The sequence below is a fragment of the Diabrotica virgifera genome, chromosome 2 (genome assembly GCF_917563875.1).
Source record: "Diabrotica virgifera virgifera chromosome 2, PGI_DIABVI_V3a".
NCBI lineage: Eukaryota > Metazoa > Arthropoda > Insecta > Coleoptera > Chrysomelidae > Diabrotica > Diabrotica virgifera.
In genome coordinates, this window is record NC_065444.1 from 165,684,207 (window position 1) to 165,754,288 (window position 70,082).

Below are 70,082 nucleotides of genomic sequence, written 5' to 3' on the forward strand. Positions count from 1 at the left end.
TTACTAATGGAAAACTCTATTTAATTGCAATTTTATTAATCCATTTTTATTTTTCACTATTTTTGGTACGCCACTGATAGATAGATAATCTAATACTAAGACCAGTAGTAGGCGCTAAAAAAATGTAAAAAATAGAAAAGCTTTTTTTCTCTCTCTTTTCGGCAATACCAAAAAAGTACCATATTGAGTACTAATGTAATACACCATATAAGTCGATTCGCTTTTCTGAGACACAACTGTTTAGTGACGTTAGTAATTTCTTGTTTGGGAATTTCAGTTGCTAGACGTGACTGGAAATTACTAACGTTTATTCGCATGAGACATGCAGGGGATGTAAACATTAGTTGACAACGATGTCGTCATCGGCAATATACGAGATAGTTTTCCGTTCAGGTTTTAAATATTTTTGCATAAAAGTTACTTGTATAATCGCATAAATTATTGAGTTTTTTTTTCTTGTATATCAAGGGGTGCTTATTATGAGAGTAACTTTTTCTTAATAGATTTTGCCTCAGAAGACACATTTTCTTCCCTTTAAAAGGGGTAATTTGTGGTTTTTTGCGAAACGTAGCCCTTACTGTACGTTTTTGCAAAAAATTTCTTAATAGAAATATGAAAGGGACTATATTTTCTACAATGTATTCCGCGACAGCATATGTCCATCACCTACCGTTTAGCGGGGGTGACGCCCCAAAGTTGACAAGTTTTTAAAAAGATGTTTTTAAAAAAATATATTTTTCCCTTACTCTAATGAGAATCAACAAGAAACCCTGCAGCAATTAATCACAAATAAGTGTCTGATTTTTTGGGATAGGTTTCATTTCAGAGCAGTTGCCCATTTTTTAATTAGGTACTGGGTGTTACATTTAAAAAAATACCTTTTTATACCATCTGAACCGCTTATGCTAGTGTAACAAAACTTTCAGCGATTATCCATGTACTGGTGTTATTTACAAATTTGTATAATGCACCCCCATATTTCCCCAGAACCACCAAAAAAAAAAAGAAAATTAATGAAAAATACCTACCATACCCTTAATTAAAATGCTGCATATATTATTTTGTTCACGTTCTTATTACCCATACATGGACACCAAAATCAATTTCCTGGTGCAAACGATGTAGCAAAAAAAAATAAAACGGGGTTGAAAAAGAAAAAAAAATGTTTTATGGGCCTGTACTGCATCAATATGGTTTTTCATAAATATATATGGTTATTGCAATGTCCCTGCGGAAACTACCCCTATCCCTAAAAATAAGTTTGGCGAGCATGCGCCAAACGATTTTACGATTTTAGCATTACCTATGCATTTTTTAAAACCAAACTTAAACCGAATTAAAGACCACAATTTTCTATACAAATAAGGCCCTATGCATTTTTTTCGTATAAGCAACCGTTACGGCACAGTGGCGCCGTAAACCTCAGAAATGCTTTGGCGGGCTCCACTTTTTGTTTTTTTTCGTCACCTATTCATTTTATTGAAAACGTACTTATGGCAAATAAAAGAACACACTCTCTGCTATGCATTATGACCTGTGCATATTTTACTTTCTTTGCACCCTAAAGCCACAGTGGTGGCCCAAAATGAATTCTTGCTTATTCACTTTATTAATTCTCTTTTTTGGGGTGGTTCCGGGGAAAATATAGGGTGCATTAAACAAATTAAATTGGGGGTGCGGGTGCAATAAACGATGGTAACTGTGAATCAGAAGTTCGGAGACGTGTTGGTATGGCAAAAAATGCGATGAGTCGCCTAACTAAAGTTTGGAAAGACAGATCTGTCTCTCAAAATATCAAGATGAGACTGGTGAATGCCCTCGGATTCTCAATATTTATATACGAAGCAGAGACTTGGACTCTTCGCGCATGCGAGCGTCAAAAAATTGATGCCTTTGAGATGTGGTGCTGGAGAAGAATGCTGCGCATACATTGGACAGCTCATAGGACAAGCGTTTCCATTCTAAACCAACTCAATATTTAAAAAAAGCTGTCCACAATATGTGTGCAACGAATTCTGCAATTCTTTGGTCACGTGGTTCGCAGAGGTGACGACAGTTTGGAGAGAATAATTCTTTCTGGAAACGTTCCGGGGAGAAGATCAAGAGGATGATCACCAACTAGATGGTCTAACCAAATAAAGCATTCAGCTGGAAACTCATTCGGCGAAGCTCTTACAGCAGCTGAAGATAGAGACCAATGGAGAAACATTGTTAGAAATATTGGAAGAAATCACGATCCTCAGTAATGGGGAAATGACAGGAGCGAGAGAGAGATTAAACAAATTTGTAAATAACACCTGTACATGGTAAATCGCTGAAAGTTTTTTTACTCTAGCATAAGCGGTTCAGATGGTATAAAAAGGAGTGTTTTAAATTTAACACCCTGTAATTAAAAAATGTTGAATTGCCCTTAAATGAAACCTATACCAAAAAATCAGCCACTTATTTGTAATTAGTCGCCGCAGGGTTTCTTTTTGATTCTCATTACAGTTAGAGAAAAATAATCATTTCCTCTAAAACATCTTTGTTAAGACCTTGTCAACTTTGGGGCGCCAACCCCGCTAAATAGTGGGCAATAGACATATGCTCTCGCGGAAAAAATTGTAGGAAATATAGTCCTCTTCATATTTCTATTAAGTATTTTTTAGCAAAAACGTAGAGGAAGGGCTAAGTTTGGCAAAAACCACAGAGTACCCACTTGAAAGAATGAAAATTGGGTATTCCGGGGAATCTTTTAAGAAAAAGTAATGCTCACAATAAACTCCTTGATATACCAGAAAAAAATAAAACCGGACTTGTGTCGGGTTTGCTAAGTTCAACCTCTGTTTCCTACACTAACAGTAAAATCTAATAATCGAGAAGAGACAAAGTGATCACGTGATGTTAATAATATACTGTTATAATGGAACGAGTAGATTCGTATTGAGTACCTTTAACAACTGTAATCTTTGTTTACACGCGCTGCATGTCTTATTTGAATTTAGTGTACACAACCAAAGATACCTGCTATAAGCCAATATTACTAATAGTAAACAGACATAAATAACATAAACCTTACGTCAATCAATAATTATTTATTTACACCATTAAAGTGTATTAAAGGAGGAAATTATTTATTGTACAAAATAAAAACATTATGTGGAAATAAACACAAAATTTTATGAGATTAGTATACACTCCCACTATTTCCAGTAATTCTTCTTTTTTTAATGAAAGATTAAGTAACGTTTAAACACTGCAGATATCAAATACATGTAAGACTAATACACTATTGATTATGTTCAAAATAAGAAAGCTAAAAGGAACTACAACGGTAGAGGGGTTTTATTGTTTCATATGGTCCATGGACCTCTAAATATAAAAAAAACTGCACTAAATATAGAAAAACTGCAGGGTGATCCCATTTAAAGGGATGCGTTTTTGAGAAAGGTGTGAATAAGTTACAAGGCACAGGGTTAATTAGTGTGAGTTCTAAGCACTTTTGGTACAAAAACGTCTACAGATAAATTGTTCCAGGTTAAATTTGCTATCGAAATATCACCTTTTAAAGTCAAAAATAGTTTTTTACAAAAATATATTCAAAAAACAGAGCAAAAAAACACGAAAGAAAACAATTTTGATTTTTACCTCATAACTGTTTTCCACGACGATATAGGTATAGGTATAAAAACTTATATCTTCCTCTTTAAAATGAGGTTTGGTAGAAGTCTTCAAGTTATTCTGAAGCTATTCCCTTGTGGCATTTTTATGAAAAACTATTTAGATGGGAAATAAGCCACAATTAAATTGAAAAAATAATTTTATTAACGTTTCGACGCGAAAGTCGGGTGTCGTTGTCAAAATACAAAATACTACTAAATTAAACAAAAATGTTGTTGCTTGGTAAAAAAATTCTTCTAATAATTTATTTAGTCTGACTTATTTATGTAAAAATAAAACTATGTTTATTTTCAATAAAACCACATTTAGTTATTTTAAGTTATTTATAGTTTTAGGTGGCATGATTGTGTAATTTTAGTTTGAAGGACATTTGTAAATAATTATTTGACAGTTGTCAAAAACTCAGAGTAAGAAATAGCATGTTCTTGATTCTCTTTTTTAGGTTTGTATTTTTAAGTTATTTTAGTATTGTTGTATTAATGTTTATAATCTTTATTGTACATATTGTAAATAAACTCTTTTCTAGATGAGTTCATACGGCTATCTCTTACGGTCGATTTCTCATACCTGCGTTAATCTATGGTTCAGTTGAACCGGGTTCACGGGTGATCTCCGGTTCTGTTTGGAATGCATTTCTCATTGCGCGTTCATGTCAGTGCTCGTTCTACAGCTTTCGAGAAATGCCAATAGATGGCAAAAGGTAAAAACCTGTCGCCATTTTGAACTACCTTTTTTATGCTGTTTTTGAATAAAGTTAAATTTAAGTATTTATAATCAAATAGTCATTTTAATAATTATAAATAAATATTATAAAAACACAAATGATGTTATCGTTTATCGTTAGGCTTAATATAATAAAATAGGATATATTTATATTATGACAGCGTTTCGTGTTAATACAACGCATGCGTAGTCCATGAAATCATCTGAACTGAGTTCTGAAATCTTTGAACGGCCGAATTCCACCGTTCAAGCATCGTTCAAGTTTAAACTGCCATCGGTTGAACGGGAATTGAGAAAGACGATTTTGACTTTAAACTGACGTTTACTAGAAGTTCAGGTTAAACTGGAGTTGAACTCGATATGAGAAATTGGCCCTTACACGAATAAGAAGTATGAAACTACTCTTATAAATCAAGAACATAAGCTGGCCAAGCCAAAATAGTGATAAAAATAAATTTTCAAACCGTTATTTGTACAAATTAAGGATGAATATTACATCAATGAAAATTTGTATTGCTATAGAAGCAAGCAGTACTGATAGTAAGAAGAATGTATGTAAATTTAAGTAGTTACAGCCAACACAGTCACCTTTCTATTATGAAATGCCTGCTGAAAAGTAACTTCAAGATTATCATTCTGAACTATTTCGTCTGAAAAAAGTAAAAAATGTTTTAGCATCCATGAAATCAAGAGGATGCTTTAGAACATGTACCATTTCATTAGATGATAATTTGAAAGTGATTTATTTTGATTCAGATGGTGATGTGGTTTATCAAAATGAGTACCTACAACAGACCTTATTACCAGTGTATGAGAAGAAAGAAGCGATTGAACAATCTCCACCATTAGTCGAGTTGCTCCAGAAACTTGGTGATACTAGTATACCTAAAGTTGAAAAGAAAAATTACAAAAAAATAAAAGATGATTTCGTACTTCGAAATTTTGATGGTAAAAATGTTCCAATGAATTCATGGCTCAAGACCTTCGAATCAGAATGTTCGCGATGTGAGGTGGATGCTGATAAAGACAAGATTTTGATTCTAAGTCTGTTTCTTGATGGAATAGCAAAGGAATGGTTTGAATAAAAAATAATAACATTAGGCTTAGATAACAGTTTTGAGGTATGGAAAGTTAATTTTTTAGATAGTTTTTGTCAAACAGGTTGGGATAATCATAGAAAAGCTTATTCTTTTAAGTATGTAGGTGGTAGTCTTGTTGATTATGCATTTCGCAAAGAAAATTTATTGCTAAATATCAAAAATGATTCTCCTATTGATATATTAATCGATTTAATTGTGACAAATTTGCCAATTCATATACAAAATAATATTAATAGAGCTGAGGTTACAACAATGGAAAAATTGATAGGTGAGTTACGAAAGTTGGAGAGTTCAGTTATAAGCAAAAAAAAAATCAGAGACAAACCCAAATTTTGTACAAATACCTACCAAATTAAATACAATAATACCAAAAGAAAAAAATAGTTGTCAATATTGTGATAAAAAAGGATTCCCTGGGAGGTTTCATCCAGAAGCAATGTGTCGTTTAAAGCAAAAAGATAGAAGGACAATACAAGAAAACAAATCAAATGATATTCAATATGTTAATAATATTGCTATACAGGAGACATTAAATGAAACGGTAACCGACCAAAAAAACTGAATTTGCTGCCATTGATCAAATTAAAAGTATTCCTAAATAATAGAGAATTATGTGGAATCTATGACCCAGGTTCGAATGTTACTCTTCTGAATTCGAAGGTAGCAGGTAAGTTGGGATTAGTTATTCATGAAGATAGGAATATGTTTAAAACGATAAATGGCAGAACAAATTTTACAGGAAAACTAATTGCAAAAATAAAAATTAATAAAATTGAGAAGAATGTTAATCTTTTTGTAATTAATGATGAATATTTCGAGTATGATATTCTACTTGGATTGGATTCTATTTTGAATTTTCAAATGAAACAAGATTTTGATTTAGAAATTTATCAAAGATTAGATCTAGATATTGAAGAGAAGATTGAAAAGTTTAATCACAATGTTAATTTGACAGAATATTCAATAAACTGTAATGAAGGAATTCCCAGAGAGCTTTTTGAAGCAAAATTAGAACATTTACAGACAGAGCAGAAAAGTAAAATAGAAATATTACTAAATAAATATGACAATATTTTTGCAAAACATAAATTTGATATTGGGCAAGTTCAAAATAATGAAGCTCAAATTAAACTTTTAGAACATAAATTTGTCGCAAAGAAGCCATATAGATGCTCAATAGAGGACCAAAAAGAGATAGAATTTCAAATTGGACAATTGTTAAAAGAAAATTTAGTAGAAGAATCATCTTCGCCCTTTGCAGCACCTGTTAAATTGGCTCTTAAAAAAGATGAAGGATCTAAAACAAGATTATGCATTGATTTTCGTGAATTAAACAAATTAATTGTTCCCGAACCACAACCTTTTCCATTAACTGACGAGATTTTGACCAAAACAAGGAATGCTAAATTCTTTACTACTTTAGATATAAATTCTGCTTTTTGGTGTATTCCAGTTCGGAATAAAGATAAATATAAGACAGCTTTTGTTACACAAGATGGTCATTGGCAATGGAAATGCTTACCTTTTGGGCTTAAAACATCACCAGCAATATTTCAAAGGATTTTAAGTAATATTATCAGAAAACATAATTTAAATCCATTTTGTATAAATTACATAGATGATATTTTAATATTTTCAGTATCATTTGAAGAACACTTAGAGCACATCGAAAGACTCATGGAAGCCATTCTTGAAGAGGGATTTAGGCTCAAACTTCTAAAATGTAATTTTGCAAGAGAAGAGGTAAAATATTTGGGGCACATTGTGGGAAACAATTCAGTTCGTCCTTTACATGATAATTTAATATCGATCAGAAATTTTCCAGCACCAGATACCAGAAAAAAAATACGACAGTTTTTGGGAAAAGTAAATTTTTACCACAAATATATAAAAGACTCAGCTAGGTTATTAGAGCCATTACATAATTTACTTAGAAAAGATATTAAATTTCACTGGTCTTTAAGCTGCCAAACAGCCTTTGATATGGTAAAGAATATCCTGTGCTCTGAACCTATTCTCGCTATTTTTGACCCAAATGCCCCTACAATAATTATATATACCGATGCTAGTATTTTAGGAGTTGGTGCAGTTCTCAAACAAAAACAAGAAGATGGAGAAATGAAACCTGTGGCTTACTTTTCAAAAAAATTGAACAAATATCAGAAAAACAAAAAAGCAATTTTTTTAGAATGCCTGGCAATTAAAGAAGCATTAAAATTTTGGCAATACTGGCTAATGGGAAAGAAATTTGTCGTTATTACTGATCATAAGCCCCTTGAGGGAAGAGAACTTCGTACAAGGCCAGATGAAGAATTAGGAGATATGACTCATTTTCTTTCACAATTTGATTTCGACATTAAATATGAACCTGGAAAAGAAAATGTAGAAGCAGACTGCCTTTCTAGAAACCCAGTTTTGGAAAATATAGAAAATGCAGAAACATTTATAAAAACAGTGAACCTAGAGACATTAACTGAGATAAAACAAGACCAGAATAATAATCGACAAGCTATAGATAAAATGATAGGAACAATTTTTAACCAAGATGTATTCTATAAATTAAGGAAGAACCAGAAAAAAATAATTTTATCCAAAAATTTTGGAGTGAAGTTAATAACAAAAATTCACAAATTTTATGGTCATATTTGTGCTGGTAAAGTAATTAACAAAATTAGGAATTTTTACTACATTAATAATTTGGATTTACTGGCAAAAGATATCTGCCAGAAATGCGAGATCTGCTGTAAAAATAAAACACGAGTAGGTCCAAAATATGGTCTCTTGTCACAATTAGGTCCGGCAAAAGAACCCTTCGAGATAATGTCCCTAGATACAATAGGAGGATTTGCTGGCAATCGTTCAACAAAAAAATACCTCCACTTACTTGTAAATCATTTTACCAGATATGCATTTGCAGTTACTTCCAAAAATCAGATGACAGGTGATTTTATTAAACTAATCTCTAAAATTTAAGATAAACACCCCATAAAAACATTATTAACAGATCAGTATCCGGGAATTAATTCCAAAATATTTAGAAATAATATGAAACAGTTAAATATTCAACTGGTTTTTACAGCAGTAGACTGCCCATTTTCGAATGGTTTAAATGAAAGACTTAATCAAACATTAGTTAATAGGATAAGATGTAAACTAAATGAAACTAGAAGTAGAGCATGGACAAAAATAGCTGAAGAATGTATAGATGAATATAATAGAACAGATCATTCCGTAACCGGATACAGCCCAGAATATTTGCTTTTTGGAAAAGCGGATCCGATTGTTCCCGAGGAACTTTGTGAAACAAGAAATGTATCAAAAGATAAGCAAATAGCTTATAAAAATTCAGTACGACATCATGAATATAATAAAAAGCTGTATGACAAAAATAGAAAATTCCATGAATTTAAAGAAGGAGATTGGGCATATGTAGAAAATAAATCCAAACTAAATAGAAAAAAACTTGATGAAGTAAGACTAGGTCCATTTCAAATAAAAAAACAAATTTCAAATACTTTATATGTAATAGATATCGGATACAAAAGGAACGATATGAACTATTTTCACATCTCAAAATTGTTGCCTTGTGACCAACCATAGACTTTCATGGTTTGTCAAACCTGTTGGTGGGGGGATGTAAAAATAAAACTATGTTTATTTTCAATAAAACCACATTTAGTTATTTTAAGTTATTTATAGTTTTAGGTGGCATGACTGTGTAATTTTAGTTTGAAGGAAATTTGTAAATAATTATTTGACAGTTGTCAAAAACTCAGAGTAAGAAATAGCATGTTCTTGATTCTCTTTTTTAGGTTTGTATTTTTAAGTTATTTTAGTATTGTTGTATTAATGTTTATAATCTTTATTGTACATATTGTAAATAAACTCTTTTTTAGATGAATTCATACGGCTATCTCTTACACGAATAAGAAGTATGAAACTACTCTTATATTTATATTGGCAATTCAGACGTATATTATCTATCCATTTTAAAGTAGAAGACTTTAACATGATATCGCCAATATTTATGAGTTGCGCTCCTGGGACGACTTTGCTAAAAGATAGTTCATTCGATTACATGAAATCAATCCCAACTCAAGAATATCCGTCACAAAAAAAATCATAGCATGTGATCTGTCTTTAAAAAGACAACCAAATGCAACGATGGCAGTAAAATTCTCTTTAAAAGTCTTTAAGATTTACAATTTCCGAAACATGATTTTTCAAAATTTGCCACTCGCAGCATTTTTGAGCCATTTTCCCTATTATTTCGCAAACATTGTTCTGTAACTTGTTTTCTACACAGTTCTAGGTATATGCAATGGTACATTTAGTAAGAAGAGAAGTCAGTTGCATTTAAAATGGTCTCTTATGGAAGGTTATTTGACTATTTTTAAGCCAGATACAGTTTTTCAGTTTTATACTTTTAACGATTTTTGATATGTTTTACGATTATTTTTAAATTTCTCATTATAACTTTTTTTCTTCTACAATTAGGTATATACATACATTGCTGAGTACAAAAGAAAGCTTATTTCCTTAAATTTAAAAAGGTATATCTTAATAAATTCTGCGACTATTTTTAAACAAGATAATATGCATTTTCAAATTTTGACATATACACAGGCAATATGTCGCACTAAGTTGAAACCATATGGAAAACTTTTTTATTATTAATTTTATGAAGAAAAATATAGTTTTTAAAATTCTCTGTATAGCCTAAAGCCTAAGATGCAATCATCAGATATCGAATTGTATCAATAGTATACGAGGTATGTTAAAAAAATATGAATTTCGCTCAAGAGTAAAGTATCTTCATATTTCACAATATGGAAAAATATTATTAATAGAAGATATTTGGAATTAAAAATTTTGTTCTAATATGCAATTATATTGTTCTAATTGAAACAAAATTTTTGTTTTTTTTCAAATTACGGATACTCTTGGATATCTTACGTATATCACGTTTAAAAATAGTCATAGAATTTTTACATTATGTATACCATTTATTTTTGAAGTAAAGTAAATAAGCTTTCTTTATATTTCACAATGTACATACCTAAATGTACAACAAAAAAAGTTATAATGAGAAATTTAAAAAATAATCGTAAAAAAATTAACCATGGTTAAAAATATGACTTGCTTAATAATAGGGGAGAGATTAAATGTCCAGCAAACGACGGCAATGTTGCCAGATTCCTTTTAGCGGGAATTTTAAAATTTTATAGCAGTTTGGTTTTAAATTTGACAGTTCTGTTTTCTCAAGTCAAAAATCTTAACCTTACTTTTACAAGTGATTAAGATTATTTTATTTACATGTAAATTGAAACAATAAATATTGTGCTTTGTCATAATTTAAAACTCATTATGTTGAAGTCTTTTCCAGTTGATAAAATTGCAATTCAAAAACTTTTAGGTAGGTACGTGTAACTTCCACATTATTATTTATTTTTTAAGTATTAAGGTTGATGTTGATATCAAAAATTTAGATTTCAAAGATAGTTTTATGTAGGTAGATACTAATAGAGTAATCTAAATACTAATAAACTAGATAATAGATTAGATACAAAGTAAGCTGTAAGTAGTATAACTGCCCATGTAATCACCTGTTATGTTGTTTTTTTTAGATTTGTACTGTATGGATGGCACAGGAAGAGAACAGAGAACAAGAGTACAAGAACATGAAACATCTTATTATGAATGTATATGTATGTGATCCTCAAAAAATTATTTTTCAAAACAAGATAGAGAATGAGCTTTAAAATCCCAAGGATCCTGCAAAATGTCTATTTGGTGTACTAGTCGAATAATAGTATCTAAAAATAATGAAACTGTTTTAAAACACATTATGGGCATGAGGATGATATAGAGCACGTACATAAATACCAAAATCAGATAAATATCTCTTCAAAGTTTATTTTGAGACTTTCTTCAAAAATGTAAGTAAAATATTTGCATATCGACGGCGGAAAGGCAAAACTTCGTAACTGAAAATTTTTTATAACATGAGTTACTTCAGTTTTCGCTTTAGAATAAGTTTATTGGCAGCTATTAAACAGCGATTACAGCTGGGAAAGTTTCCGGAAGGCTTCCAAAAGGCTTTCCCAGCTCTAAAAGCTGTTTAATAGGTGCTGATACACTTATTCTAAAGCGAAAACCGAAGTAACTCATTTTATACAATTTTTTCAGTTATGAGGTCCTGCCTTTCCGCCGTCGATATACACAATATAATTTAAAACAAGAATGTTACCACTAAACCACTTTTTAAATATTAAGGCAGGTTGACATTACTAGTGAATAACGAATGTGGCTCACGCGTACGTATTTTGCCCCTGCTATTGTTAGATATTTTATTATCTATTTTCAAACTCGAGCAGTACATTTGTATCTATGCATTGCATAAATACAAATGTACTGCTTGGGTTTGAAAATAGGTAATAAAATATCTAACAATAGCACGGGCAAAATATGTAAGCGTGAGCCATTGCATAAATACAAATGTACTGCTTGGGTTTGAAAATAGATAATAAAATATCTAACAATAGCACGGGCAAAATACGTAAGCGTGAGCCACGTTCGTTATTCACTACTAATGTCAACCCGCCTATACTCATGAATATTTACTACAGTTTACAATTTCAAACTAGTGTGTTTGATTCTCCTATACCTATATTTTACTTTTTTAGTAAACTTCAGACTGTCCAGGATAGCATAATAGCATAGGAGGCAAATTAAAAAGAATTAATTTACTTACAAGAAGAGACATCACAAACATTAAACTCTCTTATGGCATTGATTTGAAAGATGGGTATATGTACAATGATGATGCAACCAGTGTTTATTTTTGGGTTGAATGCTTACAGATTATTTATTTTTTCCAATATTATTTTACAAACAACAGGGCATACTAATGGATATTCATTCTGAATTTAACATTTATGATTTTTGTCTTATTTTCCTTAATACTGTGCCAAAAGGAAATGTTAATTAAGTTTGGCAAATCCTTTATCGCAATCGATGGAACTCATGGGCTCAATTCCTATGACTTTGAACTTATGACAGTATTAGTAAAAGATGAATTTGGGAATGGATTTTGTACTGCTTTCTTATTTTCAAATAGAAAAGATACCTACTTTAATTTACCAATTTTTTTAAATACATGTCTGTGTTGGTATTATATGTATAGTCAAATGTTTTCATATGACACCTTTTACAATGCCTCGTCAAATGTAATGGGTATTGCTCCTAATAGACTGTTAAGTGCCTGGCACATAGATAGAGCATGGTAAGTAAATCTTAATAAAATATCTGATTCTGAAAAAAATCCTATTATATATACAAGATGTATTAATGATGGTTTAGAGAGTATTAATAGCTTTTTGGGTAGACTTCTAAGTGATGCAGATACATACAATTTTAGTAAGTATTTCCAGTAGAACTACTGCAATAACATCCAACAATGGGCCTATTGTTATAGGAAGGGGTTGTGGAATTAATACCAATATGACCATTCAAAATTTTCATAAAATTTTGGATAAAAGGGTATCCATTAGTTGTTATCAGTTAAGTTTAAAACTTGGCACTCATGGAGAGCTATACTCTATACCATAATATATAATAGGTATATCTCATAATATTACATCTCATATTGTTCACTCCAGAAGTAATGAGTGAGCAATATGAGATATAACATAATATAGTATAAGTCTCTGTGCATGACCAGATTAACATGTTTGGTACCCATCTCGAACAAGCTCTACTTGGCTGGTACCACATACTTAAATCATTTATTTAGTTACACAGTACTACTCACATAACTTATGTGTCGTCAGTACCTTCCGTAAAACCTTCGTGATGCTACCCATACTTCATGGCCACTGAATGTGTTAAAGCTTGTTAATGTAGGAGAATTATACTAAAATATATATCTTATATTATATTGCCTTAAATAGAAAAAATATCTTATTTAAATTGTATCCATGTAAGTTTTGATTTTATGAAATAAACCTTTTAATCAAAAAAGTGTTGTTTACTTGTGTACACCCAGCAATATCCTGATCATAGGTAAATAATATAGTATTACCGGATCCTGATATGCAGACGCCAATAGGGCTTTTCATCGATTGTCATTTGTTTCGAGCTTCTGTCATGAGTCACATAATATTAATGTATCTACGTCATACGTCTTTGGTTTGTATCATTGGTATATACCAATAACGTACGACGTAGATATATTAATATTATGTGACACATGACAGAAGCTCGAAACAAATGACTGTGAATGAAATGCCCTATTGAATAGGGCTTTTTCATCGATTGTCATTTGTTTCGAGCTTTGGTCAAGCGTCACATAATATTAATATATCTACGTCATACGTCTTTAGTTTGTATCATTGGCAATATCAATAACATATGACATAGATATATTAATATTAGACAACACATGACAGAAGCTCGAAACAAATGACTGAGTGAAAAGCCCTATATCATGCAAATACAAGTCATAGAGATGTCTTTCTACGGTTAAAATTTCACAGCCTAAGGACATCATTTATGTAACTTCTTAAGCCGTCACAAAATGACTGCAATAAGAAAATAGAATTTATTAACTCGCCTCGCCCCCAGGCAAAGTAAAGGTGCTAGGCCACTAAGAATGTTTTTTCAATTTTTTTTATTTTGCGGCTTTAGCACTTAGCTATTTAGCCAGATACATGATGAGAATTAATACTATTATAATACATATTAAAACTAATTCAAATTACTAGTAATTTTATTAATATTCTGAATAATTATGTAACCACTTAATACTAAAATAAAAAAGTGTCCATCTATACTATCCCAACACATTTTCACCTTTGAAATCGTAAATTTCCATTCCCATTAAAAAATAATTTGTACTGTATAAGTATATTTCTTTTGAGCTTCATTTTTTTCTCAAAATACTGCAACATGACTTTTAAATTATGACACAGTACAATACTTGTTTCAATATTTACATGTAAATAAAATAATCCTAATTACTTGTAAAAGTAAGGTTATAAATTTAAGAATACAGAACTCTCTCTTAAAACCAAAGTGACATTAGACTAATTTTAAAATTCCCGCTAAAAGGAAAAAGGTAAATCTGGCAACAGTGCCGTCGTTTGCTGGACATTTAATCTCTCCCTAATAATAGTCGTACAACCTTATACAATAAACTATTTTAATGCTCATTGACTTTTCTTCCAACTAAATGTACCACTGGGTATCACTCGACACAGGTTGCCATTTAAGAAAAATCAAGATGGCGGCGGTACGCTAAACGGTGACGTCATATTTTCAAATGTTCTCTAAAAAATGGAGAATATTATTTCATTTATGATCCTAGAGTTTCATAAATTATATTCATTGGTTTCAGAGAAATTACCGTGATTCCATACTTTTTCGCTTCCCTGTACATATATAAAAAAGAAGTGCATTAAATAAACATGTTGAAAGATTTCCTAATAAGTGCTGATATATTTTGACCTATTATCTTGAGGTAATTAAAAAATATTCTTGGAAATATTTGTAATAAAAAATATTTATAAAAGTCTCGTTTACAATATATTATTGTTCATTAAAGGTTATCTTTTGAACTGCGGTTTGTATCGTAAAGCTATTAGATAAATGTGTTTTTAATTTTAAATAGTTACCGTTGTTGCTAAGTTATCTACTATAAATATTATAATTAATAATATTAGTTAAACTAAAATAAGGATAAAAACATAATATATCTAGACCGATACTTGATGAAAATTTATTTATTTAGAATTAAGTAGTAATATCGACACCCCATCGAACAAGGTTTTAATTTTTAGCGATTTTACAGGATAGGCAAAAAACGAAAACATGTTTTTTTTTTAAATTGTAGCGAAATGATTAGACTGACTCTTTTAAACTAATGCGATATAATACTTATAGCACAATAAGGGATTACTGTGAGACGTATGTTTTGTAATTTTAAATAATATTATTTATTATTACAGTAGTATGTTGTATTTTGACAACAAAACCCGATTTGGACTTCGAAACGTTAATAAAATCATTTTTTTTTGGTAAAATTGTGGCTTATTTCCCATTAAAAATAGTTTATTATAAAAATGCCACAAGGAAATAGCTTCAGAACAACATTTAAATAATAACTATTAAAAATTTGGAGTATGATTTAGATACAACCTTGAGATTAAATATGATTCTTCATAGAAAAAGGTTTTAACTCACCTAACAACCATTTTACACTCTCCGTGTTAAAATTTCTTTTAACGTTTTAACGTTAAAAGGTTTTATGTTTTGAGTCAAGTTAATGGCAATATTATCATCATCATCATCATCAGGGCTTTTCATTCCAGGTGGAATGTTTGCCGCTCTTACTTAGAGCTCTCAGATTCGCTTATTGCGGTGAATCACTCCGCATTCCACTTGTATGTTGTCAAAGTTTGTTATATGACTTGGCTTTCGTTACTATTTTCTTCCACTCATTTCGATATGTGCATAGTTCCCTCCAGTTTCTCACTTCCAGAATTTTGATATCTCTCATGACCTGGTCCTCCCATCTCTCTCTGGGTCTTCCTCTTGGTCTTTCAGTTGCCGGTTTCCATTTGGTGATCTTCTTAATCAGTCGGTCGTTTTTCCTTCTTTCTATGTGTCCCATCCATCTCAGCCTCTGTGATTTAATAAATCTAACTATATCTTCTCCCTTCATTATGTCTCTTAGTTCATGGTTCATTCTTCTTCTCATTTCTCCGTTGTCCATTCTTATCGGGCCCATAATGCGTCTGAGGATTTTCCTTTCGAATATTCTCAATTTTTCTTCATCTTTTTCCGTGAGGCACATTGTCTCAGCTGCGTACGTAACTACTGGTCTGATTGCAACTCTGTATATTTTCAGTTTTGTATTTCTGGATAAGTTCTTGTCTTTCATAAGCCTATGATATCTCCAGTATGTTTTGTTGCCTGTTAGTTTTCGTTCCGTTACTTCTTCACTTCTCTTGTTTTGGCCATTCACTATTACTCCCAAATATTTAAATTGTTGGACTCTTTCAAAAGTGTAGTTTTCTATTTTGATTTCTCTCATCCTGTTATCTTCTCTTCTAGAGCAGAGTAGATATTTTGTTTTTCCTTCGTTAATTTCTAGACCTCTTTTCCGTGCTTCTTTTGCCAGGATTGTTACTGCTTCTTTTAATCTTTCCTTGTCTCTTCCCATAAGAACTAAATCATCTGCATATGCAACTATTTGTGTTGAGGAGTGGGCTATAGTTCCTTTAATTTTGCTGGCCTTGACTGTTCCTTCTAGTGCTATGTTGAATAATGTGGTTGACAGGGAGTCGCCTTGTCGCACTCCTGTTTCTATTACAATTGATTTTGTGCTACCTTCTTCTGTTGTTACTTTGGCTCGAGCTCCATCCATTGTCATTTTTGTTAATCTGATTAATTTTGCTGGTATATCTTGATTTTTAATTTCAATAAATAATTTGTTTCTTCCAATACAGTCAAAGGCTTGTCTGAAGTCTACGAAGAGGATGTGGAGTTCTATGTTGTGTTCGTGGCATTTTTCGATTGTTTGTGTAACTATGTGGATCGCATCTGTAGTGGATCTGCCTTCTCTGAATCCTTGCTGGTAGTCCCCAATTTTTTTCTCTGTGAATTGATTAAGTTTTTGTTTGATGAAGGCTGTTAGAATTTTATATGTTGTACTCAGTAGAGATATTGCTCTATAATTGTTACAGTTTGTTACTTCTCCTTTCTTAAATATTGGTATAATTCTGCCTTCTTTCCAATCCTCGGGCATTTCTTCTGCTTCCCATATTCTAACTATTAGGTTATAGATGCTTGTTAATAACTTTTCCCCTCCGTTTTTTAATTAGTTCATTGGGAATTTCATCTGGGCCTGGTGTTCTTTTCTGTTTCATTTTTTGAATGATGGCTAAATATTCATCATGTGTTGGCATCCCTATTTCATTATCTCTAATGTCTTCCATTGCGCCTACCTCCTCTTCCGGGCTTTCTTTGCATCTATATAGTTCTGTGAAGTGTATTTCCCATGATCTATTGTCAATTTTAACTACTGGTCTGCCTTTTCTTTGTTGAGTTTTTAGATATCCAAATAGTTTGGCGCTGTCTTTACTATTCATTTCTAGTTCCTTTAACAGCTCTTCGATCCATAGTTTTTTTTTTGTTCTTGCAACAATTATCGGCTGCTTTCTTTTTTTCTTTATATTCGTTTCGATGATGCACTTCTTTAGTTGATATCCATTTATCTCTTGCTTGGTTTTTCTGTTTGATTTTGTTTTCGCATTCTGCATCAAACCACTCTTTCCTTCTTTTTATTTCCCTCTGTCCTAGCACCTCTTCAGCTGAATTCAAAATGGATTCTTTTATATTTTTCCATATGTCCCCTGTGTTATTTGCTTGTGTTAGGTTTTCCTTTAGGGTTGTCTCATATTGTTCTCTTAGTTCCTGTACTTTTAACTTCTCCAGATTCCATCTTCTTTTGTTTTGTCTTGTTCTCTCTGCTTTAATTATCTTCATTTTGATTTCTCCTATTACTAGAAAATGGTCTGTGTCCGCGTTTTCTCCTCTATATGATCTGACATTGTGCATTATTGCTTTCCATTTTTTGGATATTAGTATGTGATCAATCTGATTACCATCTGTTGTGCCAGGTATCAACCATGTTACTTTATGCTCTCTTCTGTGCATGAAGTTTGTACTTATAATGTAACTGTTTGTTATTGCTGCTAGTTGGCATAATTTTCTTCCGTTATCGTTTGTCTCGTCATGAATAGTTTCTTTCCCTGCTACTTCCTTATACTGGTTTTCTTTGCCTACTTTTGCATTGAAGTCACCGACCATTAGTACAATATCATTTCTGGGTAATCTTTCATATAATTCTTCCAGTTGTTCATACAATTCAATTTTATCATCTTCTGGTGCAGTTTCTGTGGGTGCATATATGTTTATGATTGTCATATTGGCTTGTTTGTTTTCTACTTTTATATACGACATTCGTCCATTTATCGCTTTAAATTCTATAACTTTGTCCCTAATCTTACTGTTAACCATGAATGCTGTACCGTTTTTTCCTTGCTTGTTTTCTCCCGAGTAGTATATTGTGTAGTTTTTCTTTTTGATATTTCCTTCTCCCTTCCATCGTACTTCTTGTAGTGGTAGTATGTCTATTCTGTATCTTTGCATTTCTCTTGCTACCTCTTCCATTTTTCCTGGTCTCAATAATGTTTGAACGTTCCAAGTTCCTACTTTTACTCTATTTTTCTTCTTGGTTTTTCTTTTTCTATCTCTTTTTCTTATGCTAGATTCGTTGTTCTTTTTCCGTGCTAGTTTCGTTTTCAGGTTTTCATTCATTTTCTTTACAGTCTCTTTACATTCCATAAATGCGTTTTCCATATTCGTTTGCCGGTATGTTTTAGTGATACTAGTCGTTTGTTCTTTACTATGTGCTACTTTTACATACAATCTCAGTTTTTTGGCTTTGTGCCGGAATTATGTGCAGTCTTGGTTATTTTCGCCATATTTTCTGATTCATTTTCGTCATCTCCTGGTGATCTTTCCGTATATGTTCTTCCCCTGGGTTTTCCTTGAGGTGTTTTAGTATTCATCATTTCGCTTTGTGTCCTCTTGTATCCTAAGCTTTCCACAGTATATGTTTTGTCGTTTATTTTTGCTTATTATAATTTAGCGATGCTTTCTGACCCCTTTCTCTTGCTTCCTTTAAGTGTTGTTTCAGTATTTTTTTCTGGTCTTGTATCTCCTTGGAATAATCTTCACTTAGGTAAATGTCTGTTCCTTTTAGTCTTTTCGATTGGTTCAATATTTCAGTTCTTTTGGAACCGCTTTTAAGTTCCAGTAGTATAGGTCTCGGTAACTGTCTTAGGGGATCTCTTTGTATACCAACGCGTTTTATGTCTATTATGTCTGTGTGTTCATTTAGTGGAACTTGGATTTTAATTGCCATATTTTGTATACTTTTTATCATATCATTTTCTTGTTCACCTTCTTTCTCTGTTATACCGTATACTATAATATTTTTCTTTCTTACCTCTCTTTCTAGATCTTCTATTCTCTTTTCGTGTACTTTATTTTCTGATTTTAATGCTATATTTTCAGTTTTAATTCTGCGATTTCCAGTTTCATGAGCTGTAAATCATTTTGCACTTCATTTAGTTTTTGTTCTAGTCTTATGCCTCTATTATCCATACAATCTAATTTTTCACTCATCTTTTTCATCATTTCCTCCATCTTTTTTTCGACTATGGATTATTTTTCTAAATCTCTAGGCTAGCGTTAGAATCTTTCTCACTTCGACGGTTAGTAAGATTTTGCTTTTATCCAATCTCAGAGATTAGAATTTTACTATTTTGTTACGTAGCGTAAAATGAGCCACACCCGTTTCAACCAGGCGGAGGTGTGTCCACTTATCCACGCACCAAAAATATTCTTATTTTTCGAAAGTATTCTTATTTTTATTTACTGTAGATTGTTCTTTTTATTTTAAATCCGGCAACACCGCTTAAAATTCAAGCAGAACTTCACCTCTGGTATACTGGTTTTCTTATCTGCTTGACCGCTTAGCTTTTTGTAATGTTCCAATGTTTATTATTTATCACCCAAAATCGTTACCTTATAAAAAAACGCTGTTCTGTTTATGTTTGTCTATTTCCACTTTTTTTGTCCCAATAGAACGTCTTCACATTTATAATTTACGTTTTGCACTTGCTTTGTATTTAAATTTCACTACACCACGCGATATTCGGGGAAAATGCAGGAGTAAATTTAAACACTTTATTTGCGTTCCAATATGCTTTATTTGCGTTCCGTAATGGCAATATAGATAGGAGAAAATTAGTTTTTATGGTATATTTAATCAAAATATCAACTCACAGATTTCACAATTTTAATAATTTAAAATTATAAATTTTACAATAAAAATAATATTCTATCACTATGAAGAAAACATGGTATAAAATAATATCTCAAAGTTTTCGCATTTTTATTGCGTATCTTTAAATATTTATTTTAGACTATTTTACTTCCTTACTTTACCTTTTTACTATTAATATCTACTTTAAAAATTAACATGTGTATCCTACGTTAATAACATTAACATGTGTGTCCTAAATACAGGTAGGTATTTAAATACATAATATTATTATCAGAGGCCCTCGGTATATACACCATTGACCTCAAGCGTTATTAGCCTTATAATACCCTTGGTACCTTAATAACTATTTTATTGCTTAAGTTTCGTTTACACTTAGCAAGTTTAGGTACTGGCTGAAAGTACTTGCGACCACTAAAAAAATTTATTTGTTTTTTTTTTCGCTTACATATTTTCAAGTTTATTTGATAGTACCTAGTTCGAAAAGAAAATGGATCCAAGTGCCATAGTGCGTGCTGCTGTCAATGCTGCTCTTTTTATACTTAAATATTGTTATTCAATTCTTGCCTATATACAGTTGTTTTAACCAGGCATCCGACAGGTGGGGTGTGGTACACCCCAACAATGATGAAGCGTCTAAAACATAAGGAAGATTTGCATGTAATGGCCACAGCGGATAGATAGCTTTCTATTTTATATTCATCTATGCGATGACACATAGTTTAGTATCAGCAAGTATATTTGGATTGAAGGTGGTCACACTTTACGAGTCGGATTTTGCACTTACTGCAGAATTGTCTTTATTTTGTTTTAGTCCTATAAATAAGTAAGTATTTACTACTATAACAGTAAGTAACATATGTTTTTAATAGTCTAAGCTAAAATGAATTACGAACGAGAATAAGCACGTCTTCAGGTCTTATGGGATAAAGCCGACAGTGATGAATGTATTGACAAGAGTGATTTGGAAGTAAGTGAAGAAATAGACAATGTTAGTGTAAATAGTGACTATCCTGACCAGCTTTAAGATGTTGACGTTCTAGATATCACAGCCAACTAAACGTAAAGATATTTATTGAGATTTTTATCCCTTTCAATTGCTGGGTTTTGTCACACCCCACCTGTCTGTTATTGGCAAAAAAGTTCACCTGTCGGATGCCAAGTTAATTGTGTTTATCTTTAATTTCCTCCAGTCTCCTCACGTCAATTTTCTTCAGTGTCCACACTTTAATCCCGTCGTCTACCTATAATACGGATAGCACATAGCACCTCAACAGCCGCATTTTTAACTCAAGGTTTAAGCCTCGACAGCAGAGGAGCCCCATCATTCTTGTAAATGTGCTTCTGGCCTGTTCGATTCTAATTCGTATTTCTTGGGAGCTGTCATTGTTGTCATATCACAAATGATGTAGATAATATGAAGCAATACAAAACTCATCAATTTTGTAATTTGCGAAGTAGGCCTTGCATTAAAAGCATATTTCAGTTGTTTTTATGTTTAATTTGATATTTCAAATCGGCATGAATTTAATCGGCAAATCAAAAAATATTTGATAACGGGTCACCGAATTACGATTAATGGAAGAAATTCATTATTATTACTCACTATAGAAATGGATAGAGCCAAAGAGACATCAAAAATTGTAAATAAATATTCATCAACAGTTCAGCTCATCGTTGAGCATCAACTAAATGAAAGTAGAGTTTAAAATATATCAAGGTTAGCTGCAAATAAGAGTTTTACCGACCGTAAGAAAAGATCAATTATTAGAAAAAGAGCAAAGAATCTTTAAAAAGGTGCACCAATATTGCGAGAAGGTAGAAAGACAGTTTGGAAAAAGATGGAACCCCGAAACGATTGGACTGATATTACGAAAGAATAACCTATATCATCGAACTGCCGAAAATAACCTTTTATTAGTCAAAAATGTAGGCATGGTAAATAACTATTAAGCCTGATTCTCATTAGATGTGCAAGGAACCGAACCGGCAACTGCAAGGCACGGGCAAGGTTTTCGGAGCCAATTCACACTGCGAAAGCTTGCCGCGGGTTGGTTGCTTTGTGTAGTTAACAATGTTGAAATTAAACGTTAATAAAAATTGCTTTAATATTAGACGAACAGACACAAAATGGAAACAAATATTGCAGAAATAGAAAAAGACGTTATTGGGTGATTAAAATGCTAAAGAAACGCACAAAAGAAGGAGGAGAATTTGCAACCTTACACTCCGAACTTTTAGACGATCAGACCAATTTTTTAAATATAACCGAATAACAGTGAATAAATTTAACAACTTATGGCTGCATATTGAACCATAATATTTAACCTAGTTCTTGAGTCACCCATCAGAAAAACCAATGAAACACCAAGACAGTACAAATTAATGCATATGCAGACGATGTAGTTCTACACTTTAACACGACTAATTGAAGCGTTCAAAAACATTGATCCTGAAGCATGAAAAAGTGAGCTTTAAATAAACGAAGCAAAAATGAATGACACGACCGTCAAAAGAACACCTGACAATGAAAATTATATCACAATAGACAACTATACTCTTAAACGTGTGGATGCCTTCACATACCTGGACACAGAAATCAGAAGAATTCCGTAAGGATCGAAATTAATGCACGTATTTCCAGAGGGGAATCGTACATACTATGCTATTAAAAGATTGATAACATCGAAACTATTAGACAAAAGAATCAAAATGACTATCTACAGAACATTGATTAGACCCGTATGGTTGTGAAACCTGAGCAATGATGAAAAGGGATGAAGCCCAACTCAGTACATTCGAGAGGAAAATGCTGATAAAAGTATATGGCCCGGTGCAAGTAGAAGACGGCACATGGAGAATTAGTAGGAATAACGAGGTTAATGAATTGAATGAAGTGTACGATATTGTACAATTTGTAGAATCAAAGACTGTCATAACTTGGACATGTGCAGAGAAAAGACAATGAATAAACAATAAAGAAAATATTAAAATGGAAGCCGATAGGAAGGCGAAACAAAAAGAAAGGGCCAAAACGAGAGGGATGCCATGAACATAAGACAATGGAGAAAAAGTACACAAAAAAAATCCGAATGGAAGGACATAGCTAGACAGGCAAAGACCCTTCCAGAGTTATGATGCCAAAAAAAGAAGAAACATGGGCGCATATTGAGGAACCTCTTCAAAAACAAAATATTTCTTTTCTCTATCGTCTTTATAACACTAAATTTAAACAACCAAGATTGCAGATTGCTTGCCGGTAAGGTATTCACACTGTCGTGACTTTCACGGTACATGCTAGGCAAAGATTGTTTCGAAAAGAACGTCGCATGCAAAGCCCGTCGCTTGCCGTTGCCTGGCACGCATAGTGTGAATTACATCCCGTGAAGTGCATAAGATTTTATGTAAAATGTATCTTGCCGAGCCGATGCCTTGCCCATGCCGAGCACTTGCCTTGCATGGTAATGAGAATCAGCCTTTAGGTTGGTGTTTGCCAGGGAACATATTAACAAGGATTTGAACTTTTGGAATTCAGCAGTAATTTGATGAAAAACAAAATGAACTTGCTTTTGTCAGATTTAAAAATATCGGCTAAAATTTATTGGGTAAATATACCCTTTAACTTTTGCCATAGGATTTAAAAACTCCCTGTATTGATGAAAAACAAGGCTAGTTGTTAAAGTACCTAACTTTTTTATTGTTTAACAAAAGCGAATAAATCAAAAAACAGAATATTAAGAAAACATGGGGCTATAGTAGGGCTTTAATTTCAGTATTTTATAAATGCTATAATATTCCACATTGTGACGCGAACTTTGAGAAAAAGTCACAGTTTGATTGGTACACCCGGTATGCAATGACAATTGACCTGTCTAGCAACAATATTATTACAGCGACATTTTTACATAATAAGGCTGCAACATGTTGAAACAATCACTTAAATCGGACAACAGGTTTAAGTAATTCGAAACATTAAAAATGACCAATTTTTAAGGTGGAGCTTTAATTTCTTGGGATAAGTGTATTTTTATAAGTTTCCACGTATTTGTTAATTTTTGTCTAAATTACATGACCAAATAATAAAATTGTCGTAAATAATATGTTAGTTGCGTTGAAATAATATATACATTATTAAATTAGCTTTTATTAGTGAAACGATTGTTATGTTCCAAAAAAATTATTTTCAGTTTTTAATTTGGTTCACTTAATTGATAAAAGTGTTTTTAAATAGTGAGTTGATATAATATTAAATAATATAGTGTCATCTAAGTCAGTCATAAGATAGGCATTACTTTTTGCTAATCCATAACCATGAAACTAATGTTATTCTTTTTTGTCGCTTTAACCGTAGTGGTAAGTTTAAAATAATTAGATTACAAGTAAGGAAACTACATAACTATTGCCACATATGATTTATATGATGATCTGCTTATTTATTTCAGCAGTAGTACAATAACGCCGGTCCGAAATAAGAATAAGGTAACTGCAAAAACAAATTTTTCAGGAGAACAAAAAAACGATTTTTAAATATTTAAAATAGGGACTAAATGAAGAGTAATCGTCCAGGAGCATCGGTATGGCGTTTATTCTTACAATAATGGCTTTTATTTTTATCCCTGTTTCTTCGAATTTCAGTATCTTAATTTTATCCCCCCATTTTCAATTCTTTTTACAGTTGCGTCATTATTCATCTAAATTTTTTTAAATATTTAAAACTGTGATTAAATAAATAGTAACCGTCCGGAACATCGGAATGGCCTTTATCCTTACAATGATGGTTTTAAGTTTCATCCCTATTGATTCGAATTTTATTATCTTAATTTAATCCCCCCATTTTCAACCCTATCTACAGTTGCGTCATTCTTAATCTTAAAAATTTTCTGTACAGAAAAACTACCTACCTATTTTTAAATATTTAGTATGCCGTTTATTCTTACAGCGATGGCTTTTATTTTCATCTCTATTGGTCCGAATTTCATTATCTTAATTTATTTCCCCCATTTTCAAGCCTATTTACAGTTGCGTCAATATTCGTCTGAAACAAAGTCCAAAATGGTGCGTATTTTAATAACGATGCAACTACTGTGTAGTGGCAGTGGCTCAGCACATAGCTACAGTTCTGTAGCTCTTGTATCGTCTGTACACAGTATTTTAGAAGTTAATTACGCAATAAACAGGAATTGACAAAATTTGAAGTTACGTCATTATTATTCCGGACCGGCGATATATACATGTAAAAGGTTATATAACTTATTTGAAAAGAAATATTATTCTGTTGTAATAAAGCGTTTATTTAAATCGGCATATTGGTCATTTTATTGTTCATAATATATCATTTGTTTATATTGTATATAACAATTATTTTGTACTTATATCACATACCTGCTTTACCAGATGTTCACTAAACTTATCTTTTTACTTGATATATGATTTGTAAGGCAAGCCGCACACCAAAGAAACATGAAACGAAAAACATGAAACATGAAACGTGAAACATGTTTCATGAAAATAAAACACTGCTAAGCAAATCTCAAAGTCCGCCTACCAATGAAACGAATGTGATTCATGCTCATGACACATTTTTATTTTCGGAGAGTTTCATAAATGGCCGGACGTATATTTGTTTAGCAGTGTTTTATTTCCATGAAACGTAATTTACGTTTCATGTTTCTTTGATGTGCCTTAGGGACACTTTTTTACTCTTAAACATGTGTCTATCTCACTGACCAAGAGAAGAAGTTGTTATTGCATAATATAATAATTATCTTGTAATTATATCACATACCTACTTCACCAGATGTTTACTAAACTTATGTCTTTACTTGATATATGGTTTGGAAAGAACAACTTTTTCCTCTTAAAGAAGAAGAAGATAGGACAAGCAACCTTCAGTCTCTTGGGTTTTTAAATTACAACAACCTACATATTTTAACTATATCCAAATTACCAGTTCAACCGTATACAACTCTTTCAATTTTATGTAGTCAGGAACATCTTAAAAAGATAAAACAAAATCTAGAATCGCTTAATCGTCTCAATAAACTTGCTGCTTCAACCCCTGTGCAACTAAACTTGAACATAATTAATATAATGTTTACTACATTAGTTAATGTCTAACTAACCAAGTGTTCAAAATGTTCTCCGTTCTTAATTTGACAGTATCTTAAACAATGGTAGAATACATCTATTACATTTCTCCGTGTTTCTTTAAAAATTAATAAAGATTCTCAGATAATTATTTGCCTTATATCTCTCGTAAGTTCTACTTCTCAAGTATCCCAAATAAAAATAATGTTTAGGATTTAAATCGGGTGAACGAGGAGACCATTCCATACTACCTAATCTACCAATCCATCCCCCGGGAAATGTCCGATCTAACTAACGCAGAACATGTAAACCAAAATGAGCTGGAGCCCGTCTTGCTGAATCCATATCCCATTAAAATTGGCTCCCAACTTATTTCTCATAGCAAGTACAATTTTACTACTAAGTATCATTTCATACTTATCACTTGTTAAATTTTCTTCTATAAAAAACGGTCTAATTAACTGACTACCCATTATACCCGATTTTAAATTTAGTTTTTGTGGTCCTTGAGTATGGTTTTCACGTATCCATTATGGATTTACCTCACTCCAATACTTTGAATTTTGGCAAGTTACATACTTTCCCATACAATATAAATATTGCTTCGTTGGAAAACATAGTTTGTTAACGAAGTTCCACGAAGTACCTCACTAAAGTGAAAAATGAAGAATGACGTCATTCGCTCACTGAGTCCCATAGTGGCACAACCGCAAAAATAAAGTTCTGAGATAATTGAGCATGAAGTCTCATGACACCACAAAATACCACTCAAAATTACAATTTATGGATAGGAGGTCGACACACGAAACCAAATACTTGTCAATAAATGGTTAGATATTACATTTTTTCCGTTGTATGAATTTCGAGAACTTTGATATAAATATGCCAGTATTGAATTCAAGTTTTATAGTGTTTTGGCAAAGATGGTCGGTCGTAAGTAGTGGCCTAAAAATTTCATAAAATAAACGTTTTTATTTTTAAATTTTTTAATGGTGGTTTTATTCGCAATAAAGATATACTATATATACACAACAATATTTTTCTTACGAATAACTAAAAAAGAATTTTAAAATGATTATCAGTTATAGAAAAACCTTGCTTATAAAAACAAGAATAAAAACATTAAATTAATGTAAGTTGATGTAAAATTCATTGTGACTTTACTTAATTGCATTAGATCGAATAAGATACATTAGATCTTCATACTTTTTTCTGAAATTGGAATTTTATTTTGATAGACCCTATTAATTTCAATGTCTTTAAAACAGAATATTTTGTTAAAATTTATGGTTCGTATTTCTTTGAATAAGTTAAACATTTTAAAATAAAATTCGTTAAAGGAAGTTTTATACAGGAAAATACTATGATTATCCTTTTCGGCTTCCAGTATTGAAACATCACTTAACAAATACTTCTCTCTAAAAAGTAATACATAAAGTCGAAATGAAAAAAACTTTGCACACCCTTACTTTTGTACCTTGTTTAACAAAATAAAAAGCATTGTTTTTGGTTCTTCCACCACTCTTTGCTACATTAACCTGTTCCATCAAAGCAATTATAATGTTAAGCTGCTTGGAAATGTCTCCCAAATCCCAGTATAACTTAAAAACGCTCGTCTCTCTTCTTCTGTGCATTTCCAGTACATGTTTGCCTGCATTTTGTGATGTCACACGGATCTTTAACTGATCTGGCTGGAACGTCTATCTTCCAATTGTACATTTAATAAGAATGTCCAGAGTTTCGGAGGCATTTAATTATGTTTTGTGTCCACTTCTTCCATTCTTCTTCTTACATTCTAAGTGAAATATAAGAAAAAGTAAACATATACTGACACACCCTTGTTCTTTTATGGCATAAAGTAAAGTATTTGAATTAAAGTAAATTCTATACCGACACAACCTTATATTTTGGTGACACAAAGAGTATGATTTTGCCAAAAAATTCATTCCATACTGGCACAACTTTTAATGTGCCGGTATAGACTAAAAAATAAGATATTTTTATTAAAGGTTATAAAAATTAAAAAGTGGCATAACATTAGTTTTATGAAAATGTGCCGGTATTCCACGTAGAAGCAACACAAACATACCTAAAGTCAACGGCATATTAAATATGTAACGGTATAGTGCTGCCGCTCGAGCGAAATGGAGGGAAATATGCACGTGGTACAACTCTATCTAGGAGATTCTATGCAAGTTACCTTTATGCCGGTTTCGTTCAATTACAAAGTGAAATTTCGTAATTTTTAAGTAGTGATTATCACAAAATACCATTTTCTGAAAATGTGCCACTATAGAACTCAGTGAGCGTATATTTGGACAAATCTGCATGAAAATGTTTGCGTATCTTCAGCGAAACTCTGCATGAATCCAAAGTTTTATTATAAATTATATCTAACAGTTTTTGGTTTAACTGTTTGAATGCCATCTTTTACTCGTTCAGTTACCTCAAAGCGCTTTACAATGATTTGTGCCGTCGCCTTATGGATTGGTTTGAAAAAGTATCGTTTAACAAGTTGGCTATTTCACTAGATCTTTTTCTATCGCCGTAGCCCCTCATCATTAAAACAGTAATTCGTCTTTTTTTTATTAACTTTTAACTACACGCGCTGGCGTATTTTTTACGCCAGATATAAGAATTCTACTGCAAATATATTTAAAAATTTAATTTGTGACCTTTTTTTCTTTCTAACCTATCACTGGATGTTCTTTACAATTTGGTTTTAGTTTCTTTATAATCGGCGTTCTGGGAAGATCGTAATTTACAGTTTATTATTTGTTGTTTCCGGTGGTGGACAATATACGCCACGATTATATTGATATAAGTCGTAATATGAGTACATATTTCAATTGTTTTTTAGTCATTATGGCACAAAATCTATTTTTCTTTATAAACAATACCTTTTCTCCTGTAAAAAATCACATTTCAAAAAATTTTTTATTATTAAATTTATTTATCATGGAATCCAGTTATTCCATGATTCCAGTTATAAATCCTAATTGGCTTACTGAGAAGGAACTCCAACTATTCACTGATGCCGAATAAGGTTTATAACAAACAACTAAGTGTATTTAAAAAAAATAAACAAATCCCCTGTTTTTAAGTGTATTTTCATGTGGCGTATAAAGTACGCCATGCGTGTAGTTATGTTATAACTTGATGCGCGGGTAGTTAAAGGTTAAAAATTTTCTTTTTTTATAGAGCTTTTAAAAACATATAAAACAACTGTCAGTTTCAGTTATAGTTCATACCAAACCTTTCTTTCAGTGCGTCATAGTTTATCGAATTCTCTCTAACACATTAAGTTGCAATGTAAGTGGCAGAAAAAAAACGTACATCCGTGATTTTTATACATAGAACTCAGAGAATGATATATTCCTTGACGGGTAGTTGCACACTTTCACAATGTAAAGGGATAAAATTACAATTGTCATTAGAGGTTAATACAGTGCGTCCAAAAATAACGCATAAATTCGTTTTGTTACTGTACCCGTGGGTAATAATTCATTACTCACGGGATGAAGTTACTCACGGGTCATTACTCACGAGCTGAAGTTAGATTCAAGTGACGCATGTCACTTTTAATATTAATCGTATATAAACTGCAAATAAAATTACTTAAAGTTGTTTATTTAATACAGTAATTATTGTAATTTATATCAATAATTAACTTCGAAAAATTTTTAAAGTAATTTTATCTGCAACAATGTCAGTATATATTTTACGTTTATATCTTGTTTACTAAAAATTTTGACGTTTATCATTTATTTTAGTGACAGTGACATTAGCTCATTTTGTTTATGTTAATTGGAATTTATAACTAATATTGTGTTTATTTTTCAAGTTATATTGTGGTAAATATACAGGGTGTCCCGGAAAATAGTGCGTTCCTTTAAGGTATGGAGAGAATACATAATTTGGAACAAAAAAGTCCTATACCATTTTTTTCTAAAGTTAACCGTTTCCATAAAAAATTTAACATTGTTTTCCATATACCTGTATTTTAATGTTTGGAAATTTTAATAAACTGGCAACATCGTACGCACTACGGAATAATAACAGATAATAAGAACTCGTTTGTGATTGTGATTAACAGTATTTAAAATAATCCAACCTAATAGTAGGTAATACTTATGTATTTACTATTTGTTTACTAAAATTATTTTCTTTTGAAATGTATTGAAATACCTATTGCATAATTTTAAACGAATTACAAAAATTATTTTCTTTTGAAATGTATTGAAATACCTAATGCATAATTTTAAACGAATTACACATCTTTTAACATAAAAACATCTTTTAACTAAACTAGTATTATGTATTTAGTAAGGTTTAAATGGGTTGAATGCTGAGTATTGCTGAGGGCTTTAACTGAATTACATAGTTTTAATAGTTTACAGTGGAACTTAAATACACCAGATAATGTCTCAGTAATTTGTTTACTTGTGAACTGAAATAGCTAAGTTGTACTTACTTGAAAATAATTATTATACTGAATAGATCTTTCAAGTAACCTTTCACAAACACCATTCATAGGTAATAACATAATAGGTAATACACTCACTATTCGAAAACATTTTCGGCATTGACACTAAACAGGATTCTTTAAAACTATCTGTTTACTATCAAGTATCTTCTATCTATTTACATGGGACTGTCTATGCTTAAATTTGCGTACCGCACATAGTTGTCAGATTTAAATTTGTATACCAAAATACATTTTAATTTTTTGGTCAAACGGTTGCATTTAGAAAAAAATGTTATAAGAGTTTTTTGTTCTACATGGTGCCTTCTACCTATACCTTTAAGGAACGCACTATTTTCCGGGACACCCTGTATTATAACATATTATGTATAGTTATATTATTTTATTATATATAGTTAAATGTAAATATACATTATATTATAACTATTGAAATACGTCATACGTCCAATGACAAGAGCCATTTCCTATTTATTAGAATAATTGACATTAGGTAAAAATCTAAGGGCCGGTTGTTCGAACGCTAATCAAAAATGAAATCAACTGATCATTATCAAATATTTAATTACTGTCACCAACTGTCAATGTCAACTTTGTTTGGGTTGCTGAAAACATAATTGATTACAATTATGAGATTTATTATTCAATTATGTTAATAATTGTTATATTAATTAATAATTAATAATAAATTAACAGTCAATTATGTTAATTATCATAGTGATAATTAACATAATTGATTACAATCAACTGATTGACGTACGAATGAGGGGTGTTGTTAGTTGATGGTTGTTAAGGGGAATTAATTATAATCAACTTCTTGATTAGCGTTCGAGCAACCAGCCCTAAGCTTATAATTTTTCGGAAACGAATAGATTGAATATTTCTAGTTGTATTTTTATAATAAATAATAATTTGGTAATAGTAGGCAACCAATTATTCAGCCACGTCCTAGGGGTAAATAGCATTTAGGTATTCTTGTAAATTATTATAATTTAAATCTCGAGTAGTTGATAATTAATTTTTTACTAATTAAAAAAAAAAGGTCATAGAGAAAGTATAGTATTCTACTCGCATGTAATGGCTATTACTCGGATGAATTACGACACACGCCTACGGCTCGTGTCGCAAACTTCTTCATCGTGAGTAATAGCCATCATTACATGCTCGTTGAATAATATACTATATTTCGTAAACCGGCAAATCTAAGAAAAAATTCCGAAACAGGTCGATTTCTATTTTTAAATTACGATTTTTTGGAATATATATCATGCTAGTGACGTCATCCGTCTGGGCGTGATGACGTAATAGATGATTTTTTTAAATGAGAATAGGGGTCATGTGATAGCTCATTTAAAAGGGTATTCAATTATCTATTCACTAATATAAACATTAACATAATTGTGTATACAGGGTGCTCAAAAAAAACATTTTTTAAATTAAAATAATTGAGACAAAAAGAAGAATGTATGTAATTTATTTAATTCAAAATGCATTTTACTACTGTCAGAAAATAGAACACAAATTTATTTGACAAATAAACATTGATTTTCGCTTAAACGAAATGTTCAAATTGCCAAGTGGTAGTTGGGTGGCAGCTTTAACATTGAATTTAAGCGAAAAACAATATTTGTTTGTCAAATAAACATTTTTTCCTGTTTTCTGACAACATTAGAACGTATTTTGAATTAAATAAATTATATAGGTACATTCTTCTTTGTCTCAATTATTTTAATAAAAAAAATGTTTTTTTTAACATCTTGTAAAAATAATTATGTTAGTTTTTATATAAGTGAATAGAGAATTGAATACCCTTTCAAATGAGCTATCACATAGCCCCTATTCTCATTTAAAAAATCATCGATGACGTCATCACGCGCAGATGGATGACGTCAGTAGTATGATAGATATGCCAAAAAATCGGAATCTAAAAATAAAAATCGACCTGTTTCGGGATTTTTACTTAAAGTCAACGGTTTACGAAATAATGAATTTATGCGCTACTTTATGGACGCACTGTATATTTCGACGCTTTATAGTAAAAATTTTATTTTATATTTATTTACCTTTTCATTAAAATATTTTAAATTAATATTCAGGCAAATATGTATATGTTACGGGCAATAACGTAAATCCGGCCAATAACGTTAATAACCGGTCAATATCGAAAATGGCCTCTTGAATTAGTCATTGTCGATAATGGCCGGATATTATAGTTATTGTCCATAGAAAGTGGATATTGATAATAATTTTAAATTCTTGATATCATTTCCATCATTGTCCGGTCAATGTCAACAATGCCCGTTGTTAATCCGTCAATGTTGAAATTTAGACTAAAAGATAGGTTATGTTTATTATTTGCTTTATTTCTGTGCTCGTGCTGAAATTACTCGTAGTAAATGTATGTAAAAAGTGTTAAAAATGCCATGGTTCACTATCTTGTCAAATTAAAAATGATTAGCCTTCAAAAGCTATCTTACATAAAAAATATAATAGGACATCATATCTAATTTTATTTATTTATCAACATTGGCCATTTGCCTTTGGCCATCGTTATTTACCGGTAATTGATGAAAGCTTTAATTTTAGGTTATTTTTTTACAACATTAGCCAATAGCTAATGTTATTGTCGGTAATGGCCGGGCATTGTCGCTAAAAACCAGGGGAAATGGTAATTCACGACAATGCCCGGTCTGTAACGTCAATGGCCAATTTACATCATTGTCCGTAACATGTATAAATATTTCTCAATTCTTAAAATCCTGTACGACGTCAAAATTAATGAGCCACTGAAGGAAGGGTTTGGTTTGAACCATATTAATAAAATTTATTTGAAAAAGCTTTTCAATAAACGTCAAACTATTATTACCCAGATTTAGCCATACGGCTCACACTCCCTCTAAGGAGAAAATTGACTCAACCCAGACACCTACGGTATCAAAAGGATTGAGCTCTGGTGGAACTTTTTCCGTGTTATCGAGCCCTAGGTGACTTCGTATGCTGGAGTATCTACCAAAAACTTCCGTACACATCTGGCCGTCGCGAGTAGTCGAACTTTCTACATGGTATTATAAAAATAAAGATGTTCATTTAGCCCCAACTTTTTTATGTTTTTGAGAAGCTCCTCCGGAGTGACCAGTAGTAGACATAATAATCGGTATTGCGTGGGTACTTTGCATTCTTCATTGTCTTCTTATTTGAATTTCCAGATCTCTGTACTTGGCGACCTTTTCAGTAAATTTAGTACGTAGATTATTGTTGTTAGGTATCACCACATCAATAAGTGTTGTTTGTCTTTAGCTAGTACGAGATATGGTCTGTTATGTGCCACTGTTTAATCTGTGAGTACAGTGCGGCCCAGTAAAGCTTATAGTTGCTATTTTCAAGCATACTCTCAGGGACGTGCTGATAATATGAGAGATAGTCCATTTGGAGGAGTCCCAGCTTGAAAGTTATCTCTTCGTGAAGGATTTTTCCTACTGAGTTATGCTGTTCCTTGTAGTCAGTTACAGAAAATGCCTGGCAGCCCCCTGTAAGATGTTGGATGGTTTTTGGTCTTGACATCCATATCGGCATTTATAGGTTTGGACCGTAGGGTCATTGACAATATATTTCAAGTAATTTTTGGTTGGTATAACCTGATCCTTAATAGCCAGTTTTTTTTATTTATTTTTTTATTTAACCTTTAAGTACACGCGCTGGCGTACTTTGTACGCCAGATTTAAAAATTCTACTGCAATTATATTTAAAAATTTAATTTTTGCCCTTGTTTATCTCTCTAACCTGTCACTGGAATGTGCTTTGCAATTTGGTTTTAGTTTCGTTATAATCGGGGTTCTGGGTAAATCGTAATTCACAGTTTATTATTTGTTGTTTCCGGTGGTGGACAATATACGCCACAATTATATTAATATAAGTCGTAATATAAGTACATATTTCAATTGTGTTTTAGTCATTATGACACAAAATATATTTTTCTTTATAAACAATACTTTTTCTCCTGTAAAAAATCACATTTCAAAAAATTTTTTATTAGTAATTTTATTTATCATGTAATCCAGTTATTCCATGATTCCAGTTATAAATCCCAATTGGCTTACTGAGAAGCAACTCCAAGTATTCACTGATGCCGAATAAGGTTTATAACAAACAAATAAGTGCATTTAAAAAAAAAACAGATCCGCTGTTTTTAAGTGTATTTTCTTGTGGCGTATAAAGTACGCCACGCGTGTAGTCATGTGATAACTTGATGCGCGGGTAGTTAAAGGTTAAACAATATAAATACACCTAATCTAAAAGATTAATCAGTATTTTTTCTTTAACCTAATTTCCCTAAAAATGTTTGTAAACTAGATGTCACCTGGTCCATCCTAGCTTTTTTTACATGAAATGCCCACTTCTTTGTTGTGGCTACACAGCACAGCACTGACTCTGCTTTTCACTAATTGCTCACGTCTTTGTTGTGGCTACAATACAATGCACAACACTAACTAAGCCCGGCACAACTTCACATATTACACGAGCTCGAACGGTTTAGTCCTCTTAAGCCTTCGCATCTGGGGTTCGTTGACAATAAGCTGAAGTGCTTCATGGTTGGGATGCTTATGGAGCCTCTCTTCATGTCTCCTGGCGACTTTCTTAATTTCATTTGGAATAGATTCGATTTTAAGGTCTCTACGCGGATAGTCATTCCGAACATACCAAGGAGCACATACAATATTCCCTAATATTTGGTTCTGGAGCGTTTCTAAATTTCGGTAATTGCTTTTTTTGGTACAGCCCCATAATTGTAGGTCATAGGTCCACACCGGTTTCAATATCTGTTGGTAAATTAGTACTTTGTTCTGGATGGAAAGTTGAGAGTACCTATCTATTAACCAATACATATTTTTGTACTTTATTTTCAACTGTTCAGTTTTCTTTTTAACGTGCTCCTTCCATTTTAGTTTGACGTCGAGATTTAAACCCAGATATTTCGCTGTTTTTTATTAGGAACAACGTTGTTGTTTAGGATAATTGGAAGATTATTGATTTTCTTGTTAGTGAAGTTAATATGAACTGACTTCTGTTCATTAAACTTTATACGCCATTTTTTGGACCAGCCTTCTATGCCACTAATTGCATTTTGTAAGTTAATCGTAGATTCCTCTATAGTTGCTCCTATTGTCATGACTGCTGTATCATCAGCAAATGTGGCCAGTTGGATGTTTTCCCTCTCCGGAATGTCAGATGTGTACAAAAGGTATAGTATTGGTCAAAGAACGCTACCTTGTGGAACCCCTGCATTTATTTTCTTTAACTCAGAGTACTCGTTTTCCATTTTAACTCTAAATGTTCGCTGGTGTAGGTATGACTGCAATATTTCAAGGAGTTGCATGGGAAATATTTTCTTTATCTTCATTAACAGATTGTCGTGCCATATTTTGTCAAATGCTTTTGTGATATCCAGGAATACTGCTGAACAAATTTTGTCCCCTTCCAATGCTTTCTCTATTTCAGTTACTATTCGATGGATCTGGTCAATTGTGGAGTGTTTATCACGAAATCCAAATTGGTGTGTTGGAATAATATTTTTTTGTTCAATTATATGGTTCATTCTTCGTAGTAGTAATTTTTCAAACACTTTGAGATTATGGATAGTAACGAGATTGGCCTGTATGATGTTAATTCATGGTTATCTTGTCCTACTTTGGGTATAATTATAACCTCTGCAGTTTTCCAAAGGATGGAAACATATCTAAGCCTAAAGGATGCATTTATTAGTGTATTAAGCTTTACTATGGCTTTCTAGGTAATTTTTTTATTATCTCACCGTTGATCAGGTCAAACCCAGGCGCTTTTTTTGTATTGATGTTTTTGATTAATTTTTGAACTTCTTTTGTAGTAGTCAGTTGTATGTTAACAGAATCAGTAGCTACTCGTTCATCGTCTACATGAGTTTCCCCAGGGTTTGGTTGAAATATGTTTTCTAAATAATCAGCGAACGCATCCACTTTCTCTTTGGGATTATTAATAGCCGGTAATGAACCTTCTGCTTCAGGAAACATCGTTCCTGATGTCAACCAATAGTTCGACGCTCTATTATCGACATAGAGTTGGCTAACCTCATTGGGATGTCACCCGTGCAGAGGTTAACCCATCCAGGTGCTCATTTTTTCGTCCTTTGTAAGGTGGTTTATCCGAATTTCTCCGAATCTCAGTTTGATCGCTGTTGTGTCGTATACTGCGCAAATAGCGCGATATAGAGTAGACGTCTAAGCCTGCATTGGAAAATAAGTTCTTAACTTTTTGGATATTAGCAGGAAGGTATTTTAGATTATTATCATTATATGAATTGGTTTATAAATGCAAAATTTTTTAACAAGGCGAAAATATTAAGAGGAAACAGTAGCGATCAACGGGTAGCGAAAACGCGTTCCAAGATTGCGGCTGTAATTTTGAATATTTTTTCGAGATATTTGGCACACGTATTCGTAATATAATAAAGAATGGCGGTACAGAGCACAATTTGAAAAATATATTAGTATGAGGAAATTACTCTGTAATTAAATACAATATTAAAAAAACGAGCCTGTACCGCCATTAAGAAGAACAAAAAAATACACTTTCTTCAAATAAACTTTTTTATCCGATGCCTAGATTTTGTGTCATTTTGGAACTACTAATGAAATAAAAAATTTTAGTAGTTCCAAAATGACACAAAATCTAGGCATCGGATAAAAAAGTTTATTTGAAGAAAGTGTATTTTTTTGTTCTTCTTAATGGCGGTACAGGCTCGTTTTTTTAATATTGTATTTAATTACAGAGTAATTTCCTCATACTAATATATTTTTCAAATTGTGCTCTGTACCGCCATTCTTTATTATATTACGAATACGTGTGCCAAATATCTCGAAAAAATATTCAAAATTACAGCCGCAATCTTGGAACGCGTTTTCGCTACCCGTTGATCGCTACTGTATCACCTTAACGTCTACATATTAGCATATATTATTACGCATATTATATACGCAATACCAGTATAGCTGCACTTACTCCTTATATTCAAAAAACTACTGAACAGTGGTGGATCTACGGGGGATAAGAGAAACCTCTCCACAACACGGTCCAAAATTGAAGGAAAAAATTAATTAACGTACAGGTAGTTAAAGACGATTTAATTCCGAGGTTGCGATAAACGATTCAAAATGACCTTCACTTCTTCTTCTTAAGGTGCCTATCCGTTCCGAATGTTGGCGATCAGTATGGTTACGGATGCTTGCTGCTATTAGAAATCGTCCAATTGAAGATGTATTAAAGCACTTTTTTGGGATTTGAAGCCAAGATATTATCCTTCTCCCTTGTCCTCTCTTTTCAAATACCTGAAAAAAATATAACAATCCTTATGTTGCTCTAGCAGCTTATTTTTATCGCACTTCTTCAGTTTTCTGAGGATTCTTTGAAGGTTTTCTGAATACTAAATACGACGTATCTATTTTTGACCACGGATTCATATGCAGCACGCAAATATGCATTCAAGAAGTGAGTCTCTGTTCTTTAAATAATAAATATTTTCTTTCACTTGTGAATTAGTGAACTTGACGTACACTGAACACCTGAATCCAATAACTTCAGACGGCTGTAGTTTCAGAATAGTTTTTCAGACCTAGGTCCCATGGACTCTTTTAACCTATACACTGAGACCCATTATTCACCGAACTTTCGTTAAATTTGACCAGGGTCCGTTTTTCATAATAGACTAAGAGCCGGAATAAGTGAAATTTGCTAATCATTTTAGGCACCATAAGAGTATATAACTTAAATAGTAGAACCTAAAAGAAAACTTATGGGCACTGTGCTGTCAATTTTTAGTGGCACATGCGTCAACGGTGGAAAATTAAGATAGGAAAAATGCTCTCACTCCCAGAATAAAGTTGTTTAATTTTTTTAAGTTCTATCTGACCAAAAACTAAAACTCCGCGCAATTTTAACCCACCAACTTCTTTCCCCTGCCCCACCATCAAAAACGTCATTTTTCGTTTTTTATTTTTTTAGGTGGGATGCAGTCAATTTTAAAATTTCCAAAAAAATCACAATTATGGTTGAGGCTTTTACAAAACACGTATATTTTGTAGAAACCCGTAGGCTAATGTACATGACCTTAAAAAAAATAACATTTATATAACTTTTTGGTTTTTGTAAAAAAACGTATAACTTTTTTCTTGGAGATGGCTCCAGGTTTTTTATTTTATGTATTTTAGCGAACACTATATTTCTATCCTTTTAGATTTTTCCGTGAGGGTCGCCACCCCCAAAAATTCGAAAAACTGTTTTTTTTTACTTTTTTATAGACTTTAAAATCAAATCAAATCAAGTTTTTTTATAGGTTATTTGTAAATTGAAGTAACAGAAATTAAGTCCTTTAGAAAATTCAAAAATGGAATAAACATGTTTAAACTCCCAAGAACACCATAACACAACAGTTTTTCGGATATCTGAAAGTGGCGAACCTTCCACTAAAGTGGAAATATCTGAAAAAATTAGAAATACAGTATTTTATAAAATACACAAAATAAAGTAGCGATTTTCAAAAAAAAGTTATAGGGCTTTTTCCAAAAAAAAAAAAAAAAATTTCTTATTTACAATCAGCTTACGGATTTATAAAAAATAGACGTCTTTTGTAAAGGCATCAACTGTGCGTGTTAATTTTTTTAAATTTTGAAAACTGATTGCATCCCCACCTAAAAAATAAAAACGATAAATTACGTTTTTGATGGTGATGGGAGGGGGAAGGGGTTAGTGGGTTACAATTGCGCTGAATCTTATTTTTCAATCAGATAAAAAAAAAGAATGGGTGTGTACTTTGTACGCACATAAGAAGTTATACTTCTATTATTAAACTAATTTTAATACTTACTACTTTCCAAAAATTTTTATTAAAACAATACGAAAAATTAAAAAAATAAAAGAATAAAACACACTCAAACACATTGAAAAATGAAACCAAAGAAATTATTTCTGAACAATTGTTGAGAAAATTTTAACTAAATACGTATTTTCTGAAAAAAATATAATAAATATACTAATAAAATAAATATAAAAAATAAATATAAAAAAAATAAAAATTTCCATTGGGAATTGAACCTGCGTCTATCACGTTTAGATTATTTTGAACTCACCCCACGCAGAATTTAACTACCGAGACATTGTGAATGACGTGGGAAGATATACCTAGCAACCAAACGTTTTAAAATCTTTTAGACAGTTTGTTGCTTATTCTGTTAGTTTAATCAAATAAGTTTGATTCTTGTCAAATTAAAATATGAAAAAATATAGACTAAAAAAGCAATATATAAGAAGGAGATTTTTGTTGGTAATCAAATTATGTAAATCAAAGCATTACCTACTAGCTAGGTAGGTACATTTTCCAAATAAGTATTTACCTAATTTGTAATTTTTTATTACAATACTGAAACATTTAAAATAAGGTACATACCTGTTGCTTTTAAAAACTATTTAAAAAGTCACTACAATAATTATAAACTTGCTTTTTGTCTCTGTCCTCACAACAATAAAAACTAATATAGACAACATTTTGTTTATCCAGAATCTCCATTTGAACAATTATTGACAGATGATTTTAACACCCAATCAGATCCCGTATAACGTTTCATACCATACTGTCAGTGTGCGCATGCGCCCAGTAAACATAAAAATTTACCCTCGTGTCTAAAGAAGTATAACTTCAAAAATTTCTGGGAGTTAGGGAGGGCACCCTTTAATTTCTTTACCCTGTCCATAATTGAAACGTTTGATGCGCCACTATCGACGCATGTGCCACTAAAAAGTGACGGCATAGTGCTCATACGTTTTCTTTTAGGTTCTGCTATATAAGTTATAAACTCTTATGGTGACCGAAATGATGAGAAAATTTCATTTACCCCGGTTCTGAGTGTACAATGGGTCTTGCGGGGTCTTTTAAAAGATAACTATAATAATAATTTATATGATTTATATAAAATAAGTGTCTTATTCTATTTTAGGCATCTCAAGCAGAAGAATTTAACGTTTTCGAGAAATATGTAGAATTTGTACCACAATGTAATTCTACTCTATCTAATCAGGCTTTTAAAGATTTTATGACTAAAAAAAATGCGAATTTGGGTCTAGAAGAACTAGGAAACTTTTTATTTTGCATGAATACGAAATTTCTCACTCAGAATGAAAACGGAGACGTTAATGTTCAACAATTCAACAAAATTGTTGGTACGCTAGTACCTCAAAATAAATTAGAACACTTAACAACAGTGTGTGCTCGTAGACCAGAAGGCCATACAGCAACTCAAACAGCGCTGTTTTTGTTAAAATGTCTTCAAAAGGAGGGAATGGATTTCTCACCCATAATGAATCTATACGAATAACTTGAATATAATCTTATAATAAATGGTTATTATGTGTTATCGAGTTTTCCTCTTCTAAACAATCTCTAAACAATTTAACCAAGTTCTTTAACCTTTAAGTAGTCGCGTGGCGACTTTTGTCGCCAGTGTAATAAAGAGGTATGGTTGACATCTTTTTAATACTTATTTATTTTGTTTACTATATAATATTATATGATATTATTAATTATTTATTTTGTTTTCATTACTATAATATTTTTCAATACATACTGTAATGTAAATAGCTAAATAAAATGAAAATACATAAATAAAAATTGAAAAAAACTGCAAGAAAAAACTAAAGCTTATAATTAAAAATACATGGTTTACATTAGGTATGTTCGTTGTAATAAATTACAAATAAAATATTGCAACAAATTACAAATGTTACAACAAACTATGAGTAAATGATATACTCCATTAAAATATTACATTTTTTAAGCCGTACCTTGCATTTGTTAGAGGAGTCAATTTTATTTTTTTAGTATGTAGGGGAGATCAGTAGAAGCTAAAGTTCAAGTTTTTGGGGTCACCACCCTTGTCCCCCGGCCGCCATCTTGGAAATGGTGTGCAAAGTGTTTTCGCGCTATATCTCGTAAACTACCAACCCTACGGAAAATCTAATTAAACATAAAATGTAGAAAATTAAACTTTCTACAATTTTATTTGTATTAATTTTATCGTCAAGTGACCAACAAAAAAGATATAAACAAAAATATGTAAAAAATTTTATCAAGATACCTTTTGGAAGTTATAACTTTTTTTCAGTTTATTTTAAAATAAAATAATATTACAGCAATTTTGTAGAGGGCTTTTCAGCGAACAACTTCCACTATATTTTTTTTTAATTCTATTTATTTATACCGGGTGGTGAATCGGAAAACGGGCCATAGGAAACTCAATGTAAAATTTTAAACTGTTGAATTCCTGCTTCCCTAATTATGCTACATCAAAAGTCGTGAGAAGTTATTTGTAGAGGATTGAAATGTGTATTAAAAACAGAAGTTACAATTGTTCTACGATTTAAACACATTCCAAAATTTTGAAAAATATAATGTATTTACCGCAGTAGGTATGTGTGGGCATGTTAAGCCACACGTTACTATTTAACTGACAGTGAGCACACTATTGACTGAAGAAAATATCTTTATTATTCATACTTTCTCCTTAACTGAGGATATCTGATCAACTTTATTGTGTTTTAAACAATAAATGATAAAATAAATAAAGAAATTGACAGTTCAAATTGTTAATATAATAAATTCATTGTCACCGAATGCAATCTTATACACATTATTGCACTGTGTGTGGCGTAACTTTGGCGTATTTCTCTGAAAATTGTATTATATTTTTACAAAATTTTGAATAATTATTGTTCATAGAACAATATTAACAGTTGTTTTCAATACAGATTTCAATTCTCTACAAATAGTTTCTTATGACTTTTGATGTCAAATAATTAGGGAAGCAGGAATTCAACAGTTTAGAATTTTACATTGAGTTTCCTATGGCCCGTGTTCCAATTCACCACCCGGTATAGGTGTTACAGCGCTCCAAACTTGACCAGATTCTCTAATGCTCATGGGGATATAATTAAAACAAAAGTTAGGCTTACTTTTCTATCTATATATATTTTTTATTTATACAATTTATTATGATTTTAACATTCCTATGCTATTATTAATCTGTTTTTGACCTTTCTCCCCACTATAAAACTTATAACCCGAAGCATATATGTTAGATCACTAATCACGTATTTGACTTTTTAAAAAAAGAACTTTATTTGTTACACATTAAATATTCAAACAATAGTACAAAGTAAATTAATTTAAAATGACTACAATAACTGGACTGGTCGAAGTTGCAGCTAAGAGTGGTCCCGGCATCTGAAAATGGTAATTTATAGGTTTGGTATAAAGTGCTGAATCGCTGTTCCCATGAATGTTGGCCAACGGTTCGTACAAAGTTCCTCTGCTGCTTGCTCAGCGGTTTCTGTGGGAATGGTATGATGAAATATGAAGTCGGCGAACTTAGGCTAGTTCAAGGTTAATTTTTTCTCATATAACAACTCCCCTTATTAGTGAAAAGTCAATGCCATTGCTTTGACTTTTACAGAGAAATTGGTGTTTCTGCTTCTTCTTCGCTTTCTTGTTGGACATTGGGTCTTCTTCTGAAGGAGGTTAAGCTTTGAAGTTTTTGTCTAATGGAATTCCTGCGTGGTGCTGAAGTTGGAGGCTGATCCTGGGACAAGGAGATTGCAATTTTTGGGAATATTTTGGTTCGATATTTACAGCAAAGGTATAAGATAACTAGGATGATAATCAGGGATAAGGTAGATATGGTGAATAAGGGTAAATGTTCCTCGATGAATGATTGGCTCATGATATGGTCCAGTTCTTCTGAATATTGGTCCAATTTGTGTTGTGCAATATTTAAGTCATCTACGTTGATCTTACTGAGTTTTAGCGGTTTCAATTTTGATAGGTGACTCTTTGTCTCAAAATGGTCACAGCATCTGTAGGGTACGTTAACTGGGTGACTTCTATACGTAATATTTGTATATTTCTCGATTTGGTCTTTGGCATGAATTCTGGTACTGCCAATGAATGCAATACATTCGGGAATTAATCTTAAGATTGAATTTGTTTTGATTATTCGTGTAGTGACATCTTTTCTTGCACATTTGATTGTTACTGGTAATGGATTGGAAATGGTTAGCAACCATAAATTTCGGTCAATTTCTTGAACGTTGTAACCTTGTGCCAAGAGCATGGACATCTGGCAAGTTTTTGGCAAGTTGCTGAGAGGTTTCAAAAGCTGGGCTTCGCATATAGCATCGGTGTCTATGGGGTACGGAAGAATGTCTGTACACATTCTTTGGTTTTGACTGATTTGATTGCATTTTTCGGTGTCCATGGGTAAGACATATGAAATTGAATCATCATCTCGCGCTATGTATTTATGAACAGTTGAAAGTATATGATGAAAACCAGTTTGATTATCTAATATTGGTATTGAATATAGTTGATACAAAGTGAAGATTTCGGGATCAACTAACGGAATTTCGAGAACGAAAACAATTTTTGAATCGAGTTGATAAGCTTGTAGTTTTATTATGTCAATATACTGAGCTATATTTGACATATAAGTGGGTAGAGGCAAAACGTTATTTTGTAATGACTGTGAGATTTCTTTTAATGCTTCCATTAAGTCTATGGGCGAAATAATAGAACTATGTAAAATTTGCAGGCGAGAGAATGTGATAGAATTTAGTATATCATTTAAATAATTTTCTAAAAATACGTAGCTTTCCATTAAGGACTCACATAAATCTAGTATTTGTAATTGTGCTTGGTAAAAGGAGATGTCATTATTAATGTCCAGAAGTGTAGTCTCTATAGTTTTTAAGTCGTTGTTAAAGGTTTCTTCGTCTATTTGCAATTTTTGAATAGAAGTGTTGAAAGTTTTTATAATTGAAGTGGTAACCGATATTTGATTTTTTAAGAGATTTTCAATTTGAGTTTCATCGGAGTTTATCTTATTTATACATTTATTAAAGTATTCGCCGTCAGAGGCGTCCAAATTTCCAGTAATGGATTTCCATATTGTTCCAATACCATTTACTAAACCGCGTTTTACGCGTTTATTATAAGGTACTGTGTCAGAGGTTATTTCTTTATATTTTAAGTTAACGGAGTTTGAGATTTGTTTTAGCAGACTAACATGTGTCTGTACTTCGGCTTCAAAGGCAAGTTTTCTCGGTGTATCCACGTTAATAAATTTTTCTAATAGGTTTTCCAAAATTTTGTCATTGTTGGATATTGTAGTTTTGATAGGCAATAATTCTTTGTAAACAAGTAAAGTCCATTTGTCGTTAGATATTCGTATAGTTCCTTTTTCATGTAAAAATATTCCAATTGTGTTATTAATGGGAGTGAGGAGAATTTGGGATTGGACGATAGAAAGGAGTCCATAGAATCTGTAAAGGAAAATTATTCAAAATAAGGTTTTAGTCTATCAAAATTTACTTTAGAAGTTTGGTTAGTTTTGGGATTTAGGATAATTGCGGAATTTGTAAAAATTTCTTGAATTTCGAAAGGTCCATTAAAAAGATTTTCCGATTTTGATTTAATTTGGGATTCTTTTACGTAGACTTTATCACCAATTTTAAAATCATGTCTTTGTGCTGAAATATTTTCGTCGAATCTTACTTTCGCCTTTTCTTTCTGTCTCTCTGTTTTTGCTCTGGCTACTTTGTAAAAATATTCCATGCGATTATTCAGGTCTCGAATATATTTACTCATTAGTGTTTTTTGATTATATAGAGTTTCTGGTGGTCGGCCTGCAGTGTGCCCAAATATAAGTTCATATGGTGTAAAACCGTGAGTTTTATTTTTTGTGTTGTTATAGCATATTATTGCATAAGGAAGTATAGTGAAGGGATGATCGTTTGGGTTTTCGGCTTGATTTGCTCTAATCATTTCTGAGAGTGTGGCATGAAATCTCTCTACGGATCCATTAGATTGTGGATGGTTAACACTAGAAAATGTTAGTTTGATGTCGTATAATTCGCATAGGTCTTTGATTATAGCATTCTCGAATTCTCGACCGCAGTCGCAATGAATTCTTAATGGTGTTCCATAGTGTTGAAAGAAGAGTAAAAGTGTCTTGGCTACTGTTACTGCTCTTTTGTCTTCTAAAGGATAGGCTTGTGTGAATTTTGTCAGTTCGTCACGAATAGTTAATGCATAATTTCTAGTTGGGTATTCGAATATGTCCATATTGATTCTTTCGAATGGTGTTTTTGGAGTTTCTGTTATGACTAGTGGTCCACTTAAGTTTTTTCTACAAATTTTAACTTTTTGGCAAATTTCATATGCTTTTACAAATTTCTCTACATCTTTTGTTAAATTTTTCCAATTATATTTTTGTTTTATTCTTCTGACAGTTTCGTTTATTCCACGGTGTAAATTATTTTTACCACAATGGTAATGATCTAAAATTTGAGGGATTTCGTCTTCGCTGGCTGTTTTAATTATATTTTGACAGATTCTTAATTTTAATTCTTTGTCAGCAAAAATATAAGAAAATATCTCTAGAATAGGTAGTTCGAGATTATTTTCGACACAATGTATTTTTGATTCATCGAATTGATCTTTATTTGCAAAAAGTACAAGAAACAGGTGTGATATTACTCGTTCGGGATCAAAAGGTAATGGTATAATAAAATATTTTCGATCTTTTACTGTTTTGCTGTGTACAATATTAATTCTTCTGTTACTATATTCCATGTTTTCTTCGAATATGTCTTTCATTATTTTCTCGTGAAGTTCTTCAAGTTTATTTTGCCAGAAAAAGGTAACAATATTTTTGTTAGATTTGTCTAATAAGTCCGTATTCGATATTTCAACTTTAGAATAATCGATTATCGACTTAGTTCTATAAAGTTCGATAAACTTGTCAAGTTCTTCGGACATTTTTTCTATATCTTCTTCATCGTTGTCTTCCTCGTTTTCTTGTGTGTCCGTGTCGTCTTCATTCGATGCATGTAATGTGATTTTCGATTGAAAGTTTGCACAATCCTTAAAATGGTTAATCTTAATCCTTGAGAGGGCATCAGCGTTTCTGTTTATTTTTCCTGCACGATGTTCTATTTTATAATTGTATTCTTCGAGTTTTAAGCGCCAACGCGCTAATCGGCTTCCGGGATCTTTTATCGAGAAAAGCCATGTAAGGGGTCGATGATCGGTAATAAGTGTGAATTTTCGGCCAAAAAGGTATGGTCTAAAATGTTTGACTGCCCACACAATAGCTAGTAATTCTCTCTCTATGGTTGAATATTTTGTTTCTGCACCGCATAACGTTCTGGAGGCATAAGCTATGGGTAAATCTTTTCCTATTGGGCCTTGTGATAGAACGGCTCCAATCGCGAATGCACTAGCGTCAGTTGTTAGTAAAAATGGTTCCTCAAAATTCGGATATATGAGTATTGGATCTGATGTTAGAATATTTTTGAGTTCGTTAAAGGCTTCTTTGCATTCAGAATTAAAGATAAAAGGTACGTCTTTCTGGAGTAGTTTCGTAAGTGGTTTAGAAATTTTTGCAAAATTTGGAATAAATCTTCTGTAGTAACCGGCTAAACCTAAAAATGATTTTATTTCTTTGGTGTTCTTTGGTTCCGGGAAGTTTTTGATGCAAGAAATTTTAGCTGGATTTGTTTTTACACCATTTTCTGTTACAAGGTGGCCCAAATATGCCACTTCTTTTCTTAAAAATTCGCATTTGTCTGGCTGTATTTTTAAATTTGCTTTTCGTAACCTTTTAAAAACTTCTGTTAGTCGTGACATGTGATCATGGATAGTGGGTGAGTAGATAATTATGTCATCCATGTATACTAGGCATCTTTCGTTTTGTATTCCCAAGAGGATGTTGTCCATTACTCTTTGGAAAGTAGATGGAGCATTCATTAGTCCGAATGGCATGCGGACAAATTCATAATGCCCATTTTCGACGGAAAAGGCCGTTTTCTGGATGTCTTGTGGCTCTATTTCAATCTGGTGAAATCCAGACGCTAAATCTAGTGTTGTGAAGTATTGGCATCTTCCTAATTGGTCTAATAGTTCTGATATTTGTGGTAGAGGATAACGGTCTTGTACTGTCAGTTCGTTAAGCTTGCGATAATCAATAACAACTCGCCATTTTTGTTTCCCTGAGGCATCCAATTTCTTCGGTACAACCCAGACTGGACTCGAATATGGCGACACGCTTTTCTGGATTATTCCTTCTTCTAACATTTTATTAATTTGCGTCTTTACCTCTTCCTTATGTATTTGAGGATATCTATAGGATTTAGTGAAGATGGGTTTAGCGTTGTTTGTATCGATTTTGTGCTTGATTTCGTTTGTGAAAGTCAATTTGTCGCCTTCGACATAAAATATATCTGCATATTCAGTACAGATATCTAAAATCAGTTCTTGTTCTTCGCAATTTAGGTGATCAATTCTTAGTTGTTCTTTAATTATTCTTGTTCTATCTACTACGGGTTCTCCAAAATCATTTCCGTTGTAGGCTAGGATTGTCTCCGAATTTTTGAAAGGTTCAATTGAAATGTCTGAAAATTCGATTGTCTTCGGCATAGCATTAGCATTTAGGACGGAAGTTAAGAATTCTCCATTTTCGTCTACATGGACTAATGCATGAGGTAATCTAACTTTTTCTATTTCTTGAGCTGATAATATGGCATCTGTATTTGATAAGTTGCATTTTAGTCTGCATATTTGTTCGGTCCGGCTGTCAATGGTAATTATGTTTTTTCCTTTTATTCGTTTTCTCTCCGGTCTTTCAAGATTTTTGTCTTGATCTCGGTTATTTACGATAGTGTATTTTTCATTCATAGGGTTTTGGTATTTTAAATTTGATTCCTGTTTAGAATCTGGTTTAATTTTTATTTTAGGTTCGTTTTGTCTTGTTCCGTAGGGTGTGTCGGTGATATGTCTTTAGGAGGTGTGTTTGTATCGTGTCCTACCTTGTGAAGGGTGAGAGTTTTAAAATTTGTATGCAACTGTCGGGATTTGAGATCTATTACGCATTCATAATTATCTAGAAAGTCTAGGCCTATTATGCCATCGAAGTCAATGTCTAAATTGAAAATAAAGACTTTGTGGGGATTATCGTCAGTGAAAGGAATAAGGACAGATTCTGTTATTAACAATTTTTGATCGGTTATACCTTGGATAGTAACGTTTTCAGGAAATCTATTATGATAATTGCGTGCTGTGTTTTCTTTGAAAACAGTGATTCCAGCACCTGTGTCGATTAAAAGTTTAAAAGTGTTGGTAGCATCGTTAATGTAATATAAATTTTTGGAACTCATGGTATGAAATGGGGTTACAGGAACCTTTGTTCGGGAAAATTGAGATCCGGATGAAAATTGTCTAAGTTGAGTGCCTGGATTTGTTCTTGGATATTCGTAATATCCGTTGAATGGTTCGTATGGTTGGGAGGATGATTTTGATTCTGAAGTGGAAGAAAATCCTGATAATTTTCTGTGTCGAGTGTGTTATTGGTTTCGTAAAAGTTATCTGTTTGTGGATTATTTCCTGTATAATAATCTGTTTCATAGTTTTCGTAGTTATCGGTATTATAATAATTATTATCTGTATAGTAATCGTCTGTATAATAGTTAGTCGTCATTTCATGAGGGTATTCATTTAGAACATGTGCCCTTTGAAAATTTGGGTTTCTTTGAATAACGGATGGACGATTTTGATTTTGATTTTGAGATGAAAAGGAAGGTCTCTGTTGGTTGAAATTTGGATTGTTGGAGGAATATTGATTCCTATTAGGGTTTTGATTGTTTTGATAGTTGTTAGGTCCATTATTATATTGGTTTTGATAACCGTTAGGCCTAGAAAAAGATTGATTTGGTTGTACGAAACGGGAAGAACGGCATTCAAAATTTTGATGACCTATTCGGCCACAATTTGTGCATTTTGTAAATTGAGACGAGGGTCTTCTCATTGGCTGAGAGGGTTTAGGAATAGTTGTCTTAGAATTGGATTTTTGTTCTTCAAAATAGGACAATTGAAGTTCGCGTCGGATACGATTGCTTGCTTCAATGAGATCTTTAGGGTTACTAGCCCTAATAATTTGTCCTAGACGAGGTTCTAAACCGGTTAAAAGTGTGTTTAGGGCCATGGTATCGATTAAGTCACATTGGGCGGTTTTTTGTTCTGCGGATAAATCTGCAATTTGGATCGAGGCGTACATTTTTGCATTCAAAACTTGTAAGCGATTAAAGAAAGTTAGAGGAGATTCGTTAGATAGTTGTCTTAGTCTTTGTAAGTCTTGTATTAAGGAGGTCAGGTCTCTACTGTCTCCGAAATGTAGATTTAGTAATTGTTTTATTTCTTTATAAGAAAGTGGTTTTCTAGAATTAATAAGCTGTGCAGCTTTACCTTTGAGTTTATTTTTTATGTGAATCGTTAAAAGAACGCGCTGATCGCCTGTAGCCATCTTAATAGCACAGTCGCACGCATCTAAAAATGTTGAAAGAGAAATCGGATCGCCTTCAAATTCTGGGATAATGGAAAAAATTTCCGAAAGCTTATATGGTTCGATTTCTTGTTGAGTTTGGGAACGTGTCTCGGGCATTTTGCGGGATATTTTTAAACGAATATGAAAAAAGAAGTCTGGAGAAATATAAAATATCTGTATGTAGGGGAGAAAGAAAAAAAAAATGTAGTGGTATATAAAGGGCAAAATGTATCAATAAAAATAAAAATGTTATATAGAGACAAAATGTATCAATAAAAATATCAAATAATATATCAATAAAAATGTATCAAATATATCAATAAAAATATCAAGAGAAAATATACCAAAATATAGCAAGTAAAAATATGTCAATAAAATATGGTAGAAATATACCAAGTAATAAAAATATGTCAATAAAATATCAGTATAAAATAGTATAAAGAAAAATGTCAATATTAATACTTTCAAATATTAGATAATCAAATTGTATTTTATTTTTTTTTTTATGTATCTTGATTAATAATTGACTTGCAGTATAGTCAATTTCGTAAATTATTAAAACAAAATTATTAACGAGATGATTCAAAATCCACTTACATAAAGAAGAACATCGGGACGCCTTGTTCTCTCTGCTCAGCTACCAGTGGCTTCACTAGGTGTTCCTTCCGTAGATCACAGGAGTGAGGTTGTTCGGAGATGCTTTCTTCTTTAAGGGTCGTCTTGTTCTCTCTGATCGGCTACCAGGGGCTTCACTGGGTGTTCCTTCCGTAGTTCACAGGAGTGAGGACTTCCGTAGATTCTTTGATCCGTTAAGGGATAAGAATCCGCCGCTGCCAGTGAGTATACACGTGTTCTAGCAACGTTAAACGGATCCTACTGACTGCGCCAATTGTTAGATCACTAATCACGTATTTGACTTTTTAAAAAAAGAACTTTATTTGTTACACATTAAATATTCAAACAATAGTACAAAGTAAATTAATTTAAAATGACTACAATAACTGGACTGGTCGAAGTTGCAGCTAAGAGTGGTCCCGGCATCTGAAAATGGTAATTTATAGGTTTGGTATAAAGTGCTGAATCGCTGTTCCCATGAATGTTGGCCAACGGTTCGTACAAAGTTCCTCTGCTGCTTGCTCAGCGGTTTCTGTGGGAATGGTATGATGAAATATGAAGTCGGCGAACTTAGGCTAGTTCAAGGTTAATATTTTCTCATATAACATATATATAGAATCGCCCAAGAAGTTGTTTGAGGATAAATTCGCCGGTTCAGAAGAAGAACGATGCAACCGCATATTGCAAAATTCTTAAAAAGAGCAAAAAAGAATTTTTGTTATCAAAATCATAAAGTATGATCAAAATTAGGCATTCACCACACCGCGGTCAGGATCTCGAGATATAAGCCTTTTTTGGGGTGTGCCGCTTGTTTATAAAGTAACATAACTTTTTCCTATTGTATATTTTGACTTAAAATTTTCCAAAAAATTTCTTCATGAATTATATTTTATTGTTGTGTTGGTTAAAACCGTCCGTTTATGTCCGTTTATAGTTCAAAATTCACAAACCACCCGCACTCGGTTTTATAAATAAGCCATTGCACAGCTTTTAATTAAATAGTGAATGTTTGTAATTAATGTTTGATAAAGAAAAGTTCTTATTTAATGATTTAAAAGTTCTATTAATGAAATCGCTGTCCTTTAGTGAACTAGATTACATCGGTGGTTAGCCTTAACCACAGATGAAGAAAGGTTTGAGGTAGATAGCCCGTAGATTAGCTTTACTTTTGAAGATAATTGGATGTACATATGTTTAATTAACCCGGCACCTGCCACGTGGGGTGCTACTAGCACCCCATAAAACATTTTTATCAAATATTTGGTATTTTAAGTTTGGTAACCGTGCTGTACGTCATAGTAGCTTTCCATAATATTATATAGAATAGATGTGTTAGCGTTTGAAGTGGTTATTTAGTGTCACTCTGAACTTGTAGCTCTAAAGTCGAATTGGGGTGTCATCATCTGGCACTTTAAGTTTTAATTTTTTTTTGTACTTTTGATAAACTCGTCAAATTTACATTTTTTATTGAGATAACATTTAAATTATTAATATAGACTCTATACTCACTAACTCTTAATTTTTTTAGATATTTTACTTCACTTCATTTATTACTGCTCGGTACTTGCTAATTTGTTATAACACCTTTTTAATTTTATTTTTTAACTTTTATAACATATTAGTGGCTAATAAGTTAATAAAACATGTTTTTTTATATTCTTGTGTTACTCAACACATTATTTTGTTTTTTAAACAAGTAGACCACAAAAAATTTGTAAGGGGTGCTGTGAGCACCCCACGTGGCAGTTGACGCCTTGCAAAGCCACGTGGCAGGTGCCGGGCTAAGACACTTACAGTAACTATGGTGATGTTGCCTCTGAAATTACACTGAATCGAATTTTACTTTAACTAGTAATCAAGCACTGAAGTTACTTATTTATTTATTTATTTATTAATAACAGATACAAACAGGTTTCCCTACTTACATGTATCCGTATCTACAATGACAACAGTTTAGTACAACATGCACATAATGTAATAATTTGAGGTAATAGAGACAAAAACGACGGATGTTTACCAACAAAAACGTTAAAAATAATAAAAAAACCTCTCTTTATATTATTCATGCAATAGACGTTTAAACAATTGCAAGTTTATTTCAAATAATTCCAGACAAGTGGTTATTGTTAAATCGTTGTAAATTTGGCACATTTTATTAAGAGGGCTAGAAGTATTTACAAAAAATAATATATTTCTTGGACGGGTTCTCTGATCCGGGACATAAAATTGTATTTGCCCCAAAAGATCAGGCGAGTCTATTAAGTGATTGCATATTTTATAGAGAAAAATTAAAAAACGTTGAAGTCTTCTTTGCTCTAATTTTTTTATATTAAATTCTTTTCTTAATGGTTGATACGAATCATATTCTGGCGATATTTTTTGCTTTTAATAAACTTGTTTTGAATTGATTCAATTTGCCGCATGTGACCACTATTTAATAAGGTATTCCAGACAATACTCCCAAATTCTAATTTGCTTCTAACAAATGAATTAAAGAGCCTTATATTGTGATTTGGATCTAATCGCATGTTAGATCTAAATCAGGAAGATGATAGAGGGAATTCACACTCAGATAAGATAATAGAGTGACTTCTCATTCCCAAGATATGTTGTTGATAAGATATTCGATACAAAAGACACACGTCTGCACTCCAAGACACTCAGCCACCAAGTCCGTTTCTATTCGCAATCTTTTCGAAACTTTTTCTTTAAAAAAAGTGGGGATAATGTATCCCCTCTAAAAAAAAGTGGCAACTTAAAAAGAACCGACCTATTTTAGTTTGTAGATAAAGTAGTAACGGTACGTCATATAAATACCGGAAAATTAAGTCAAGGGACCTAACGGTGGTTTTCAGAAGGGAAATTGATTCAGTCAAAAGGTTTCCTTTGAAATATAACTTAAACGGAAAGCAGCAATAAAAAATTGCAATACACATTCCCGCTTTGAATAGACTGGAGTACCTAAAGGGATCTTAGTAATAAACTTCTTGGGAGGTTTTTATACTAAACAGATTACAATAACAAGAGCTATATAAAATACGAGACTTTCGGTCTATTTTCAAAATATTTTGTTTCGGCAAAGCTGCAATAAAAAATGGTCCCGTTTATAATAATAAACTCAGTTATTTGCAAACACGGCTATAGGTGTACCGGTAATGAGTGCTAGTTGTCTTAAAAATTAATCCAGAAGATATATTAAGTATTTACTAATCATATTATATAAAAAAATGTTACGAGCTTAAATGTTGGAAATATTCAAATCATGAAACGGTTGCAAGTGTGAGTCCAATAAGAAAATGATCAATACTCACAATGTGTTTATTTTTATTTTGGTGTCAAGTGGCTACCGGTTTCTGAACCTACAGGATCTGTCCCATCCTCAGGCGAAAAAGGCCCGTTTGCTGTTATAAACAAATTCTGTAAGCTAGAAATAATAAATATAGACAGTTACACATAGACAACAAACTACCGTTAAAATTATGTAAAATTAAAACAGCTATAACTATTATGGTAGGGGAGCCCAAGCGGGGATTTTTGTAGTTACGAGCGCGTCAGATTATCACATGGGGAGAAACTTTGTACCCTGTACATGTACCCCTACCATATATTGGATCTTAATACAGGGGAGTTCGTTAAGGAAAGTCCGAAAAAAAATTTATCCTTAGAAAAACTCGATAATAGTCAACAGACTCAGAGACTACAACGTAAAAATCCACTGGACGTGATTTATAAATAAGTTTTCTAACTCACCGTAATTGTGTTTATATTTTAGATATATGTATTGTTTGTAAATGTGAAATTGATGTTTGTATGTAGCATATTATCTAAATGTCATGTTTGTCCCATAATACTAGAGATCCAGTCATTGGACTGATCTCTCTAACGGTAATTTTTTTTAATTCAAACCCCAAAGACGCTTATTGTTAGAAGGTTTATAACTAACCGATTGCTGTATAAACGTTAAAAAAAAACAATCATTGAGTGTGATTGCCTGTGCGTAGTTTTTGTAGTGTATTGTTAGACTATTCATGAGATTACACTGATGGAAGTAAAAGTTTAGATTTTAAGTAGATTAATAATATACATATTGTTGTTGAGTTTGTTTTTAAAAAGATTAGAACTTCATTACTTTGAGAGATTATGACTCTTCTTGGTAAGGTGAAGAAGTTCTTTCTAATATAAGTTGAACGTTTCATCAGTTTCTTTTTATTTTCCTAAAAACCTATGTGTTTCTGTGAAAAAAAGGTAATTATGAGATTTTTTGTTAGGGTTAAAATTTCGTGAAAATTCATACATTTATATAACATGTGACAGGATATATTTGTGTCATTACTTTTGCCTACACTTTAAAATCATCTAATCTAGACGCAGAATAAAAGTGTATATATCTTTTACTGTGTCATAAGTGGCAATTAAAAATAATAAAAGCCTTACGGGGATGGGTACGTATTTTCGGCTGCAATTGTATTTAAATGGGGATTCATATTTTTCGAATCCTGAGAAAACTAATAAATAAATTGAAAAATTTAAACGCAGAATGAAAGATTACGTTCTTACCAAGGGCAGAAAGTCCCTGAAAGCTTCTATAATGTTTCTTTTAATAAATTACAGGGGTGAAAAACTAAGAGAAAATGTAGTGTGATTTTTAATTTTAAATATCTCATTCAAAAGAAACTTTTTATACATTCTATGGGACTTTTGGCCCTCGACCTCGACAATAATTAAGTCTTTTATTCTGGGTACAAATTTTTTTTAAATATTCATTAGTTTTCTCAGGATTCGAGAAGAATGGACACCATGCCCGTGGTGATATTTTCCAAATCGAACATTCGCTATCTTTGTCATACAACGCACCGAGTCAAATAAAATATGATGACAAGACAGTGACAGTTTTAAATATATGACATGGCATCGGGAATATTTTGAGTTGTTGATTAAATAATATTGATACTGTATTTGATAAATAATTGATTTAAGACGTGAACTTAATGAAAAGTTATTTATTGTTTATTATTTATGAAAGATCCAAGCAGAGAATACATCAGGATATATTCTGTGATCCAAGTATTTTGTTGATAAAAATGTTCAAAATTTTAAGTATTCCATAGTAACAATATATTATTAAAAAATCACTTTAACACTTTTCCTCTTTTCTCGATTGAGTATTAGTTTTTGTTGTACATATAAATTATTACAATCACTGAATACATAGTTAGTGAAAAAATTATCATATTTATTAACTGACTTAATAATTTGCAATTATACAAATAACAGTTATACAAGAACATTCAAAAGCCATCTCTTTAAAATTAATGATGACATTGTCAAGTAGAATGACATTCTAGTAATGTTTACATATCCATACCAGTGTGAATTTTACTACACGTAGTTTGCCGTGTAAAGACAGAAAAAGTAGGATAGCCGTAAAATATTTGCTAATTATGTACCAATGGCCTTAAAATGGGATATTGTATTTGATTATTTTCTATTTTAAAGTTTTGTCTAAATACGTTGTATCATTTTTTTAATGTCGTGTAACTCTGTAATAAACGTAAACACTCTGTATATAATAAAGTGAAAAGGGGATAAAGAAACAAAATGTTAAAATCTATTGCTGTACTAAGAAATAGATCAAAAACTAAACCATCGACATAATTAATGAATCAACTAATTATCCAATACATTTAAATTTTAAAAGACTACAATTCCACCTAATAGACGGTATTTATTTAATATAAAATTGGAATATGGAAGGTCAAGGGAGTTCGTCTTTGACCCCAAATTCAGAAAATATTTTTTTTTTGGAAAAGTATAGGGAATTTTTTTATTACAAAATATGAGGGTATCTAAAATGATATAATGATATTCATATATCATCATAATGAGGTTAAAATTAAAAATATTTCTGAATTTATTAAATAAAAACCTGCACTGGCGTCAAAATTTACCCCCCTTGGTAATCCGAAGGCTAAAGGATATAATATTTTTTCACCCCCACCGCCACTGCTATTAAAAAATGTTGGGGTGTTTCTTACCGTGGCTAGGAGCGAAAGTAAATAATCCAAAATTACAGGAAAAATGTATTTCTTATAAAAATTGATCTGTCTCTGGATTTTTCTAAAATGATGTCGTAGTTTCTGATAATGCATCTATTTCGTTTGTGTACGGCAACATTGTATAATAATAAGTTGTAATAAAAGTTATATGATAATGTAAATGCTACATTCAAGTCAAAATAATTTTGCAGCAATTTTCCTTATAATTATTATTTTAAACACATATATGTTGGCACGATTGATTTATTTTTAATTAGAAATATTGATCTTCCTTCAATCTATGTACATCCATCGGAAGTTTGTGTATGTTATGTATTGAGTAATTATAAACGTCCCATACATATTTATGGATTTGACGGTTACTTAATAGCAATTATTCATGTTTAATAATATAATAGGAAATTTCAATTTTTATAGAATATAGTTAACATGAGATGTTGTGCTGAAACATCTTTTTGACGAATGCTTATAATTTAATCAACCAGCTAAGTAGATCTATTTAGACTAAGTAACTAGGTTACGGAGGTTCAATGTTCCCGCTCTTCTTTTCTATAAATCTGAAGAAGCCAGCTTGATGTACAGTTTTATAGAACCTTTAGGTACTTAAAATTAAAAGTCTATGATGATAACAACTTCAGATCTCGTTATATAATGCAAATATCTTTACAGAATATAGAATGGGAGAAAAGGAAATAAAGATAATCTAAGCTACCTATCTAAAGATGACCTACAAATATTAATTAAAGAATTTGTAGACACGGCTCTCATATACAACATGGTGATCTCAACAGAGAAAACTAAATCGATAGTGATATCAGCGGAACCGAGACGATGTAAATTGGTCGTAAATAACAAAATAATAAAACAAGTGATGGAAACAAAATACAGAACTCTCAAGCTACGGAAGTGGAAGAAGAAGTACAAAAACAAGTGAACATGGCGAACAGAGTAGCAGGATGTGTCAACAACACAATCTGGAGAAACAAATACCTTACTATAAAAACGAAAATCTGCATGTATAAATCAACAATAAGACTGATAATGACGTATACACTATACAGCGGAAACAAGAGCAGATATGGCGAAAACAGAAAGACTGCTGGAAACAGCAGAAATGAAAGTCTTACGAAAAATAACAAACCAAACTCTAAGAGACAGAGTAAGAAGTGATGAAATACGAGCGAGATGTGATATAGGAGAAATAAACATGTGGACCAAATCAAGAAAAATATAATGGAATCAACACATAGAAAAAATGACAGAAAATAGAATAGTAGGAATAGCAAGAGACAAATCGCCAAATGGAAGAAGATCATTGGGGCGACCGGGAAAAAGATGGTCAGACAATGTCAATTGAGGCTAAAAACCGAAAGAAAACATGCATTGAGTCTATTTATAAAGTAGGAAAAAGAAGAAGAAGACGTATTAGTAGAAGAGTAAAATTGGCTCACATGTTGGCTCCTTGAAATATACTCAATTATATTGTATAAAAATCAGTTAGAGTGTATTGGGATACATTGCATCTCAGTAATCATCTTATTAAGATAAATTCTTTTAATAATTAAATGTCTTTGGTAAAACAAATACGTTTGTTTATAATAAATACGATTGACCTATATTACCACATCAATGTGTCGATTTTCGATAAAAGGTCAGTTTGAAATAACAACTAGTATTCGTTATTTATAATCTAGTCGATTCAGCACTTTTACTAAACACTCTCACTTTTATTTATACCAAATAGTAAACAGGGGAATCCACTTTGAGTTCTACTTTCATGGCGAAAAGATTAGTCATTAGTATTTGAGATCCCAACGAGTAAACATCACAGTTACTAAATAATAACCACCAGCTCTTTACCGTAGTTACTTCAACGTACCAATAAATGAATCTACAGTGAGTATTGTTACTTCATCAACCCTTATGGTAGGGGGTAACCACCCCTCAATTATCTGAGATGATTCAGATAAACAGGAACCATCAGAACTTGCTGACTATGACTAACAAACTTAACAGCAGTGTCTTATACAGTGGTAGTAGATCGGGCGGTTTTGACAGATTGAGTGGCATTCATAGATTATTGTATCTGTATAAAGGTTGTCGGTTTCCTGAGGAGCAAATTTTGATAATGCTTATGAAGAACATGAATTTAACTCTTAACCACTGACATGCAGTATGTCATGCCTTGCCGAAAATATATTTTGTTATAAAACTTGTTTTATAAAAGATTTCTAGAACACCATCTGTGTATCTTCTAGGAGTATGGATAGTATGGTCTAGTCTTTGAACTACGTTGACGTATAGTATTCTTGCGGTATCACGTAACGCTTGTCAGTGTTTACGTTTCTATAGTTAAAATCAGTCCAGTGTATTCTTTAGTTATGAGTATGTCAGCAAGTTCATCCAGTTGTTCTATCTTCAAGCTTTTACTTTAATTGAGTTACCAATACTCAAGTTTTTTTTGTAATTTAGGTTATAAAGGATTTTGTAAGACCCTCCACCATTTTCTTAATATTATGCAAACGTTCAAAATTTCCTTGAAAAACAGTTTTTTGATTTGGAGCAGTATTTTATTCTGCAGTTGTGTGAAGGATCATTCCGTAGTTAATTTAAAAAATAAATACAGTGATACAAGACAAATTCATATTGAAAACAAAGGAGAATAGTCAACGGTATGACATACCGCATGTCAAATTCCTGCGAAGCTCTTAGACCAACGTATGTCCAACGGTATGGCATACTCCTGAAACATTCATGTCAGTAATTAAGAGTTAACACAGTTGTATATCTTAGTAAAATTACATATTTTACGGACACATATTGTATTGCCTACACATTGTCAGAGATTTACTCAGGACGAACTATTTAGTTGTTCGAATAAATAACTGGGTTGATCGTTATATCGGATATATGGGATGTAGGATATTGTTTTCGTCCATTTTACACCATTAAAATGTGGAAATCTTGTCTGTGTCATAAACCCAAGATTTCATTGAATTTAAGAAATCGTCGGCTTTCGGTGAAAAATGCGTAAGTCCAAAATAATTAATTTTATACTTTTGATGGCATCTGTAAGCATCAACAAGATGTGTTTCCGGCCCTGTTTTCTTCTAATTTTATACTGTCAATTTAGTTTGATTAAATATTAAAATCGTGAAAATGAAATCTGCACAAGTCCGCTTTTTTTAGTGAATAAACCATTCAAATATGTTGCTACTTTTTTGTTGTTTGTAAAATAAAAAATATTTTTCTTGCAAAACGGTGAGTACATATTAGATTAACACAATATATCTCTCTCTCTCTCTCTCACACTCTCTCTCTCTCTCTCTCTCTCTCTCTCTCTCTCTCTCTCTCTCTCCCTCTCTCTCTCCAACAATGTTTCTCCATTGGGCTCTATCTTCAGTTGCTGTAAGAGCTTCGCAGAATGAGTTTCCAGCTGAATGCTTTATTTGGTCAGCATGCGCGAAGAGGCCCAGTCTCTGCTCCGTATAGAAATATTGAGAATACAAGGGCATTCACCAGTCTCATCTTGATATTTTCAGAGATACTTCTGTCTTTACAAACTTTAGTTAGGCGACTCATCGCATTTTTGCCATACCAATATGTCTCCGAACTTCTGCTTCACAGTTACCATCGTTAGTTATACTAGACCCGAGATAGATAAAGGTGGTTACTATCTGGTATTCCTTAGTTCTGTTAGTCAGTTGAGTAGTGTCGAATCTGTCGGCCACCATTATATTGTTTGATAATTAAATAAATTCATCACTAAAAACATGAATTTAAATTACTGCAATTTTCAAATATTCAAATTAAATTTTGTTGTATAGAAAAATCAGGTATTTTGTTGTAAAATCAGGTATTTTGTTGTAAAATCAGGTATTTTGAACTTAACAGTTTTCACGAAATTTGACCTCGGACTTCGGGTTCCAGAGTTGCAATCGGAAGTACTGTTTATAGTCGCCCAAATGGTACAAGCGATATATTATTCGACGCGCCTTAGCAAGACGAGAGGAGAGAATTGCTTTCGGTTTTTATATCACTCTCGGTTAACATGTTGTAACAAGAAGTTTCACATTATAGTACCAGAAATAGTACATGTAGTAAATCAATCGACTCGTATTAAAAAGTACCTAAAGCTAGAATACTTAGTTTGGCAAAAATGAATCAAAATTAATGAAATCGAAGTAAATAGAAGGTGCATGAACAGTTCAAATATAAACTTCTGGTTTTATGTCCGTTTTTATATTATTTTATTGTTTATTGGTTTGTACTATGAAAGTCCACTGCTAACTCAATATGGTTTTTATTTATTTCGTTATTAAATTGATTTTATTTTTCCATCCTAATTAGTTTCGTTTCTTTTCTTACCGGTAATTCATTACTTGAAATTTTCTTTTATTTTTTTTTTAATTTGAGGAGAATTAATAATGTACCGCGTATATTATACTCTCTGGGACTATGCAACTGCATTATGTTATCTCGAAATAATAAATTAATTAAACATTAATTAATTGTTGTTTATTGATGATAACAGTTTAAAATTAACACCCTGAAAGATATTATTAAAAATGTTATCATAAAATTGACACAAACTTAATTATCCTTATTAATTTATATACAAAATAATAATTTTATATAAAGTTATAAAAGTTTAAATATTAGTACAAATATTTCTAAAAACTTTTCTTCAGCAGTGATAATTTGCACATTATACATCTTTACTGGCTATCGTAATGAAAATTTCAACTACTTTATTTTTGGGTTTACTGTTCACTGCAGCAGTGGTAAGTAAAAAATTTTGAGTTTTTAATAAATTATACCCATTTTTCCCTTTACGTGATCTAATAAAATTAACAGATGATTATTTCAATTACTACTATACAAAACTAATTTTAACAATCGAGTCTTACGGGTAATTCTGGTCCTACTAAATCTCTATACTATCTTTATAGTTTTAGAAACATATTTACTTTCTTACTTACTAATTAGTCTAGGGAAATAAGGATTTTCTCGGGATACTGAAATATCCAAGTAAGTGACAAATTTTTTAGTTATTGTACACCTATTGGAAAAAACCTACCTGTTTTCTGCCTAGAGTTCGGAGCCGTTGTTTAATTATGTATTAACAATTAAGTGCAAAAACGCGATTTTTTCAATTTTTTGCATCCTATTGAAAAGCTAAATAGTTAAAAGGCATAAAATTACAAAATTAAATTTTTTAGAACATTAAAAATCTTCAAAATGCTGATTTTTGAAAGTTAAAAAGGCAATTTGTGGCTGTAAAAATTGCAAAATAAGTGAAAATCGATATTTCTTAGTAACCTTTAGTAAAACTAACTTGATCTTTAGTGTTTCACCCAAAGTTGGGTATTGCGATATTTAAAAAACTCTCAAAATTTGAGACCGATTCAGTAATTAGTTTAAAAGTTATTCCATTTGTTTTTCCCAGAGACATTTGTTTTGCAATAACATAAGACAATAAACATAGTGTACCAAAATTATACGGGTACCAATAATGAAAGCAAAAGTTTTGTACTATAAATATGTATTATAAAAGGTGCAAAGAAATTATTTATTATAATCAAAAATCCTAATGCCACATTTTTGAAATTTTGTGGTTTAGAAACATTTAGAATATCTTTAAAAATATTGTCCGTAGGAAAAAATATTTTTATACATTCGGAAAGCTAATATTCTAATACGCATTTATAAATAAAAAAAATTGGCGTAGGTCAATTTGGCCAAAGTTAGCCATGTGTTTTTTTTAATTCACAGCTAATTTTTTATTAAACCCAATTGATGCCATTTTAAAGAATGGCATTTGTAATTTTGATGAAAATATTTACACAAACATGGTTCTTTCATAGGACCCTATACGAATTTTCAAAAATGTAGTTTAAATGGTAACTAGGGGTAACGTACAAACCCATCGCAATTTCAAACTAAAAAAATTTCTATATCTCCGGATCTACTCAATGTATAAAAACATTTTTTCTGCGGACAATATAATTAAAGTTATTGTAAATTATTATAAACTATAAACATTCAAAAAATTGGCATTAGGATTATTGACTCTATATATTTATTATTTTTTGTTTTAGTCCAGGAATCGAAGCTTTTCACCTCGCAATTTTTACAGAATAGATCGATTTGCTTGAAAATTTTTTACTAAATTACAAAAATTCGTTATTCGCTTTAAACTTTAGTTTTTTAAAAACTAATCATTCTAATCCAGTGAAACTTCTTAAATCTGTTATTAATGCATACGTAAAGAAGAACGAATAAGGCCAATGACTAAAAACACCGCTAAATTACATTATTATGCTTATAATTTGATTTTTTTTTCAAAAAAAATATTGATTTTTTAACCGTAACTTTTTTATTTTTTTATCTTAGAAAGTTTGGTAAAAAAGAATTTTGTAGGTTTTTATAGGATATCTAAGACTATTAATATTAAATCCTTTTAGAGTCCTCAGTCACAAAAAGAGGTGACATTGAAAGGGTTGGTAAAGGTGGTTTTGCATGTTCTCTCATGCAAAGCAATTGCAAGCTCACTCAATTTTTGCCGTAGAAAAATTTTTTGCAAAAAAACTTTTTTGGGAATGAAATAAGCTACAATTTTGTATTTAAATATTTTTTTCTATCTCTGATGCTAATCTTTCTATTCTGAACAAAATGGCATCTTTTACCAAACTACAAAAACTCGTTATTCGTTTTAACTCCATTTTTTTTAAACTAACCATTCTAAGCCGATCAAACTTCTAGAAACTATTAAGAGTACATAAAAAAAGAAGACCAAATCAGGCCAATCACTAATTTTAATTAGGGTGGTGATTAGGGGGTTCTTTCCGATCACTTTTTGCTGCAAAAGATAGTGACACATTATTTTCATTGTAAGTCACTTAATTTTTGAGCTAGAGACTTTTTTAATTTCTGGAGATAGATATTTTTAAATACTTCCTTTAAATTAGTTTGAACAAATTATCCTCGAAAAATGCATAGTTTTCCCGTTGTTTGACTTTGAAACTACAATATTTTTTAGCATTTGACGAAGAAGAGCTAACATATAATAAAGTATTGCTCGATTATTATTGGTTTTAAAGAAAATTAAAAAAAAAAAAAAAAGGTTTTGTTTATTTTTTTAATGGTACATTTTTGTTAAGTAAAATTGTTTTGATAAAACGAAAACTTTTTAGTTTTTAGCAGAAAACTGAAACATTGATTTTTTCGATATAAAACTAACACTTTTGATAGCGAATAAATCGAAATCTATTAATTTTATCAAAAAAAGTTACACAACATTTTTTGCTTATAATTAATGTTTTTACCAACTTTTGCGGTCAAATTATAATAAAAAATTTCCACCATCGAGATGGGGTGGCAATCACCCCCATGTAAAAGCGCCTTTTGGCACCATATAAATTTTGATCCTTGGACTATCAACTACTTATTCTCAAATTTTCAATCAAATCGATCCATTCTGTAAAAATTGCGAGGTTTTGTCCTATTTTAAGCTTCATTACTTAGACTATATCTTTTTTAATAAATTTGGATTACTCTTCCACTTTTATTTGGCATACGCAGAACATTTATTATTTTCTATCCTATGTTATTGCAAAATGATGGTCTCTTGTATAAATAAATAGAATAACTTTTAAACTAATTAATAAATCAGTCTCAAATTGTAAGTACCCAAATACCCAACTTAGGGTGACACCGTAAAATTCTAAGTTAAATTTACTAAAAGTTATTAACAAAAATCTATTTTCATTTATTTTGTAATTTACGAAGCAAAATATTGATTTTAGCATTCAAAAATCGGTATTGTGAAGCTTTTTCAATGTTGTAAAAAATCAATTTTTTTAATTTTATGTTAACTATTTAGCTTTTTAATGGGGAGCAAAAAATAGAAAAATCCCATTTTTTGCACTAAATTGTTAATAATTAAAAACCGACGAGAACTGTAGGCAGGAAACGGGTAGGTTTTCTTCCTAATATCTCTACAATAACTAAAAAATAGTCGCAACCTGTATATTTGAGAGCCCTGAGAAAATCCTTGTTTCTCTGGACTATTATTATTATTTATACGCAGTATATCTTAATACATTTTTAAAAAACTCTTGACTACGATTTCAGGTAAGCTCTTTTTCATTTGATGATGATTTCGAAAAATATCTTGACGAGTGTAACTCAAATGATGCTACAAGAATTGACCGTGACGCCTTGGACAAAGCCAAAAGACAAGAAAAATTTAACCCAGATCAGTTGTCTGCCTATCTTAACTGTATTTTTACAAAATTCGGAATTCAGGATGAAAATGGAGATTATAAGAAGCAAAGATTAAATGATTTTATTAAACATGTAGTCAGCGATCAAGGAAATGTTGAAACAATTATCACCAATTGTGGAACGAGACCTGAGGGTACCACTGCAAAGATTGCAGCCTTACATTTGCTTGTTTGCATCAGGAAATATGATAAATTACGTGTTCGCTAATACAACTAATAAGCAAACTTAGTTTGTAATTTTTTTAAATTGTAACAAAAATTTAATATAATATTGATAATTTTATGCTTCTTTGTTTATCTACTCACAATCTAAAATTACAGAATTTATCAGAATGTATACTAAATTTACAATCAAGATGTAGTAGATATAAACAAACCAAGACACTTTAAATGCTACTAGGAGCACTCCCGAATCGTAATTTATAATATATAAACTTTGGAAATCATCATTTGGGATTCACAATGTATATGGGTCATTCCATTTCAAATCAGTCAATTTTGGAGCAAAAAAAAATTTGGACTTCCGATTTGTCGGAAAATTGGTATATAGCTTCTGGGGGGACGTAAAAATAAGATATTTAAGGTCAAAAAATCTTCTTCTTCTTTTTTTCTCAAAATGTTATTTTATGCGATTTTACAGTGATTTGGTGTTTATTTATACAAATTTGCATTTTCTATCGTGAAGTATCAATGTAAAATATAATATTTTAATAGAAGGGACCCAAAATGTCATTATATGGCATTATAACAAGTTACTTTGATTCAAAACAAGCTTTTGATCAAGTTTTATAGTGTAGAATACGTTAAAATACCGTTTTTTTACATTTTTCTCCATTCCCAAAATACATCATAATCGATTTGGCTGAAAATTTGCCCACATATAGACAAAACATAGGACTTTAAGTGGTGAGAAGGATTTGAATTATATTACAATACCAAAAAATTACATGCAATATTATAGTCAAAAATATAGGCGTCTACTGTAAGTACAATTAACTCAAAAATATCGACCTCACGACAAAAATTGTAAAAGGAAATTGTAATAATTGTAAACACGATTTATTTGGAACATTTTCAGTTCCTACCATTTTTGTCGAAAAGTTAAAAATGGTGGAGATATTGAGCAAAACAGGTTCTCCTTTAAAATCAAGATGGCGGATAACGTAACGGAGGAATTCATTCGTGATTTTAAATTTAGGCTACTATTGACTCCCCTAAAGATCAGAAAAATAAAATTTTGGGCAGCTCGGCATGCAAGGTCAAATGCTATCCCCACTGGACTAATATATACTTTTGAGTCTGATATTTATGTAACTTTTTTGGTATTGTAATATAATTCAAATCCTTCTAACCACTTAAAGTCCTATCTTTTGGCTATCTGTGGGAAAATTTTCAGCCAAATCGATGATGACGTATTTTGGGAATGGAGTAAAATGTAAAAAACGGTATTTTAACGTTTTTTACACTATAAAATTTGATCAAACACTTGTTTTGATTTAAAATAACTTGTTATAATGCCATATAATGACATTTTTGAGTCCTTTCTATTAAAATATTATGTTTTTCATTGATATTTTACGACAGAAAAAATGCAAATTTGTTTAAATAAACACCAAATCACTGTAAAATCGCATAAAATAACATTTTGAGAAAAAAAGAAGAAGATTTTTTGACCTTAAATATCTTATTTTTACGTCCGGCAAAAGCTATATACCAATTTTCAGACAAGTCGGAGATTCAAAATTTTTTGCCTGAATGATTTGACATGGAATGTACCATATAATATACTGTAAATTATGATTCAGGAGTGCTCCTAGAAGAATTTAACTTGTCTTGGTTTCTTTATTTCTGCTGCATCTTGATTGTAAATTTAGTATACACATATCTACACATAGTAAAATTAAAACACATGTATTTAAATAAAAAAAGCAAAATATATTTTAAAAAAATATATAAGTGAATATCAATATACCTACAGGGTATCCAGAAGCTCTCCTGACAAACGAAGATCGGAGATTGCTCAAATAACTTTAAGACAATTTAAACCAATTTACCTTTAGTCCAGGGCAATAAGGTTTTTCCCATGACACTCGAGCAGCCAGGGTACTGAAGCGTTTTTCCGACAGGTAATACCTATAAGAGCAAATTGTAACTATTTCCTGCGTAGGATCTGGCGGCCATTTTTATTTATAAACAATTAAGTGTCAAAAAATGTCATTTTTCCCTTTTTTTTTAAATCAATGGAAAACATTGAAACTTATGGTTTTCTTAGTACAAATATCTTTGAGATTATGGAAAAAGCTTTAAAATGACGTATTAAAAAATTTGATATACTCATTTATTGTTAATATAATTGCGAAAAAAGGTCGGAATTGCAAAAAAAATTAATTTCGCAACATCTATTGTAAAAATTAGTGTACAGCTTTGAAATTTTTGTCATATAAGGACTCTTTGGTGCTTAATAGGTGATAAAAATTTCAAAGCGATTCATTCAATTGTTTAAATTTTATTCAAATTGTTTATCCCAGAGAGAATTTTTTTTGCAATAACATAAGTCAGAAGAAAATAAAGTTAGAAACATTCCACAAGTGTCAAATGAAAGAGCATGAGCTATGTTTTCAACTTGGTTTAAAAAAGTGAATAATAAATGCATTTATTAGTAATAAATAATTATGCAAACGTATCGTAAATCTTTCCTTATAAACTTTTTATTTTGTTATATAAGAAATTATACATATTATTTATTACAATTTTTTTTTTCAATTATGATATAGATAGCATTACTTGGTAGTTGTGCACTTAAAACAGGGTAAGAAAGTTAATTTTTTTGGAAAAAGTTATCCAAAAAGTTTATAAGGAAAGATTTACGATACTTTTGCATAATTATTTATTACTAATAAATGCATTTTTATTCTCTTTTTTTAAACCAATTTGAAAATATAGCTCATGCTCTTCCATTTGACACCTGTGGAATGGTTCTAACGCCATTTTTTTCTGACTTATGTTATTTCAAAAAAAATGCTCTCTGGGATAAAGAATTTGAATAAAATTTAAACAATTGAATGAATCGCTTTGAAATTTTTATATCACATATTAAGCACCAAAGAGCCCTTATATGACAAAAGTTTCAAAGCTGTACACTAATTTTTACAATAGATATTGCGAAATTAATTTTTTTTGCAATTCCGACCTTTTTTCGCATTTATATTAACAATAAATGAGTATATCAAACTTTGTAATGTGTCATTTTAAAGCTTTTTCCATAATCTCAAAGATATTTGTACTAAAAAACTCATAAGTTTCGCTGTTTTCCATTGATTTGAAAAAAAGGGAGAAATGTCATTTTTTGACAGTTAATTGTTTATAAATAAAAATGGCCGCCAGATCCTACGCAGGAAATAGTTTCAATTTGTTCCTATAAGTATTACTTGTCGAAAAAACGCTTCAGTACCCTGGCTGCTGAAGTGTCACGAACAGGGTATATTTTTGTCTTATTACCCTGGCCTACTTGTCCGAAAATCCTTTCCTAGGCAGCTAGAACTCTTGAGAAAATGACGCCTTATGTAATTACATTTTTTTTGAATACCTTCAGAAGAAAACTGGTAGGCCTATTAATCTTCCAGAGGTAAATCGATTCCATCAATTGCGAATTCCTAGTACTTGTCATAGGTGCCCGTTTTGGGTAGGGCAATGGTTATTTTATAGCATACCTTTTTTGTCTTTAACGTTTAAGCATTTTGTTTTCACCCAATTTTGAAAAAATGTGAAAACTTTGAATTATCCACGTCCGTCTGTCCGTCTGTCTGTCTGTTTGTCTGTCTGTCTGTGATCACAACTAATCCGTCAATATACCAGCTAGAATGACAAATGAGGTGTCAAATGAAAGCTTATAATCCAAGGATGGTACTAAAGGCGAGAAATTTGTCCTAGGCTGTCTGACCGTCGGTCTGTCCGACCGCGAATATACCTCACCCGTCCTTATACCAGCTAGAATGACAAATGAGCTGTCAAATGAAAGCATATAATCCAAGGATGGTACTAAAGGTGAGAAATTTTATTTAAGCTGTCTATCCGTCGGTCTCTCCGACCGCGAATATAACTCCTCCGTCTTTATACCAGGTAGATTGACAAATGAGGTGTCAAATGAAAGCTTATAATCCAAGGATGGTACTAAAGGTGAGAAATTTGATCTAAGCTGTGTGTCCGTCTGTCTGTCCGATCGCGAATATAGCTCCTACGTCATTTTACCAGGTAAAATGACAATTGAGGTGTCACATGAAAGCTTATAATCCAAGGATGCTACTATAGGTGAGAAATTTGATCCAGACTGTCTGTCCGTCTGTCTGTCCAAACGCTAATATAAATCCTACGTCATTGTATCAGGTAGAATGAGAAATGAAGTGTCAAATGAAAGCTTATAATCCAAGGATGGTAAAAAAGGTGAGAAATTTGACCTAGGCTGTCTGTCCGTTCGACTGAGAATATAACTCCTCCGTCATTTTACCAGGTATAATGACAAATAAGGTGTCAGATGAAAGCTTATAATCCAAGGATTTTAATAAAGGTAAGAAATTTTTCCTAGGCTGTCTGTCCGTCTGTCCGTCCGACCGCGAATATAATTGCTTCGTCATTTTACCAGGTAGAATGACAAATGAGATGTCAAATGAAATCTTATAATCCAAGGATGGTACTAGAGGTGATA

At 31.6% G+C, this 70,082-nt stretch overlaps 2 protein-coding genes and 1 long non-coding RNA gene across 4 annotated transcripts; all 3 read left to right on the plus strand.

Moving 5' to 3' along the window:
* Positions 1-10,639: 10,639 nt before the first annotated feature.
* On the plus strand, positions 10,640-12,625 carry LOC126879701 (uncharacterized). Of its 2 annotated transcripts, none has more exons than XR_007696212.1 (3): positions 10,640-10,903; positions 11,111-11,422; positions 12,170-12,625. It is a non-coding gene; the product is annotated as an uncharacterized LOC126879701 (long non-coding RNA). The 2 variants fall into 2 exon arrangements; XR_007696211.1 differs by having other exon boundaries at positions 10,640-10,899.
* A 12,009-nt stretch (positions 12,626-24,634) lies between these two features.
* LOC114329539 (uncharacterized) lies at positions 24,635-41,406 on the plus strand. The gene is made up of 2 exons (XM_028278684.2): positions 24,635-24,753; positions 40,990-41,406. Exons 1-2 carry the CDS (start codon positions 24,712-24,714, stop codon positions 41,365-41,367), a joined length of 420 nt encoding a protein of 139 aa, XP_028134485.1. The 5' UTR covers positions 24,635-24,711; the 3' UTR covers positions 41,368-41,406.
* Positions 41,407-61,621: 20,215 nt separating this feature from the next.
* On the plus strand, positions 61,622-65,663 carry LOC114329538 (uncharacterized). Its single transcript, XM_028278682.2, has 2 exons — positions 61,622-61,876; positions 65,229-65,663. The coding sequence occupies exons 1-2, from the start codon at positions 61,826-61,828 to the stop codon at positions 65,586-65,588; spliced, it is 411 nt and encodes a 136-aa protein (XP_028134483.2). The 5' UTR covers positions 61,622-61,825; the 3' UTR covers positions 65,589-65,663.
* The last annotated feature ends 4,419 nt before the right edge of the window (positions 65,664-70,082 follow it).

Excerpts from the sequence above, each read along its gene's own strand:
- LOC114329539 (XM_028278684.2), top strand. The coding sequence starts at position 24,712 with ATGAAACTAATGTTATTCTTTTTTGTCGCTTTAACCGTAGTG. Across the intron at positions 24,754-40,989 it reads TTGTCGCTTTAACCGTAGTG|GCATCTCAAGCAGAAGAATT; the intron begins GTAAGTTTAAAA and ends ATTCTATTTTAG.
- LOC114329538 (XM_028278682.2), top strand. The coding sequence starts at position 61,826 with ATGAAAATTTCAACTACTTTATTTTTGGGTTTACTGTTCACTGCAGCA. Across the intron at positions 61,877-65,228 it reads TACTGTTCACTGCAGCAGTG|GTAAGCTCTTTTTCATTTGA; the intron begins GTAAGTAAAAAA and ends CTACGATTTCAG.